The following is a 72,089-nucleotide window of genomic DNA, read 5'->3' on the forward strand; positions in this document are numbered from 1 at the left end:
GAAATCAGCTCTTTTAAAATTCAAGACTCTGGTGTCATTATGTTCTGTTGCTTGTGTTTGTATTATGTTGAATTCTAGTATGACATGGTCACTCTCACCCAAGGTTCCTGAAGTTTCAACTCCCTCTATCGCTTCTTCTCTGTTTATAAGAATTAAGTCCAGTATGGCTGTCCCTCTAGTTTCACCCTCTACCTTTTGGACAACAAAGTTGTCAGCTAGGTTGGTTAGGAACTTATTTGATTTCTCACGGTGCAGAATTAGTTTTCCAATTGATATCAGGATAATTGAAGTCTCCCATTACTATTGTTGTGTGTTTCCTGCATATGTTTGTTAGTTGGCTGGCAAAAAGGACATCTATTTTTTCTGCTTGATTGGGTGGCCTATAATACGCACCTATGGCCATGTCATTCTTTTTTTCTTTTATATTGACCCATATGCATTCTAGGTGGTTTTCATCTTTGGTTTCATGCATTTCCATAGCAATATAGTGGTCCTTTACATACAGTGCAACTCCACCTCCTCTTTTATGGGGTCTGTTTTTTTTTAAATAGTTTGTATCCTTCTACCAGTATATTCCAGTCATGGGTTTCATCCCACCAAGTTTCTGTTATTCCAACTATATCATATTTACCTTCATGTATTCGTAGTTCGAGTTCACCCTGCTTGTTCCCCAGACTTTGTGCATTTGTATATAGGCACTTGAGATCTTTATGTCTGACACTGTGTTTCCTGTCTACATAATCTGTGTTGTGCCTGCCTGTCCCTACTTTCTTGCCACCTGTTTGATTAGTGCACATGGTATGCCACTCACTATTAAATGCTTGGTTTCGGTTGGCATCAAGGTTGATAATCTTACTTGCACAAACATCTATTTTGCATGCACTGGTATCCTTATTAGTTTTAGGTTGCTTGGGACAGAGATGTTCTGAATCCATAAATTCTCTGTCCCCGCTGTTCAGTTTAAATGTTTATCCAGGAAATCTGTGAATTTAATGCCAAGTAATTCAGTCCCTTTCTTTGATGGATGCAAACCATTTCTTTTGTACAGTTTTTCATTGGACCAGCTGCAGACATCATGACTAATAAAACCAAAGCCTTCCCTTTTACACCGCTCCTTTAGCCACACATTAAACTCTGCTACACACTGCCCTTTCCCTTTTTGTTCCTTGTATATTGGTAGAACCTCTGAAAAGATAAGCCGACAGTCCATATTACTAAGTTCATACCCCAAGCTCTGGAAGTCTTTCTGAACAGAAAGTACATCCTTCTGGGACAGATCATTTGTACCAAGATGTATAATAGCATCAACATCACAGCCCTTGCTGGCATTCTTTTTTTAAAAAAATAACGTTTTATTTGGGTTTTCACACACACAAAATACAAGTAAAACATCTTTTTTGAAAATAGCATGGTCCCGGGCTGAATTTCTTTATACAGACACAAACTCAATTTCATGCTCATTTTTGTGTTCTATTCCATATCTTATACTATTCTACATTTTCTACATAGTTTTTCCCCTCTTTTAATTTTCTCAATTTTATTTTGATTATCTCATCTCAATTCATATCATTATATTTATACTTTTGTCTGTTCTGTTTCAATTTCATATTATCTTTTCTCATTAAAAAATTTTTCTCCTGTAGTTACTAATTGGAGTATGACACCTTTATATCTTTTAATTATATCCATTCAACTCTTATTTAAACTTCAATATATACCTTAAGGTTATGACCTTCAATATAATACATAATACATAACTTCCAATCTAATTCTGCTTGGTACATTCTTATAATACACACTATATTCTTTTAAAAAAAGGATTATAAATATTTGTAATTATAAACCCTCATTCCATTCCAATTCAGTTCTATCATTAATAATAATTAAAGTCTTAACATCTTTAACATTTCTTTTCAATTAAATATCATACTTCCTTAAAGACACATATAATCTCCATAATTAATTTTCCCCTTATTTCTCTTCACATATGTTTTGTAAATAATTAAATATTCATTTTGTTACATTTATTTATTGACAAGCATTCCACTAAGTTATGATAACTATTTTATCAAACTTTTTTTCATATTTTCTGAAATTGTTTCATATTTTCTGAAATTATTTCTATTTCTAATATAACAATACTACCTTATATACCTTTACAGAATCCCTTTTTCCATTAGATTTTCATCCATTATCTCTAAATAGGCCCTGTTTCTCTATATTTTGTTTCTGTCCTTTATAACTTCTTTTCCTTTCTTTCTTCCCTCTCTTCTTCTCCCTCCCCTTTTTACCCCCTTGTCTCTCTACTTCTAATTCTCTCTTCTGCATTTCCCTCTTCTGTTGCTTTCTGATTTTATACTTATTTTTCACTCTATTCTTTTTTTGGGTTGTTTTTCCCAATCTTAAACTTTCCATTCTCTTTCCCCCCTTTCCTTTTTTCCCCCCACCTAAGATTACTCGTTCATTAAAGATGGCTTCTTCTTTGTTGCAATCTTCTTGTTCTGCAGGCATTTCTTGTTGTTTCTCATAGTTCCAAATCTCCATTTCTAAGAACTGAAATACGAAGCCAAAAGAACCTCTCTCTTCTTGTGCATCTTCTTTGTACTTTTTAAGTTCCATTTTCAGTTCTTCTAAAAGTGGAGCCATTTTAAACAGTTTTAAACAAGCACCCGATTGATTTTAGTCATTCAAATGCAATAACCAAGAATCCAGAGATCACTAAGTAATCCAAATAGTCCCAAGCTGTTTCTTCTTATTTCTTTTTTCACTTTCTCTTCCTGGGGTTTTACTATTTTGTTGCAATGTTTCAGTTAAGATGTATTCTTTGGAAGTCTTCTTGAGATTTTGCTGTAAGTTCTTTTTAATTCCAGGCAGTCTCCTCCCTTCCAGATCCTGCCCTTTTATTCTTTTTCTTTCCGTTCCTGTTTTCAAAAGCTTTTAATTATCCAGAAATCTTTATTATCCCTTTGACTTTTTATTTTCAGCATTAAATGCCTATTAATGTCAAAGTGGATTTTTTTTCCAATTTCTTGCTTAAGTCTCTTAGCTGTCAGTATAGGAAGAGGAGAGAAAAAACCAAATCCTTTCCCTTTTCTCTCTCCTTCACAGCTTAGAAATCTTCTTAGGGAACAATGTTATTGGTTTTTTTTTTAATAGTTTCAATTCCAGGGTACCTTATTTGTTGCTTTTGCTGTTTGACCCGGTCAACCAAAACTTTCTCTTCTTATCTTCCTCCTGCACATTCTTTTCCGGTCAAGTTCTTCTTTGTGGTGGCCATTTCTGACCACCACTACAACCACCTTCAGGAAAGGGAGTAATGGCTAACCGTGCTGGCATTCTTGACTATCTTAAGAATACGCTTCTTGTCTCTGCTGGCAGTAGCACCTGGTAGACACCTGACCTCTTTCAAAACCTCAGTATTCTTTCCTAAATTTACATCCTTTACAATTGAGTCCCCAACCAGAAGGTGGCTTCTCTTTTTGGATGGCTTGCTCCTCTTGTGTGACTGGTGCGTAATACCTGATTCACACTTTCTCCTTTCCAAAGTAAGTTCTTCTTCTAGGACCATGATCCCTGGCTTACTTAAGTTATCATTATCATAACTACCTTGACCTGTCACTTTAGTGTCCCTATTAAGGTCAGCAAGGGCATTGTATCTGTTATGCTGGGACACAACAAAAGTTTTGTGTTTATGGTCCACAGCTCTCACCCTGCCAGATCCCATGGTTGTCCATACTGCCCTTTTCCTGTAGGATCTTTGTGGTAGTGGGGGCTGGTAGCACAGCAGCTCAATAGATGGCTGGATTGGGCACCTAATTTCTGCTTGGAGAGCACAGATTAGAGATTCTAGATAGGTAATCTGTTCATGTAGACTGGTAATTTTTTTTACAAAGAGGACAGTATCCAAGTTTGAAAAGAGTACTGCGAAAGACAACTGTAAAACAAGTATTACACTGAACTAAGCCGGTCCTTGAGTCTTTTAGTTTGTTGTTTACAAAATTGTAGAAAGCGCGGGTGGAATTGGTGCATAGAAGGTTTTCCTCTTGTTTAATGTGATAATTGGTGCATTCAGTCTTTATCTGGTGGCATAAATTTTTGTATCGATTTTTGAAGTTGGCAACGTGACCAGATTTGTTTTTCCGCCAAAGTGATCTCTTTTTGGATTGAAGCTTCCTTATTGTTATGGGTAATCTGTTTTTTCTGGTTTTTGAAGTTGTTATTGGTACATATAGTTTGATGACTCTTTTGACTTCAAGTAAAAATATGTTGTAATGATTTTCAACAGTATTGCATCCAGTGAATAGAAATTGCCAATCAAAGAATGAGAGATTGTTGTCTATAAGATTATAGTTGCCTTTTTTGAAGTTATATTTGGGGATCACATCACTGTGTTGATTTTTGTGTGGACATATGTTGAGACAAAAGTCAATCATGCTGTGGTCACTGTTGGAAAAGGGTTCTTTAATTTGTATTCTGTAAATTGAATTCAAACTATTGCAGAAGATGAGATCGAGGCAGTTGTTAAGTCTAGTATTGTTGGTTACTAGTTGTTCCAGTCCCAGGTTTGTTACAGCATTGTAGAAGGTTGCATGTATGGGTTCAGTTTTACATTCGTTTAGGGTCCAGTTAATGTGAGGTAGATTGAAGTCACCAAGAAAGATAAAAGTGTGTGGGCAGGATGTTGCCCATGTTAGTAGTGAATTTAGCTTGTTTACATGTTCGATGTCATAATCAGGGGCTCTGTAACATAGTAAGAATCGAAATGTGATATTTAAGGACAGTTCACAGACGATGGTCTCAGGAAGAGCAAGCTCTTGGGTAACTTGGATGTTTTTTAGATGTAAGGACTTTTTATAGAAGATAGCAACACCACCTCCTCTACCGATTTCACAATCTGATCGGTAAACATGATAGTCTCTTACTGTGGTAATGGAGTCAGGGAGAGATGCATTGAGCCATGTTTCACAAACAAATATGATGTCGAATTTAGCCATATTTAGTAAGAGGAGAAATTCAGGTATTTTATTCACAAGGCTTCTTGCATTGAGTAGCTTTCATTTAAGTCCAGTTTTAGTTGAAATTGGGGTAGTTAGGGGCGTGCGTGCCTAGTTTTGAGTGATGGTGGATTGGATGAGGTAGGGTTGGATGAGGTAGGGTTATGTGACTTACTTTTGATACAATCTGTGTGGTAGTCAATGTAGAGATCCTTCTCTCCATTGTCTAGACGTCTTTTGAGTTCCTTGCGGAGTTCATGGGAGCGGATTCTTTGCAGTATGGATAAGTCTGGTCTTGAGCGAAGTTTTTTGTGGTTGGGATTGGTTTTTGCAATGGCGTTTATTGTATAAATGAATATGCGTTTGCTGGACTCATTTTTGCAAACAACTCTACAAAATTTTGGGGCCACCGAGCCATCATTGTATTTGGACTCAGGGCCATCTCTGGTTACTTCAATGATATCTTCAGGAGAGGTCTACATACATATCTAGGAGTTATTCTTAAAGCAGATGTTTTAATATGGGGACTGCCTGTAATGGATAATTGCTATAATTGATACTACACTCAATATTTAGGTTTATCTAAATAGAGATAATGTGGGGAAAATGTTTACAGGGCTGTCGTCACTCCTTACAAGCAGCACCATTGCCTGCACTGTCTTGATGGCAAACACCTATCTGGAACAGCAAAGCAGGGATTTCAGGATACAATTGATATGGAGGAGGAGCAGGGGATGGGGAGGGGAGGACGGGGGGGGAGGAGGAGGAAGAGGAGGAAGAGGGAGGAGGAGGAGGAGGACTAAAAGTAATTCCCTAATCCTAACTTTAAAATTTGCACTCAGTAAACCAATCCCAGTATACCTGCAAAGCACCAGAGAAGTACCAAGGACAGGATTAAATAAAGGATGACGACTATGCTGTGTCAGAACAGGGAAAAAAAACCTGAGTCACAATGGAATAAGTTAGAATAACAAGCAGTCATCTGTAAACAATTAGTTCTTAATAATTGTAGTAGACTTTGAAAAGCGTATAAAACTTATTCTAAGAACATTCTAGTGTTTCAGTTTAAATTCAAAACAAACACTGCCTTACAAATGATACATTTTGTGTGAATATGTTTTATATTTTATTTCTCAAGTAGATGCCATGCACTGACAGATATTTTTAATTTATTTGTCAATGAGGGGAACACAAAGCAATTCTTGTCTACGGGAAAACAATTTGAAGATAATGTTCTTCGGCAGACAAATGAAAGCACCCTCTTCAAAGTTGGAAGAAACAGTGATGGACTGAAAGTACTATACTAGATGTGATCTTTCAAACAATTGTTTATGTTTTTCAAAATGTTTATACTTGAACATACTATTTTCTACAGTTTTTATCCTGGAAAAGAGTGCATGTTTTGTGTTTTAAATAATTCAGGGTATAAGGAAAGCTGATGCTTCTCCAGCCCCACAAACAAGAGCAGTAGTTATGACTGCATATGCCAAACCTTTCATACAGTATAATTTGTTCTAAAGGCATCCATAATACTTATCAATACTTACTGGTGTTGCAACAGTATTTTTAGCCTTTTCAGTACAGTATAAACAAGGATACAAAACCAGTACCCTTCATCAGAGCTTTGGCTGCAATCCTCAAAAATCTTTGTAAACAACTCTGCAAATGTTGCTTTTGATTTGTACTTTTTATACAAATCCATCCCCATTTCTCACATGAGGGTACACATGTGCAGGCTCAGATTATCATAATTTTACAAAGTCTCAGCTTCTTTGAGAAGTCTAAAATTCTGGGAAAGACAGGAAGAAAAATTTAAAAAGGGCAATCAACAGCAAGGTGGACAGATCTGATTATAGCAGCAATGGATGCACCTTTGAGAATCTTGATAGGCCATGATGGCAATAAATCATCCTGGAAAAGGTGGCCCATCCACGTGGCCACTAAGAATTGACAGGCTAGAAAACAAATGGATTGTTGATCAACCCAGAATACTCACTTCAGAGGTGGTATTCAGCAGGTTCTGGCCAGCTCTGTAGAACCAGTAGCGGAAATTTTGAGTAATTCAGAGAACCAGCAAATACCACCTCTAACTGGAGATTTTACAGTATCCTTCCCCTGCCACGCTCAAATCATGCCCACAGAACCAGTAGTAATTTTTTTTGAATCCCACCACTGACTCACTTGCAGCATAAATGACCAGGCTCAATTATTCTACTTTATTTTACCACACATTACATAGAGTGAGCTCTCTAGAGAAGGCTCTAATGCTGGGAAAAGTGGAAGGAAGGACAAGAAAATAAACAATACCAAAGGGGATGGATTCGTTTATAGTGCCAATGACTGTGTACGTTGGAAGACCAGATTTGAGACACAACATCATCTAGAAAATCTGTCTATGTGTTTGGTAATAGTTAAAAAACAAATTGATGGCACATATCAGTCAATTAAAAATCATAGCTTATATCCTAAGGTGTTAATGCTTCTTGCAAACATGTCCCATATTTCAGAAAAGCCTATTTTCAGCCCTACTACCCAAGGTTCTTTAAAGAGTTGCTAAAGAAATAAACTCTGGGAAATGCTAGAAAATTATATTTCTGTGCCAGCGTTTTACATTGATGCACTATCATTCCTCTCAAAACAAAATTGTTAGCTTCTTCAAATATACAAAGGAAAGGTAGAATACAGGTAGTCCTCAACTTACAACAGTTCATTTAGTGATTGAAATTACAGTGGCACTGGAAAAAGTGATTTATGATCATTTTTCACACTTATGACTGTTGCAGCATCCACATGGGCACATGATCATAATTTAGATGCTTGGCAACTGGCTCATATTTATGATGGTTGTAGTTTTCTGAGGCAATGTGATCACTTTTAGTGCTGTTACCAAAATCAATGGGGAAGCCAGATTCATTTAACCACCATGTTACTAACAACAACTGCAGTGATTCACTTAACAACTGTGTCAAGAAAGTTTATAACATGGGGAAAATCTCATTTAACAACTATCTCACTTAGCAACAGAAATTTGGGGCTCAATTGTACTTATAGGTGGAAGACTACTTGTACAAATTAATGTTTTGAGAAGAACTTACTGCTTAATAAAGGTAATTTGATCAAAACTTCCTGAGTTTTTACGCAAGAGTCAGCTTTTATTTATCCTTTCATCCACTTGTTCACTGAGTCATTTCAACATTTATATACTGTCTTCATAATTACTCTAGATTGATTACAGTACAATTTAAAATCCAAATCAATGGTAAAATAATTATTTATTTTTATGAGCTGCCCAGAATTATTGGGAGCCAGGCAGTATAAAAGTTTAATAAATGATTTATTATTAAAATAAATTAAATTATATTAACATCAAGCAAATAATAACTCCATAGTGGAAAGATGACATACACTATAACAAGGACACCACAGATGAAATAATATTTTCCTTTGTTGCTTTTCATTTCATCTCAAGCGCTGATGACAGACATGAATATCTGGGAAGCTGATATGCAATGATACAGTTGTTAAGCTATTAGTATTGACTGCAACTATTTATAAATGGCTCTTCTATTCTCTAGGAACTTCAACACAATTTTTAATAAAAGCAAAAAAAAAGACAGAAAAAGAAGCTATTCACATACATCTGTTTCTGGAGATCTAAAATTTAACTATAATGATACCAATATGCTCTCCCTGTCCAACAAATAGTATACTGGTACCCCAAATTAGAATTGAAAGTGAACTAATAAGCAATCAAATCTCCCAAGACTACCAACCTAAATATTCCCAGTCAGGACTGCATTTGAACCAGAAGCTTCTAAACACTTTTCAAGCACACTCCTATATACTGTGAATGACATAGGTACCAGAGCATGAATCACAATTGCAAGATTATTCCTAAACAAAAGAAATCCATGACTGCCATTACATGCTGTCGAGTACAACTGAACCTCAAGGGACAATACAAAAATAAATAGCACTCATAAATTGTGTGCCTCATTATTTAGGAAACGTTTGAGTGTATTAAAATAGACTGAATTACCGTACTTCTTCCTTACCCGGAAAACTCTCTATTCATGGTATTCTCGTCTTACTAGGATTGAATTGCAGTGTTGACCATTATGCAGATTTGTACACTGAGGCAAAAATTCAGCCCTCCTACTTATCTTTGCCCCTTAATTTAAGGGACAAGGAGGAATATAGGTGGATGAAGGGCCATCCTTAGCCATTTTGTTGCTTAAGGCCAAGAACAAGAGGTCTTCTTATTCCATGAATTCCTTATTGGACTGGCAGCTGACTCCCTAAGTTTAACACTGGTAACAGGACAGTATCCTCTTTCCTTCCCAGAATGTAACAGGTTAATTGAAGGAGAATATGGAAAAAATTGAGAGTACACATTTAGAGCTGAATTCGCCAACACATTGCTTCTGTTCCTTCCGGGCCACCATCAGATGAGAAGGTTGTCTTATTCTTCATCAAGGAGAGAATAATGTATAGCATAGAAGTGCGAATCAGAATTTAACATCATTGATTGCTATTTGTTTTAGAGTTTTAAAACAAATATCACTATTTTTCTGAATACTTTTAGTCAAAAGATGACACTGTTTATCACACAGGATAAAGAAGGAATGGTGTTATTTTCACAATTAGGAAACGTATAGTAAGAAAAGTACTTTTCTACCACACAATTAATGAGCAAATAATAGTAATTAGACTTCAAGGACTTTCCAATATGACAGTTATCCAAGTTTATGCTCCAACCATTGATGCAGAACAGGAGGTTGATGAGTTTTATGATTAAGTTCAATCTGAAATCAACAGAATATGCAAGCAAGACGTGCTGCTTGTGTTTGGCAATGGTAATGCCAAAGGTGGAATTAATGAGGAGGAAAATAGAGTTGGACTGTACGGCCTTGGAAACCAAAATGTACAGAATGACTTATCAATTTCTGCCAGTTCAATGATTTCTGATTGCTAATACAATCTTTAAACAACCAAAATGACCAATATATGATACATGGATATCACCAGATGGAGTACACCAAAATCAACTTATTATAATTATAATCAATTTCTTCTACATGAGGAGAACTCACTTATAACATCAAAGATGTAGCTGACTGTGGATCAAATAAAGAAACTATTCATGTGCAAATTCCAAGTTAAGCTAAAGCAGAAGAAGGAGAATCAGTTTCTACAATGTAAACTTGAGCATATATTCATCATTTCCAAGGAGAATCACAGGGCTCGCTTTTAAGTCCTGAACTTCATACATTAGGAATACTCTACCCGATTCTATAGTCTCTTCCCCAAACCCCAAAAACTTTAACCTTAGATTGTCTACTATTGACCTCACCCCTTTCCTAAGAGGTCTGTAGGGGGCGTGCATAAGCGCACCATCGTGCCTACCGTCCCTGTCCTATTGTTTCTCTTATTCTTTTATTTTTCTTATATGTACCCATTTCATGTATTCACAACTATGTATACACTTATACTTATTATCTTGTAAACAATTGGCAAATCAAATAAATAATAAATAAATAAAATAAAAATTAGCAATAGAAAAACTGTGGAATGACCTTAACAGTTGTTACGGATGAATATGAAAACAGACTGCCAAAGGTCAAAAAAGCAGGAAAAAAAGCAAACTAGATGTCACAACAAACATGAACATTGCAAAGAAGAGAAGTCAATGCCAAGAAAGACAAAGATCTCAGAAACAAACTTAACAAAGAATTTCAGAGAATTGTTAGGAAAAAAGAATCAATATTGCAGCATCTGTAAAGACATTGAAGATGAAAACAAATATGGATAAACAAGGAAAATCTTCCAAAAGATCTCTGAATTCAGAAAGAAATTCCAATCTCAAATTGTATGCTGAAGGATGCCAATGACAGATAACAACTGATCCAAAGAAGACCAAAGAAACATTAAAGAAAGAGTATACTGAAAATCTGTACATTAGAGATACCAATTACCCCCCCCCCCAAAAAAAATTAGAAATCTCTAGTGGTAGAAAATGATTTAGATCAGCACTCTAATCATTATCATGGAATTGATTGAATATCTACAGAAAGCAAGCAAGCAACAGAAGAAGAATCTATAACCAATTTGGTTTTAACCAAGCTAGCAAATCTGGAGAAGGACAAAGTAGTCAGCAGATTGGAAGAGTTCTACACACCAATACCAAAGAAAGGAGTCAACAGATTGGGCAAACTATCTAAAATATTTTTAATTTCACATGCTACCAAAATAATGTTTAGGATCATCCAACACAGACTAGACCCCTATATTGAATGAAAGTTGCCAGATGCTCAACCTTTTTTTACTTTACTACTGATGTACAATGGATAATTGAGAAAGCCAAAGAACATCAAATTGAAGTCAATATGTGCATCATTGCTTATAGAAAGACCTTAGATTGTATTGATCATGTCCAGCTCTGGAATGCACTTAGAAAAATGAGTATCCCCAAGTATCTCATTATCCTCATGTGACCTATACATAGGTCAGGAAGCCACAATATGCATAGAACATGGCAATAGACTGACTCCAGGTCAGCAAAGGGGTGAGACAAGGCTGTACACTCTCTACAAATTGTCCTCAACTTACAACAGTTCATTTAGTGACTGTTCAAAGTTACAACTGCACTGAAAAAAGTGACTTATGACCATTTTTCACACTTATGAATGTTGCAGCATCCTCATTATCATGTGATTTACATTACAGTTGCTTAACTACTGGTTCATATTTATGATGGTTGCAGTGTCCTGGGAACATGTGATCTCTTTTTGCAACCTTCTTACAAGCAAAATTAATGAAGAAGCCAGATTCACTTAACAACTATGCTACTAATTTAACAACTGCAGCAAAACTTTAAAAATGTGGCAAAAAAGTCATAAAATGGAGCAAAACTCACTTAACAAATTTCTCACGTAGCATCATAAATTTGGGGGTCAATTGTGGTCATAAGTTGAAGGCTCCCAATCTATATGCAGAATATATATTGAAGGAAGCTGAACTGGAATAAGATGAGTATAGTTTTAAAACTAATCAAAGACATACCAATAACCTCTGCTATTTTGATGATATAATTCTGATGCCTAAAAATGCAAATGATCTGCTAGGTCTTGTAATGCAGGTCAAGGATATACAATGGTGAAAAATGGTACTAAGATTATATATAAATAAAGCCAAACAAATGACAACAGGCACAGTAGCTAATCTTAACATTTACAATGAAGATATTGGTGGACAGCTTCTGGCCTTAGGGTTAACTATCAACATTAAAGGAACTAGCGCGCCCCATGACCCAGGAGCGCGGGCAGGCCCGGCGAGAGGAGGGGCCCCCTCCGCCAGCCCCCGGGTAGCAATCAAGGATTATACTACAGACTAGCATTTGATAGAATAGCAGTGAGGACCTTGGAAAAGACACCAAGTTTTGTCTATATGCCTACAAAGATTGCAATTCTTTGAAATCATATTGCCAGACAATATGCCAGACATATTGTCATAGTCAAAGAGCAGACTTTGATATGAACATTCTACCAAAAAATCCAGCAATCTTGCTTTTAGCTTCACCTTCAAATGTCTAGAGACAATTATGAGAAAAGTGTAATTATGTGTGCAGATATGGTGCATCCAATTTCCAGCAATACATTAATTATATAACAAAAATTATTTGGCAAAAGTTTGAAAGCATTTACAGATTGTTGGAAAAATAAAACATGACCTTAAGAAAGGAGGAGGGTTTTTAAGACAATAGTTTGAAAGACTTATACAGAATAAAACCATTATTAGGACGTATATGGTATATAGATTACTATTAAAATGTGACATGGAAACAGAAGAAGGAAATGACTATGTGATAAAGTGATACAAAATTTTAAAGAAATAAATTGCAACTACAGGATAAATTATTGAACTATTCAATAAAATTTACCCCAAACTATAATTTAGGAGAACCTGGGACTCAGTGTTTTACAGATGGTATATAACTCCAGCCACAATTGCAAAAATAGATTAAATCCTATTAAATACCATATTTTTCAGTGTATGACACACTTTTTTCACTTCCAAAAGTGGGTGGAAATGTCTGTGCATCTTATACAGTAAATATTGCTGAAGCCCTGCCCACCCGCCGGCTCCCACCCTTTGGCCTCTGCCTTCCAGTAATTTGTCTCCCTGCAGCAAACAGCAAACAGCCTGTTTCAGTTTCAGCACAGGCTGATTAGCACAAGCAGCTGGTTGTTGGATCGACTTCCCAACAATCAGCTGTTTCAGGCTGCAGGGATTGCCATTGCCTATTGCTGCCTCTGCGTGCCCCATTTTCGGCCTCCGCATCCCATTTTTGGTCTCTGCGGGCCCTGTTTTTGGCCTCTGGGTGCCCCATTTTCAGCCTCCACATCCCATTTTTGGCCTCCGTGTGCCCTGTTTTCGGCCTCCGTGTGCCCCATTTTCCGCCCATTCTGATCCCCGCTTCCTGCAACAGGCAAAAAATGGGCGGAAATGGTCTGAATCGGCTGAATCCCACCACTGCTAAATTTATATCACCACCCAACTTGCCAAAAATGATTCTGGGCAGCATAGAATAACATATTTTTATTAGATATTTTAACATATGGTATGTAGAAGATAAAGATGAAAAATATATTAGAAAGTTAAGAAATAGACAAAAGAAAAAACAGGAAACAATACAGCCAGTAAAAAAGAAGTCTCTACAGCAGTTACAAACTGATTATCCCTCCTCCTTCTTTCCATTACATTATTAGCTTCTTTCCATAAATTCTTTTTAATCAGCACATCCATAAATAACCAATTCAATTTTCTCATTTTCAGCAAGAAGTCTATAAGAGGTTTCTAGTCTTTCATAAGAGTTCTTATTGTTTTATTCTGGATCAATGGTGAATTGTACCATTTCTGCCACCTTTATATAATATTCCTCCATTGTGAGTATTTTTCCATGTTTATGCATATAGTAGTCTCACTGTAGTTATCAATCTTCCATCAATCTTTTCTAATTGGCTATCCATAAGTCCAAATTTTAAAAAATCTGGTTTCATCTTCAACATTCTTTGCATCTTTATGTGTATTTGTATCCAATTTTTTTCACAAGTGAACATGTCATGAACAGTCAAATATCCCTTGTTTTTCACATTTCCAATATTAATTACAATTACCTTTATAAATCTTAGATATGCCTTTATAAATCTTAGATATGCCTTTATAAATCTTAGATATGCCTTTATAAATCTTAGATAATGCTTTCCTGGACCAATGGTACATCATTTTATAAAAGTTCTCTCCTAAATTATAAGTGAATTTCAGTCCTTTAAGCCACTTTCTTTCCCATTGTTTCATCTGTATAATTATGGCCAAAAGTATCAGCCCATTTTATGATGCACTTTTTAAACTTGTTCTTTTGTTTCAAACCTAAAACAGAAGTTTATATATTTTAGCAATTACATGTTGAATCCATTTGTAGCCTGATCCCTTAACCACTACAATAAACTGGCTCTCTTTGTATGACATACTGAATTACCAAGAAAGGAGAATATTTGTAGCTCAGGGTTGAAATGAGAGTTCTTTGCTGCTCTCTGAGCTTGGTTGTTTTCTTGCAGACGTTTCATTATCCAAACTAGGTAACATCATCAGTACCAATAAGAAGTGGAGTTTGCTCTCAGTTTATATTCTAATAATATAAACCGTGACGTGAGTTTGACACTCCTGTTGTAAATGTAAGGACTGGTTGCAAACTTACTTTGCACATTGAACATTGAACACTTTGAACATTGCCCTGTCAATGTTGATGGGGATTGTCTTAAGAGGCTCTTTGGCTAACAGTAAACAGCCCAACTAAAGAATCTTCAAGATCACACGCACAAGCATTAACAGGGCAAGCCACTAGAACAGGGGTCTCCAATCTTGGCAACTTTAAAACTTGTGGATTTCAACTCCCAGAAGTCCACAAGACTTAAAGTTGCCAAGGTTGGAGACCCCTGCACTAGAATATAAATTGAGAGTGAACCCTACTCCTGATTACCATTGATGATGTTATCTAGTTTGGGTAATGAAACACCTGCAAGAAAACAACCAAGCTCAGAGATAACCAAGGACCTAATACTGAATTATAAATTATCCAACCATATTTCAGCCTAGATTTCTCTATAAACTAGCAATAGAAGCAGAAGCAGCAATTAATTATTTAAAGTGGTTTAGATGCAGTCTATGAGAGCCAGTTTGGTGCAGTGGTTAAGGCAGACCAGGATTCTAGTCTGCCCTTAGGTAGAAAATCTCATCTGGGTGACCTTGGGCATTATCTCTCAGTCTTAGTGGTGGAAATAGCAAACCACTTCTGAAAAACCTGGCCAAGAAAAGAGTAATTTATGCAGGCAGTCTTTGAGAACAGACACGACTGAATGGAAGATGTAGTCTAGCTAACAATTTTATCCAGTGTACTGCCTATTGAATTTTCCATTCTGGCTGGAAATGAAAGTTTTTGAACTATAAGTTTTATTAAATTAATCCAATTTTCCAGGTTTCTATAACACACTGAATTATCAACCATGCTGGATGTGCTTGCACAACAAACTAGACTAATCTCTGGAGAAATCAAAAAAGTCAAAATATTGGTTGTAAAAAAAACAATTGAAGCCTCATATCTTTTGAATGCCCCTCCAACATATGGGTCTTGGCACATGCAATCAAGATCAATACCTTAATTTTATATTTACCTTTCCCTGCAAATACTGTTGTGCTACACACCAATATAGTTTGCAGTTCAAGGTTTTACATGACAACAGGCTAAGCCAATCAGTTTGATTAACAATAGATGTATCACATTACTTGCTATTGCATATAGCCTGTTAATCAAGATCCCAAGCTCACTTTTGTTCCACAGCAATCACTATTCTGAGTGGGTTCAAATGTTACAGATATTCCACTAGACATGAAGAAATATCCTATGGAAATCTCAGAAGACAGAATTTGGAGCAGAATTGCAGATTTTGACTGAACATTTAAAAAAATATTCTAATGTTAATAGTTCAGCAATGGAACTGTTTTTTGCAAAGTGGTGAGTTTTCATTCACTGGATACCTTCAGATAGAGACAACAAGGCATCTGTGGTGGATGTTGTAACTGGATGTCCCACACTATGTAGAACTCAGACAATAAGGTAAACCTCATTTAGCAACTGCAGTTATGACAGTGATGACAAAGTAAGTTTGCAACCAGTCCTTACATTTACAACAGGAGTGTCAAACTCACGTCACGGTGGCATCACATGATGTATCAGGAATTTCCCCCCCCCTTCTTTAATCCAGGCATGGGCATGGCCAGTGCATGATGCATCCAGCAAAGTGAGTTGTGAGATTGACAGCCTTGATTTACAAACTTTGTGGGTCTGTAAAGCAAGGAAAAGCTGAAGAAAGATCATAAGCACAGTCATGGTTTCACTTAGCAACAATTTAGCTTAATGACCAAATTGCTGATCCTAAACAAAGATGCCTATAATTCAAATTGGAAATGTATACTACCCCAGATTTGTACCACATAAGCATGGGATCTTGTTTACATGGTCAGTTTTGACAAGGGGGGAATGCAGCACATGCATTTTCAATGTCACTCATTGTCTAGATACGCTGTGGCAAACACACCACAGTGATTCTCCTAAATTAAAGATCTGAAAAAATATCAAAGATATCCAACTAGAGCATCACTGTTGTTGAAAGTTTGCAAAATCATTTGTCATGTGAATAAACTTACACAAGTTTGCTACTTTGCCATTTTTTTCCTGCCCAGTTTTCCTTAGGTTCCCCTCTTTTTAGCTTCCTTGAATCCCTTTAACAAATATATCTTTCCTTGTTTTTTTAAACAGCTGATATAATGGTTATATAACAGAAGCCATGCTTTTGAGCTCTGCTCTAGGATTGTGAAAATAGAACAATTCATTATCAACAAAATCTCTCCAACATATATAGCGTAAGTACCTGTACACACAACAGACCTAGTTAAAGGAAATAGGTAACAGTTTAGTCTATTTAGGAAAGACGCCCAAGAAAAGGACTGAGCTGCTGCAGTCTACTACCTGCTCTAGATGTAAATCTTAAAATATGCAAAAGAGCCAAACTACTGCAAACTGAAGAGGAACAAGAAAAGGGGAACCCCAAAAGGTTAAATTTGTGGTTATGACAAAGAAAGCGATGAAAAGCTACGCTGTTTGTGTACCGAGTCAAGTTTTAGCGACTAAATTAACCTACAAGCCAGCCCTCGGAAGATCAAAGCTAAATGACAGCCGCCCACAGGATGCACTAAAAGAATATGACACCAAGTTGTCTATCCAGCCCTCTTTGAAAAATATTTGTTTCGGAGAGCCCCCAATTGCGCATCGCGCAGGACAGCCCCGCTCCCCTTGGTTTCCAACGTCATCTTTCCCCCCCACATTTTATTTTTCCGCGAGTAACGTATGCAAAAGGCTGTAGCTGCTTACACAATTCAGGGGGGGGGCGTCTTTTCCAGGTGACAAGCCCCTTGTCATCACCCGTCACTTTCCCTTTTGTTCGAGAAAAGAGATGGGGGGGGCAGGGGGGGACAAGCAACCTACGACCCATCTTAGGTTTGTTCGGTTTTGAGGAACCAGAGCCTCGTGCAACGTTTTTTCTAGAGACCTTTGCCCCACCCAGGCTTCGGTGGGCTAACTTGTGAAAGGAAATGTGAACAATCGGGTCTGGATTCGGATTCCTTCTTTCCCGCGGTCTCCAATACGAAGCTAAATTAGGAGCCTCGAATCCGGGGCATACACGCCCGAGCAACTCGCGGCCAGGGAGCTGCACTCGCCTCGGCCGGTGTCAATTTAAGGGCAGATGAACTAGGCTGCCATAGCGAAACTCCGAACCGAGCGGCCCGACGGGTTTCGTCAAAGCTCGGGGTTTATTTAAAGGGCTGGAGGGGAGGGAGTAGGGCGGATTGATTTTTAATGGATTTCTTTCGGTCTCACAAAACTCTGCTAAACATCCCTTGTTTATTCGTGTATCCCTCCGCTTCGAACCTTGCGAGGGGTATGTAACCGTACTGGCAATGTTCTTCCGCCTCCCAGAGAGGTGTCGGGACTGCAGAGGCGATGCTTGGCTGCTACCTCTCTTCGGCCCCTCGAGTTAAAACAGTACACTAAGGTAAGAATGTCTGTGGCGATGTATCCCTCCGCTCTCGCAAAAGAGGTCCTCTCCCAGTTTGAAGTGTTCCTCCGCCTTCTCAGAGCGCACAAGCAGGAGGCGTTTCTTATGGCCGCGCGAGGAAGCCAAGGGGCCTAGAGGAAAGACAAAAGGCTTTTGCGCACAGCAGGATTTCGCCGGCGCGGGTCTGCTGGAGGTGACAGGCTCTCCTCGTAGAAGACTCGCCGCGTGCCGCGGCCCCGTTGTAGCGCTGCAGGGTCGTTGTGTGCGGCCTCGGGGACTTCTTCTCGCGGACGCGGCGGATGGATCTCTAGGCAGCGTTGCCCGAGATTATTCGCCCTTTGGTGCCGCCATCTTGGATTTTAATCCGCCATTTTTCCCCCCTTGGAATTATTTTTATTATTATTTTTTATGATTAATTTTTTTTCGCCTCTGGTTGGGAGTCTCCGGCTCGACGACAGAGGCTTTGGATTAGGGGGCCGCGGGGGGCGAACAGGACGGCGGGGCCCGGTGGCAATCGGGAGGTGAGTGCTTCGCGTGGACGAAAGGGGGCGGCTGGAACTGGCACACGGACAAGGGCCCCGCTCCTTCCGGGGAGGGGGCGGGAGGGAGAAGCGAGGCCTGTTGGGTTGGGCCTGGCCCGGGGACACGGAGGCGTGGTGGGGGGCTTCTCGTAGCTGAGGAGAAAGGTGGGGGGTCCCCTTGCAGAGACAATGTGGGGGGAACCCTTATTTCCCTTGGGGCTCGGCCTAGGGGAGGTCTGCTGGTTCTCCCCGGAGAGAAGGACAATGCGATAGGGAATGAGGCTGAGGGGAGGACCGACCGACTCACTGAGGGGGTGAGAGGGCGGCGGGGGGGAGCCAGGCGATGCTCGGCAGAGCTCCGAGGGAAGGAACCGGGCCTCCTTCTTAGAGCCGGGGACGCCTGTCAGGCTGGAGAAGGCAGAGGGAGTCCGGCGATATCGGGAGAGGCCTTGGCGACCCCGACTCGGCGCACCCCCTTGTGGGCTTCCATATGCCGGCGGCTGCTTTGGGTCGTTTCGCGTCTCCAAGGAGCTGGAGGGACTTGGGCTGTGCTCCCTCGGGGTTAGGCCTCGGAGGGCTTATTAGCTCCAGCGCTGCCCCTTGAGAAGGCAGGGATCTTCGGATGGGCTCTTCCCGGAAGAGCGGAGCCTGGGAGCCTGCCGTTGGTAGGAAAAGGGCCGGAGGAGGGCAGCTGGTCTTGGGATTTAGTAGCTATGACAGCTGACATTCCTGCGCTCCTGTGGCATTTCAGAGAGGCAGGTCGGGACGAGATTTCTCCAGGAGGTTCGTAAGCCTGAATTTTGTTCTGAGGGGGGTCCTAATCCCTTGTAACGTTTCAGAGAGGTTTGGGTTGTCGTGCCCGAGGCAGAAACAAACATGACTGGAGCCGGTAGGGATTGACTGTTGGAGGAGCTGGCCGCCCCCGGCTGATGAGAAAAGCCAGAGGCGGCCTGTAGGGGGCGCTGGAGATTCAGGAAAGAGTCGCTGAAGTAGCAGGGACTTCGTATCCATGGTCCCAACCGAGCAGTGAGCTATTCCTTGTCAACGATTTTTGAGTACAGGTAGTCCTCCACTTACAACAGCTCGTTTAGTGACCGTTTGAAGTTACAACGGCGAGTTATGACCATTTTTCACACTTACGACCGTTGCAGCATCCCTATGGGTGATTCACATTCAGATGCTTGACAACTGGTTCATATTTATGACAGTTGCAATGTCCCAGCGTCATGGGATAATTCTTTGCGACTTTCTGATGAGCAAAGTCAATGGGGAAGCCAGCTTCACTTAACAATTGTGTTACTAATTTAACAACTGCAGTAGTTCACTTAACAAATGTGACAAAAGTAGTAAAATGGGGCAAAACTCATTTAACAAATTTCTCACTTAGTAACCTAAGTTCTGGGCTCAATTGTAGTCAAGAACTACCTGTACTGGAGTGCATTTGAAAGGGGTATTCCCAGGGCTGTAGAATGAAAGAAAGGTAATTGTTGGGGAAATAATGCAATAGTCCCTTTTGATTACTTTGAATCTCCATCCTATTATTTTTAGTTCTTAATGGTTTTTTAAAGAAATGTTTGTTTCAAAGAATATGACTATACTTTCTAACACCAATTAGATGGTAACATCAGCAAGGTAGCAGCATGTTTGCTGGGAAGAAAAATGTGTTTGTTGTCTAGCAGTTTGATTAAAGTTGATAACACTGCCATAGTGTGAAATAGAAATAGATAGATATATCATTGGATCACAAAGTGGTTTGAAAAAGTTATTTTTAGACAATATTTTAGGACACTTTGCATTACTCAAAAGCTTGCTAGAGAAAGCATATAATGTTGAATAAACATTTCTAAAACACTTGTTATCCTAATATTGCCCGGCAGGGTATATAGCTACAAGCAGACTCTGAACTGTATTATAACTGAGGGTGTGCTTTTTAGTCAATGCAGGATACAAATGTCACATTAGTTGATCTAATCCAGTATTCTCTATTCTGGAGCCTACACATAAGAAACACTGAAAGATACAATCCTAAAACATCTGCACCAGTTATGGAAAATAATCTTAACCTGTGCTTTGCAGCAGGAGTGAGAGACAATCCTTGGATTATTTTTCAATATACAGAAATTCTATGGCCAATTAGTACAGTATGAAACTTGTACCCCAAATACAAAAAGTTTGAAAAACATTGCTATAAATGGAGCTATATTTTATTCTTCCAAAATAAGGGCTAAGGTAGCCTGTGAAGTCATAAACTTGTATGATGTCTGGATTGTCAGGCTAACTGTGGAGACTTAGCATGGTAAAATGCTTCACTATTTTCACTTTAGGAATGCTTGTTCTTTAGCTAATGTTTTCTCTATATGAGTAATTGAGTGTCAGAACATTAAAAATATATGAATGAATGAACTTGTTGTCTAAAGTGGTTTGTCCAAATAGATATAGTTTTAAACTGACAAATTTATCAGCTTCATGGATAGTAATATAATCATGGAATTTAAAATATCTGCACAATCTGCACTTTTTAAGATGTCCATGCCAACAACCTTTTCTTTTTGAATCTTTGTTCCAAATGCATACTTTTTGTTCATATTACTTTAAATTAGGCTGTTGGGTAGGATGTTGCTTTTTTGTATTTCAATAAAGTATCTTATAAAACAATGCTAGCCATTGAAAAAACAAAGTTTGTGTGCAATATCAAATATTCAACTTGGTTGTAAAATTTTGTGTATGTTTTAAGTTCTCTACAGGATTCTTATTCAAGCTAGATAGTAAACAAAGAGATGGGGGAGTTACTGATACTGTATGCGTGCATTAGTAACAATTTTACTAAACAAAGAAAAATTATACCTATTTTTCTTCTTTCTCCTTTGTCAAATAGGTACAAACCAAATTGTTATTAATGATTTTATATAGATAAATAGCATTATATTTGAGTTCACGCTGTATTATATGTATTTTTCTTTGTTTTAATTTCTCAGTGATGTACATGGCTATGGTTTCCACTATTCCATTTTTTAAAATGTTTCTTTTATTTCATAACCTACAAAAATTACACTAAATGTATTAATATTGTAAGGCAGATATATTTTGCATTTTAGGTAGATCTTAAGATAGTTTTTTTTCTTTTGAGAATGTGACCTACTTTTGAATTTCAGCCATTAAGAAAGGCATTTGTTGGAATGATTCTCTTTTTTATTTATCTAACTTGTAAATAAAGTAAGAATTTTGAGATTTGGAGTGAAATTTTTTGTTATTTTTTGTTTTGTTTGTAATTTGCAATTATTTAAAAATATTTCATGTATATTGATTATGATAGTGTACAATGGGACACTATCTTTACTAGGAGTGGTATTAATGTTAGAGAATGAGTAAGCTTTTATAATGCTATATAATGCCTAATTAGTCAATATTAAACAAATAGTTCTGGCAGTTATGTTACACTGCATGATATGCTGACAGAACTCTTCTGTAGCAAATTAGGCAAGTCCAACCTATTGTCTGCCTTCATATTTCCCTAGGGCTTTCATTGTTACATTGTTAGTTAATTCCATTGTGATTCAAAGGCTTGTGAGTTTACAAGTCCTCTCTTTTCTGCCAACCTCTTTATGGATCCAATGCATTCTTTAGAGAAACCATACATGCAGTAGATGTGGTAATAATGACTGTTATATCAAACTTTTTCTATATCAGTCTGGTATTCCTTGTGAATATGCTGCACAATATACTAACAGTAATTTATAAGTTCATAAGTTTGTTAGAATGATGGTACAAAGACCAGAATTTCCACTGCTGAGTTATGCAGTTGTAAAGCTTGACTCCACATGACCTCGTCACTTAGCAACTGCAATTCCAGCAGTCCCAGTTGGTGTCGTGAACCAAATTACACCTGGTCATTCGGCTAGGACCCATTCCAGGCCTTCTTCCCTAGGTGATGTACTCCCTTGTCCAATTCAAAGCCTCACACGAGGCCATGTGTAATTTGGATAAAGGTGCGTGCAACCTTGGGAATATAGTTTTTAATACAATGAATAGTGGCTCAAGGTGTTTAGTAAAGACATAATGCAGTATACTGTTTGGGGTAATGTCTGTTTAACCAGAGTTTTTTTTTTTTTGTTCAATAGGCCTTGGATGAAGGTCAGATCACATACCAATATTGCAAGATTATGCATAATTCTAAAGGATTATCTTAATATTGTATATATGTTATAGAAAACATCTTAATTTCACTGATCTAGATTTTTGTTTCTTCAAGTTAAATCAACCTTTTGCGCTTAGAAAATGTTACAGTAAGCAAAGTAAGTAATTGAATATTGTAGGGTCTGAATGGAGAGGAACAAACTTGCCTTAGTCTTGACAAGACTAAATGATTGTGGTATTTTGATTTCCCCCTCCCCCCAGATCAGGGATGTTTTAACCATTGAATGGATGAGGGAGTACTTCACTATTTGAGACTGTTACGGACTTGGTGATCCTTCTGGATTTACAGCTACTGCTCAATAGTAGGAGGCTGCCTGACCAAGATGTTTCTTTTTGTGAAATTAACTTGCAGTCATGGTTTCCATTTCTGGGTAATAATATATTGTTTAAAGTTTATAACAAAAGTTAAATTTATATGGAATAGAAGTATTATTAATTTTTTAAAAAATGAGTTAATATGATAGAGCGGATGAAGATGCTGGACTAGAAGCTAGGAGACCATCTATTTATATACTCCTGTATCTGTTTGTAACCCTTCATTTGGCGAAATTATTGAATCAAGTAACTCAAATGATCTAATGTACAGAATATTAGCACCTATGACTCCCATAGGAATGAAATTTGGGGAGGCTGTGGCCACTTCAGTGCCACTGCGCCTTCCAAGTACACTTTCTGTAGGTTGTGTGGTATAGGGAAAGATGGTAAAGCCATATCCCTACTTTTCTTTCCCATATTCTTCTGCTCCTGCACCTAATTAGCTGGCAGCAAGGCCCAACAGGCAAGCAGCAATTGGCTGGTTTAGAAAAGAAGCTGAAATTTGAAAAAGTTTAAGAGTTGTGGACAGCAAGGGAAGGACAAATGAGCAACTCAGATGCTTGTTGATCAGGTAGGATTTTGGGGATGCAAGTGGTTGACATGGGACCTCCATGATTCCCATAGGATTGAAAATTATCAAAATCATAACAGGTCAGTCTACTACAGTCACATGATCATCATTTCCAACATTTCTTGCCAGCTTCCTACAAAGAAAGTCAGTGGGGAAGCTGGCAGGAAATGGGAAGTTTAGATAAGGAAATATCCCTGAAACAATGAATGGGTCCTGAGTTGTCTAGTGAGTTGCCTTAGGCATGGAAGACATATGGGTGACTTTGGGCCAGTCACTTTCTCTCAACCTTAGGCAGTAGCAAACCACTTGCAAAAAGTTTGCCAAGAAAACTGAGTTTGTATGCATGGACTTGACTATGTAGCTGCCAGACGTAGAAACAGAAGAAGAAGAAAACATATTAGGTTTATCTGTGGAAATATATTCCAGTGAAATAAATGAGATTCTGGTGTTAATATGAGCATATAGCGGTATGAATATTTACAAGTTTTGTTATAGCTGGTATTGAGCTTTGATGCATACTTGTAATCTGTCCCACATGTAGCCTATATCAACATAACCAACCTGTCTTTCCCTCTCATCACAACCCAGTTTAAATCCTATATCCATAAACTAACTCTTTATATCTGGAGAAGTGAGCTGCACAAATTAAATAAAATCATATGCCTTTTAATAAATATGATTGCCAGAAAAGGTTCTCTCAGACTTCTGATTTTTGCTGCCATAGACCAATATTGTTTCCCCCCAGAAATATCTTATAGCAATGGTCAGTGCAACACACAAGTTTAATACAATTCTTTTTTAAATTTATATCTCATACTTTTCTTGCACTTATTTTGTATAAGCCTTTCCTCTATTTTCTTTAATTCCAAATCTGAATGAGTTACACAAGCTGAACCACTTGTCCTTATATTCCCCCATTTGTTTCTATTAAGGTTTCAATACATATATCCACCAGTAACATATAACATTTGTAATATTATAATAAATAAAAGCTGACAATGATATGAATATATTTTATTCATATAAAGTAGAACCAATTATTCCACAAACTGCTAATTCTCCTGAGAGCCGTTCGGATCATCCAGAGAGTGGGAGGTGCTTCAGTCTACGTCGTTGATGGCTGAGCTCAATCACTGAGGAACGCTCCGCCTCCATCACGTGGCTCTCTTGCGTTCCCCAGTTTTGCGCTCAGCCGTCGTCAAGTTAGGCTGTGCATTTCTCACTCCTTGGCCGATCCAAGACTTGCTCTCAGGTTTGGAAATATTTATAGAGAAAAACAAGTTATTTTCCTTAGCCTTCTGGCGCAGGACTGGGGATTTAAGGGGAGCGCGTTTCTTTCGCCCCCAGGGGGGGTTGTAGAACGGGCGACTTCGCGCTCGGCGCTAATTTCCCCCAATTTGATCTCTTGCCTGCCGTTTCTCTGCGCTGCGCTTGCAGCAGCCTTACTGATCGCACTGATAAGTGCTGCTGGTATTCCCCCCACCGCAACGCCGCCGCCCTAAGAAGGGGCGAAAACTTACTGCTTGGCTTCCTCGGCCTCTTTTAAGGCCGGAGAAGTAAAAACTTCATTGCCCTGAGCAGCCCGGGACTTTAGCAACGTGGGCGATCGCTCTAGGGCGCCCCACGTGGCGGGCGCCATCTTTAAAAATAAAATAAAAAGATTGAGGCCTCATAGCGCCTGAAGTAACCGGCCCTAGCACAGGCCTCTCAGCCTGTAGGGCCTTTGCTAATTGGTACAATTTAGTAATTGTTGGCTTCCCGCAGCAGGCTCAGGGCAAGTGATTGCAGCCTATCCCTCCCGGTTGTTGCCTGGGAGCTCCAGCTGCCAGAGGCCTCTCTTCCAGCCTCAGGCGTTTAATTCGATAATTGGCAATCTTTCATTAATAGAGTAATAATAATAATATTAATAATTACAATTATAATAATTATAATAATAATAATATTAATAATAATCATATATTACTAATAATAATATTAGAACAAGAATATTAACAATAGTTCTAATTTAATAGACATTGGAATATCTGCCTGTATGCAGGTCTAGATATTTCCTCATATATAGGTTTATATTTATACTCACATATAGATAGACCTGAGTGAGTTTATTCCTGTAATTTTTTCTTATTGATATTGTACCTTAGCATTCCAAGTCTCATTGGATTGTTATCCTGCTTGTGCAGATAAGTATTAAGAATTATTTCAACATCTATATTACAGAATTTATACATCTAAATTCCAAAAGGGGTGTGGGCCAGCTGAAAGGACACCCGACCTTTGTTGTAGGTCGAACCCTTGGCGAGCCAACCGCCTTTAACTGTATTACTGTCCTTTCTTGTACAATGGCAGATGACATTCCCACCAAAGGCCCTTCTTTGAAGGCCAAATCCAAATCCTACCACCTGCGCAAACTGGCTAAGGAAACTCCTAAGGAAACTCCTAAGGAAACACCTAAAGAGACCTCTAAGGCTTCTCAGAGAGACGCCCTACGACGTCACAGGGCTCTCGAGAGGAATTTGGCAGGCGGTCCAGAGAGACACAACCGGTACTTCCAGCACCCTCCGCTCCTTCTACCTCCAGACCCCCTCCTCCAGATTGCTTTTCCGTCTCCAGGCGCAGCCCATCCCAGGGACACCAGGCTCCCGGCCCATCAACCAGACAACCTCCTGAAGCTACTTTCACGCCCACGGCCTCTGGTCTTCGCCAGGAGGAGGCCCCTCATCCGAGATCCCTGCGCACATACAGGCATTGATGGAACGGGCCATTCGCCAGGGGATAGCAGAGGGCCTTCAACAGATGTCCAGGTCTACTCCCCCTCACTGGCGCCCGAACACGACCCACCATCAATGAGGTCCTCGCCTAGATCAGACCCTACTCGTGGTCAGGTACCTTCTCAAGGGGGCAGTCCTCTCCCAGAAAGGGACCCGGAGGAGGATATAGAGTATCTAGACCAATTTGGGGGGAAGAGGAAATGGAATGGGGTCTATGCAACAAGAGGAGCCCCTATCGGAGGTAGATCCTATGGAGGGGGACATGTCCGAGGATGAGGGTCTCACCCCGGACCAACCCACTGTTGCGGGCCTGTTCAAGCCCCACATGTTTAAATCCCTTTTATTCAAAGCCAGGAACATCTCTGGCCTGTCGGTGCAAACCTCCTCAGCTCTCCCCTCCCGGCAGAAGGTCAGGAGGACGCCATCTTTAGTCAACCCGTGGTGGAGGCGGAGGTAATCCCGGCTCCACCCTATTTCATGACCTGGTCTCAAATCAACTGAATTCTACTAGGGCCCCTCCCGCCCCATCCAGCCTGGACAGGAGGTTCTTTAACCTCGAGTCGAGTTTCTGTGACTTACTCAACACCCCCGAGGTGGATGAGCCCATTGTTGGGTTGGCCTCCTCGTCCTCCCCAGTGACCCCCTAGAGGCTCTGAAACCCGAGGACAAGAGGTCCGAGCTCGCCCTACGAGAGCTCACCAAGCGGACTCCTGGGCCATTAGATCAGCCACTGCGGCTTCTTTCTTCACCAGATCCTCGATCCGGTGGCTTCGGCAACTGAAGCAACATGTTCCCCCTCCAACACAAGGGCTCACCAGGACATAGCAAAACTGACGGCCGCGGCGGAATTTTCTCGCTGACGCCACCTTCCATGCGGTCAAATTCTCTGCCCGGCAATAACGCCCCATGTCACTGCTCGCCGCCTGCTCTGGCTTAAACACTGGCAGGCGGACGTTAAAAACAAAGTTAAGCTGGCTACTGCCCCCATAAAAGGGGACAAACTATTTGGCACGGCTCTGGACCCCTTGCTATCTGAAACCCGGAGCAAGAGAAAATTTCTCCCTCCTCTGTTTCGGGGTCAGAGTCTAGAGGCCCCCAGCCATTTCGGAGAGGCTCCTCCCGCCCTTTCTACCAGTCTCCCTTCCCCCAAGGTACTCGAGACCCCCTCCTCCCAACCGTTCCAGCCCCAGGATCGAACCGATCCGGCCGATAGGAACAGGAGGGGCAGCGGCTACAGGCGCCCTTTCAGGGGCTCAGGAGGAGGCCCTTCCGGCGTAGATAGATCCCGCCCCTCCTCCCATCGGCGGACGCCTCAAGCACTTTGCCGACCGATGGGACTCTTCCACCTCTGATACCTGGGTCCGTGATACCATCAGACTCGGCCTCACGCTCGAATTCAAGAGCGCCCCCTGACTTCTTTCTGGCGTCCCCCCTCAAGGGACCCCATCAAACGCAACCTAATGGATTCAGCAATCCATCATCTTCTCCAAATACAGGCCATTCAACCCGCCCCACCCTCCCAGCGGGGCAGGGGTTCTACTCCCACCTTTTGTAGTCCCCAAATCCTCCGGAGGATGGAGGGCCATCTTGGACCTTAAACGCCTTAACCGTTATCTGGTCTATCGCAGGTTCAAGATGCACACCCTGCAGTCCATCCTCCTCAGCATCCGCCAAGGGGACTGGCTATCCTCCATAGACCTCTCCGAGGCCTACCTCCACATTCCAATCCGACCCTCCCATTTCAAATTCCTCAGGTTCTGCTACAACCACCGCCACTTCCAATATGTCGCCCTTCCCTTTGGGCTAGCCTCTGCCCCGAGGACCTTCACTAAAGTCCTCGCGGCCCTGGCGGCTCATCTCAGGAATCTCCCGGTCCGCCTCCATTGCTACCTGGATGACATCCTCATCCTCTCTCCCTCCAGACCCCAAGCAGAGAGGGACATCAGGGTTACTATCTCGGCCCTCCAAGACCATGGTTTCCTAGTTAATTGGCAAAAGAGCCAACTATCCCCATCTACAAGGATCTCCCACTTGGGGGCTGTCATTGACTCAGTGCAGGGTAAGGTGTTCCTCTCCCCGAGAGATTCCTTAGTATCCAGGAAGCCATCAGGCATATCATGTATTCCAGGAAGGTTACAATTTTAGAATTGTCCAAATTACTGGGTAAATCTTAAGTTAGTTTCTTTTGAGAATTGTATACTTTTGAATTTCCATTTGTTTGTATCTAACTTGTAAATAAAGTAAGAATTTTGAGATTTGGAGTGAAATTTTTTGTTATGTTTTGTTTGTAATTTGCAATTATTTAAAAATATTTCATGTATATTGATTATGATAGTACCCTATCTTTACTAGGAGTGGTATTAATGGTGAGTAAGCCTGCTCCTAATTAGGTCAATATTAAACAAATAGTTCACAGCAGTTATGTTACACTGCATGATATGCTGACAGAACTCTTCTGTAGCAAATTAGGCAAGTCCAACCTATTGTCTGCCTTCATATTTCCCTAGGGCTTTCATTGTTACATTGTTAGTTAATTCCATTGTGATTCAAAGGCTTGTGAGTTTACAAGTCTTCTCTTTTCTGCCAACCTCTTTATGGATCCAATGCATTCTTTAGAGAAACCATACATGCAGTAGATGTGGTAATAATGACTGTTATATCAAACTTTTTCTATATCAGTCTGGTATTCCTTGTGAATATGCTGCACAATATACTAACAGTAATTTATAAGTTAATAAGTTTGTTAGAATGATGGTACAAAGACCAGAATTTCCACTGCTGAGTTATGCAGTTGTAAAGCTTGACTCCACATGACCTCGTCACTTAGCAATTGCAATTCCAGCAGTCCCAGTTGGTGTCGCTAACCAAATTACACCTGGTCATTCAGCTAGTACCCATTCCAGGCCTTCTTCCCTAGGTGATGTACTCCCTTGTCCAATTCAAAGCCTCACACGAGGCCATGTGTAATTTGGATAAAGGTGCGTGCAACCTTGGGAATATAGTTTTTAATACAATGAATAGTGGCTCAAGGTGTTTAGTAAAGACATAATGCAGTATACTGTTTGGGGTAATGTCTGTTTAACCAGAGTTTCTTTTTTTTGTTCAATAGGCCTTGGATGAAGGTCAGATCACATACCAATATTGCAAGATTATGCATAATTCTAAAGGATTATCTTAATATTGTATATATGTTATAGAAAACATCTTAATTTCACTGATCTAGATTTTTGTTTCTTCAAGTTAAATCAACCTTTTGCGCTTAGAAAATGTTACAGTAAGCAAAGTAAGTAATTGAATATTGTAGGGTCTGAATGGAGAGGAACAAACTTGCCTTAGTCTTGACAAGACTAAATGATTGTGGTATTTTGATTTCCCCCTCCCCCCAGATCAGGGATGTTTTAACCATTGAATGGATGAGGGAGTACTTCACTATTTGAGACTGTTACGGACTTGGTGATCCTTCTGGATTTACAGCTACTGCTCAATAGTAGGAGGCTGCCTGACCAAGATGTTTCTTTTTGTGAAATTAACTTGCAGTCATGGTTTCCATTTCTGGGTAATAATATATTTTTTAAAGTTTATAACAAAAGTTAAATTTATATGGAATAGAAGTATTATTAATTTTTTAAAAAATGAGTTAATATGATAGAGCGGATGAAGATGCTGGACTAGAAGCTAGGAGACCATCTATTTATATACTCCTGTATCTGTTTGTAACCCTTCATTTGGCGAAATTATTGAATCAAGTAACTCAAATGATCTAATGTACAGAATATTAGCACCTATGACTCCCATAGGAATGAAATTTGGGGAGGCTGTGGCCACTTCAGTGCCACTGCGCCTTCAAGTACACTTTCTGTAGGTTGTGTGGTATAGGGAAAGATGGTAAAGCCATATCCCTACTTTTCTTTCCCATATTCTTCTGCTCCTGCACCTAATTAGCTGGCAGCAAGGCCCAACAGGCAAGCAGCAATTGGCTGGTTTAGAAAAGAAGCTGAAATTTGAAAAAGTTTAAGAGTTGTGGACAGCAAGGGAAGGACAAATGAGCAACTCAGATGCTTGTTGATCAGGTAGGATTTTGGGGATGCAAGTGGTTGACATGGGACCTCCATGATTCCCATAGGATTGAAAATTATCAAAATCATAACAGGTCAGTCTACTACAGTCACATGATCATCATTTCCAACATTTCTTGCCAGCTTCCTACAAAGAAAGTCAGTGGGGAAGCTGGCAGGAAATGGGAAGTTTAGATAAGGAAATATCCTGAAACAATGAATGGGTCCTGAGTTGTCTAGTGAGTTGCCTTAGGCATGGAAGACATATGGGTGACTTTGGGCCAGTCACTTTCTCTCAACCTTAGGCAGTAGCAAACCACTTGCAAAAAGTTTGCCAAGAAAACTGAGTTTGTATGCATGGACTTGACTATGTAACTGCCAGACGTAGAAACAGAAGAAGAAGAAAACATATTAGGTTTATCTGTGGAAATATATTCCAGTGAAATAAATGAGATTCTGGTGTTAATATGAGCATATAGCGGTATGAATATTTACAAGTTTTGTTATAGCTGGTATTGAGCTTTGATGCATACTTGTAATCTGTCCCACATGTAGCCTATATCAACATAACCAACCTGTCTTTCCCTCTCATCACAACCCAGTTTAAATCCTATATCCATAAACTAACTCTTTATATCTGGAGAAGTGAGCTGCACAAATTAAATAAAATCATATGCCTTTTAATAAATATGATTGCCAGAAAAGGTTCTCTCAGACTTCTGATTTTTGCTGCCATAGACCAATATTGTTTCCCCCCAGAAATATCTTATAGCAATGGTCAGTGCAACACACAAGTTTAATACAATTCTTTTTTAAATTTATATCTCATACTTTTCTTGCACTTATTTTGTATAAGCCTTTCCTCTATTTTCTTTAATTCCAAATCTGAATGAGTTACACAAGCTGAACCACTTGTCCTTATATTCCCCCATTTGTTTCTATTAAGGTTTCAATACATATATCCACCAGTAACATATAACATTTGTAATATTATAATAAATAAAAGCTGACAATGATATGAATATATTTTATTCATATAAAGTAGAACCAATTATTCCACAAACTGCTAATTCTGATATTTATTTGTGTCAGAATCTTAGGCAACTGTTTAAAAGTGATTTTTTTCAAGAATGATTAGCACATCATTTTTATTAACAGAGTTCATTGAGAAGAAAGGGATGTATTACAGGAATCCCAGAAACTGTATTATGTATAACTTATAATCAATTATCCTCATGTTTGTTAGGGCAGAGATTTGTTTTTTTGTAGACACAAATATGTAGCTTTTTTATCATTTTCCATCAATAAATCAGAAAACATGTATGATATTTGTGACCCAGTTGTTTAATTGTATTCTCTTTATCTGGTTTTAGAACTTATGTGGCAAACAGATGACAATTTAGGTCATGCTTATGCAGAAATATTAAAAATTCAAAAGGGTTCATCAACTTTTAAGCACCACCGTATATAGGTGATAGTAAGACAGAATAGTCATTGGACTATTTTGAGCCACCAGGTTGAATGAATATGATTTGGTTCCACCTACACTGTTTAAGTTGCATCAGTTCCTTCATTACATATTGCAAACAAATGTAAATATAAAGTCATTAATTTGAGTGTTTATAATACAATATTGAGAATATTAGCAAGAACACAGAGAAGAGTAAATTATGAATATGGGATAAACCATGCTGTGGTTTATCAAGAGCAGAACTTGAGAACCACTGGGCATGGACAAAAAGGAAAGAAGTGAAAGAAATTAATATGTAGGTGCTTGGGAAAGAAGGTATATATTGTGTATAAAAAGTATTAGTAGGTAATCTATATAAAAGCGAAATACCACTCATGCATCATCACAACATCTCCAGAACCATAAAGCCTACAAACTTGAAATTTGGCACGTGGTCCTCTTGGCTTCTAGGTGCTCACTAAGAAAGGATTTTTCGAAATGACCATCAGAGTATTAGTATTTTGTATATTATTATGAACACACACTGATACTAAGAAGTTCTACTCCGCCTCCTCACCTGAAAAAAAAATCTGTTCCAAATGCAAAACAAAAGCAGAGGAGAGGAGTTTCAGTTTCATAGCACCAAGCAGCTTTAGTACACAACACTTGAGCTAAGCCACGCCCAGGCTCCTTGCTGTCTCCTTGCTCACACAGCAAATACTGTTTCAGTTTCCAAACAGCCCTCAACTCACACACTGACAACCAGATGAATACCGATGGATGCTGTTAGGCAGAGGCAGAATTTTTCCCCCTTATTTTCTTCCCCCAAAACTTAAGCCCAACTGTATAGTTTCGTAGCGAAGCAGGGTATTGAGTTAGTTTCCCAATAAATTGATGGAAAATGACTAAAGGTATGCTAATAGGAATATTGTACAGATTGGTATGATAGTGATTTATTGAAGAGTGGAATTAAAATAAATGCTAAAAAAAATACAATCCAAGAAAAAAAAAAGAAAGTCATTGCAGGCAGTTCACAATACGAGTAGCCCTCGCTTAATGACTGGTCATTTTATAACACTTTGAAGTTATAATAGCTACAGAAGAGGTATCCCAGTCATTGTAAATGTCACACTCCTCCATGTCATATGACCACATATCAGGCAGATCAGCTTTATGATTTGCTGTGATATTTCTGTTACATGATCACAGTTTTGGGGAGGGGGAGTATTTGCTGGTTTCTGGCAAAAAAACATTCAAATGAATGGATTTGCTTAACAAATGTGTTTGTTTAACGGCCACATCATTTGCTTAATGAGTACCACAAAAAAGCTGAAAATTTAGTTCCAGTCATGTGGGTGCCTCAACTTGCAATTGTAACATCTTACAACCATAATTTTGGATTCAATTACCGTCATAAGTACAGCTGAACCAAAACTTGGAATATTTTGTTTGTTCCAGGTTTCACCAAGGACATAATATTTAGGAGAGTTACAGGTGACTAAGGCAAAGTTGGTGCATCTTGCTCCCTTCTCTCTTACTTTGCATGGCCTATAAATAGGCCTGTCTCCCAGTCTTCATAACTAAAGAGAGATAAGTGGAAAGAAGATACTAGAAAAATTAGAAATAAAGTGTTACATATATTATATATATAGAGAGATATAGATATATAAAAATAGTATGGGTATAGATCCATGATGGCGAACCTATGGCAAGCGTGCCAGAGGTGGCACACAGTGTCCTCTCTGATGGCATGCGAGCCGTCACTTTTCAGCTCAAATGCGCACGCACCTCCCACTGGCCAGCTGGCCTTCGGGTCTCTGCCGCACAAGCACGGGGGCAGGGGTCGTGCAGGGGTGGGGCATATGCAGGGGTCGTGCGCATGTGTGAAGGGGTGGAGCACATGTGTGGGGGTCATATGTGCATGCATATGGGGGCATTGCATTTTGTGGGTTTGGCACTCAGTCCGGAAAAGGTTAGTTATCACTGGTATAGATTATTTTTTAACTTTCGTTTTTTTAAATTTCTTTAGTTTGGTTTTTATTTTGTAAGAAATTTCCAAAGTCTTTAAAGTTCTTCATATAAATTACCAGAATAATATTAGTGTTGATCACATAATGGCTACAAATTAATATAATGAATTTATAGCAGGGCAGATGCTCAATAGAGAGATTTATAAATTATTTTATTAAATTGTACTATGTTTTTATTCTTTGTTCTGAAGACACATAGTATTTCCAAAGGCTTTTCCTCATTCCCAGTTGAATTCCATGTTCCATGGTGACATTTTAAAAGGATTTTATAGCATTTATTTCAACTTTACACATTTTTATATTGGAACTATATTGTTTCATGTAGTGGAGACAATAATGACATAGTTTAGTCACAGTGCTGAGCGTTTAAAATGAAAGAGATATGATTTCATGCTTCTTTTCCCAGGAGACTTTGGCCTACATACCCTAGCTTCACCTCCTGCCTCGGTATGTGGCTTACTAGTTCTTGTTATGTTACCTGTCTTCTAAGGCAGGGGTCGCCAACCTTTTAGACCGCAGGGACCACCAAACTCATAATTTTAGATCCCAGGGACCACTAAATGGTTCTGTGGGCATGGCCTAATTTGTGGGTGTGGCTTGGTGGTCATGTGACTGGCTGGGCATGGCTTCTATGTAAATATTACAAATATTTATATAAATATTGATTTTTTTTATAAAAAAGAGCAACTTTTACCCAAAATCAGGCAAAGCAGGTAAGAAGATTAAGTTGCTCACAGAATCACAGATTCATTCAGAGATCTATCTATCTGCCATTGGCTAGCTCAGTCTGTCACATAAAATTTGCTTGCAAGCAAACTCACAAAATTAACTCACAACACACCATGCGTGTAAATATTGAATTTTTTATAAAAAAGAGCAACTTTTACCTAAAATCAGGTAAAGCAGGCAGATTGAGTTGCTCACAGAATTATTCAGTGATCTATCTATCTGCCATCGGCTAACTCAGTCTCTCAAATTTGCTTGCTGTGAGTCTGCACTGAATTTGCTTGCAAGCAAACCTTCAGTCCTAAGGGAGGTTTGGCTGTGCTTAAAAGCAGAGCCGAAGATCTAAAGACTAGCTAGAAAGCAAGAAATCCAACCATTTCCTGCTTCCTAGCTAATCTAAATCTCCCGGCAGAGCAGAACAGCTGATGGTCGGAAAAAGGAAAAATAGCAATTTAGCAGCCAAGTTTGTCGGGTAAGGAGTGAGTGGGCAGGGAGGGTTCTGGCAGGCCACGTGGGCGGTGCAGCCTTGTGTTTCTGTGCAGCCTGGATTAATTGCTTTGTGAGGGTGCTCTGGGGGTGAGATTTCTCTGCGGCCCACCAGAATTTTCTCACGGCTGACCACTATTGGCGACCACTATTCTAAGGAATGTATCAGGTACCTTTCTTCTTCTCCATGGTACTGTATTCTCGCTTTCTGTGCTTATGGCGTTAAGGCATTTGTCAGGCCTTTCCATCCATTTTGTTTTTGGGACTATACCAATTGTGGAAGAGATAAAATTTATCAACTATTTTTTTTCAAAAAAGGAAAAAAATTATAAATCATAGCAGAAAAGGGAAGTCAGAACAGTCTTAACTGTATCATTAAAACCCAACCAGTCACTATTCGAATTTTGATATAAATCTAGGTTACTGGGATAGGTGTAAACAAATTCTGAGAGGACATGATTAATCTCACAAGACTAAACTGCTGTGTAAATGGGAGGAACAATTAATTTTCTCTTCTCCTTTGTCAGTTAAAGACTGGAAGTTGTCATTTGCTGTTTTTCACACTATTTTGTTGCCAAACCTTGACAGATTGGTCTAAATGTTAAGTGAAAGTACTAAACTCTAATGGAACTAATATAGCTCTTATCTAATCTAGAATCTTAAATTTACTTTCAAGTTGAGATGTTTGAATTGTTTACAGCTAATTCACTTTAGATTTTATAGGAGGGGAGTCATTTTGGTGACAAAAAGGTCAGAAGTCTGTACCTTTTTGAAATGACAGTTTTTGTTAAAAGGCACAAGCTTTTGTGAGCTACATTTCACTTCATCAGATGCACTGGTTAGACTGCAAGATGAAAATAGAAGTGTGGGGAAAAAGGAGGAGAAATAGATTGGTTATGCAGTTGCCAGTCATATACTTATAATCAGAGAAAAATTATAAGTATCAATTAACAGTAGAAATGCATTAAAACACATTGTGTTTGTTGAGACCTCCTAAGATTCCCTGTAAGTGTTTTGATGGATGTAAGTTCAACAGTATCTTGCTTGATGGTGTTAAGTCCGTTTTTACAAAACATTTTGTAAATATTCATTTTGTCATATTCTACAGCAGGGGTCCTCAAACTTTTTAAATGGAGGGCCAATTCACAGTCCTTCAGACTGTTGGGGGCCCAGACCATCTGGGTGGGCATGTCTAGGTGGTCATGTGACTGAGTGGGTGTGTCTAGGTGTCATGTGACTGGGTGGGTGTGGCCAATTTAGCAGTCCATTTTGCCAATTTTTGACAGTCCATTTAAAAATACACACAAATTAAACTTTTATTTGTTTTGCTCCTGAGGGTGTTTTATTTGCTTTTGTTTGCATGTTGCTCTTTTGGTTGACTTTTCTTTTTACTAAATCGTTTTTTAAGTTGTTTAGTGGTCCATTTCAGGATTGCTCAGTTGCAGCAATTCTTCTCAGCCCCAAGGAGCTTACAATGAACAAGTCTCTGTGTCTCTGTCTCTCTCTCTTTCCATATCTCTCTCTCTCTCTCTCTCCTGGGCATCTTCAGCAGGATCCCCTTCAATCCTGGCAGTGCCCTGGAATACCTCGTTCATTTCCATTCCTTTCCATTCCCATTCCCATTCCATCCTATTCCCACTCCCATTCCCACTCCATGTTATTGCTTTTGCTATTCCATCCCGTCTCATCCTATTCCAATTCCCATTCCGTTCTCTCCTATTTTCATCCCATTCACATTGTGGTGGTCTCAATCATCTTTTGGACTCTCGCTAGCTGTCCTGGAGCTTCCTCCGCACATGCCGAATGCACGCAACAGGCTCGATCAAGGGCTCCGCCTGACTGGCAGGCACGATCCGACCAGGCAGGCATCGCTTGGAGCAGGTCAGGCAAGGAAGCCCCAAGGCGGGGGCTCAGTGGCCACTGAGATGTGAGCTAGTTAGAGAACGGGCACCGCAACAGCCGCTCTGCTGTCTTCTTCCCCCCACCGCCGCTGCTTGGATGCCCTTCCTGCCTGCGTCTCCAGGAGCAGAAACAGACGTTCTCCTTCAGGGGCAGGCAGCCTCACCGGCCACTGCCCTGGAAATGCCGAGTGGGAGAAGGATGGGCAGCCAAGCGGGGGGGGGGGAGAAGATGGTGGGGCAGCTGTTGAGGCACCCAGTCCCTAGCTTGCTCGCGTCTCACCAGCTTTGCTTCTCCACAGGCTGCCAAGCTCTCCTCATGAGTGAAGGGCTGCGCCTTTCATCGGCCAAGGAAAGAGGTCAAAGATTTGCCACCGTCGCTCTGCCGGGCGGGGGGGGGGGGGAAGCTGAAGGGTCCCAATGGGAGAGGCTGTGCCTGATGCATAATTAAGCATCGCTTCCAAGAGTTGCTCTTAGTGCCAGGGTGGCTCTCTCCACTGAGGGCCGCCCACTTGCCCCCCCGCCTCGGACCTCGCATCCAGCCTGTGACTGGGGGATCTGCTGCTTCTGGGCTAATCGGGCTGGCATGGGATAGTGTTGTGCTGGGGTGTGGCATGCTCTCGGGCCTCCCACCCCTCTCTGCTTCTGCTCTGCTTCACCAAGGATGAATGGAAAGCACACAGGTACCTCGCGCTAAGCATGACTCTTGGAAGCGATGTGTAATTATGCAGCAGGCGCAGCCTCTCCCATTGGGACCCTTCATTTTCTCCCCTACAGCAGAGTGACAGTGGACTGAAGTCCCTGGCAAATCTTTCAGTTCTTTCCCCAGCTGGCAAAAGGTGTGGCCCGTTTTTAGTCTCCCCCGTCCCCCAGAAGCACTCTGCTGGCCAAAAACAGAGAGCACGGATGCCTCCCTGGGCCTCTGCCTGCCCCTTTTTTGGCCTCTCCCATCCCCAGAAGCATTCTGACAGCCCAAAACAGAGAGCGTGCATGCCTCCCCGGGCCTCTCCCGGCCCCTTTTTTGGCCTCTTCCGGCCCCCAGAAGCACTCTGCCGGCCAAAAACAGGGAGCCTCCCCAGGCCTCTGTCCCCCTCTTTTTTGGTCTCCCCTGACCCCCAGAAGCACTCTGCTGGCAAAAACATTGGCCTTACCTTCCAGTTCTAGCCCACGGGACTCGCAAAGGGAGGTCCTGCGCTCGGCCAAAGGGTGGGTGCTGGCAGGTGGCTGGATTAATGGCTTCAGCGGGCTGTAGTTTGAGTACCCCTGTTTTACAGTGTAATTTGGGAGGTTGAAATGCTTAGATATTATTTAATTTTGGGGCCTTGATGTCAAACTTGTGTACATCAATTATTTTATACAAAATTTGTCTTATATGTTCTATATAGAACTCAGAGGGACATTGCTGGCAGATTATGGTAAATACCACATTGGAGGAAGAACACATGAAGATACCTGTATTCATATGTGGGGCAAAGTAGACATGTGGTTTCAGAGTTTGATTCCTATATTGTCATAATTGTCCTGCTACTGCTTGTTGCTTTGAGAATCTGCTTCAGGTTCAGTGTTTGGCAGTATGCAAATATTGGCTTGCCACACAGTATCTAAGAAAATGTGGTCTCATTGTACAGTATGGAGTATACCTGATCAGCTGATTGAATGACTTAAACTTCAGGTGACTACTAGAGGTATTCTGTTTCTATGGTCTATCTTTTAATAGGTCCTTCATTGATCTGGTTAAATTTCTTTGCTTATTGATCTTGTTGGATGAGTAAGTTCAGTCTCCTGAATGACTGATTTAATTCCATCAGTTTAATGTATCAATCAAGTGGTTCAGAAGAAATGTGGTTGTAGCACAGAACCCGGCTATAAATGATAGATTAGGTGGTGTATTCTGGGTGGAAGCTGGAAGCATATAGATATGCTGGACAATCTATAGGTTTCTTGGTCATGTTTTTACATCCATTGTATAATTTTATAGTGACATCAAAGAAGTGGACTTGTTCTGTTAATTGGTCTAGGCTGAAGTTGGTGGAAGGGTGGAAATTAATGGCCAGATGAATTTTAATGGCCAGATGATAAAAAATATCTTCACTGAACCTCAAGTCAAAGAGGAGCTTCAGGCTTTGAGAGTTAAGAATGCATTGTTCTAGATCAGTCATGAAGATGTTGCAGTGGCTAAGGTGCAGGGCTTAGAAACCAGAAGACTGAGTTCTAGTGTTGTTCCCTTAGGCATGAATCTGGGTGGATGATTTTAGGCCAGTCACACACTCCCATTCCAACCCACCCCACAGGATTGTTGTGGAGAAAATAGGAGGTGGGAATGTTAGCTTTGTATACCACTTTGAGCTGATAAAAATAAAGGCAGGATAATTCTAATAAAAAATAATATTGATGAGCCATGTGTCTGCTCAAAACAGTGCCACTGCTTTGCAAGTGCATGTTATTGCCAAAGCTGAAGATGGAATTAAATCAGTACTTTGCCTCTCCCCTATCTCTATTATTTGATTTTCAACCCGGTCCCATTCTCATAGCTTTAAAGTTGCTGTATTTTATTAGGATAGTAACCTAGAGAGTTAGGATCGGAACTAGTATGATTCAGTTGTGCTATGAGTTTTTTTATCAGATATGAATTTCATAATCATCAAATTCCTCACTTCTGAGGAATTCATGAGGAGGTCTGAGTAGGGTCATAACATCTCCATCTGATTGTGATGAATATTGTTATATCTAGTTAGACCTTAAAATTACCTTCTGAAGAGAAGCAAAAAGGACCTGCACAAAATGTTACAAATTACCCCATCTTCTAACTTGAGTGTTTTTGCTGTGGTCAGCCTGGAACGAGGGTTCTACATAGTGCAAAGCAACCAAGAGAATCTTTGTTTTAATGGAAAAATTAGAATATATATCAAGAAATATAGTACAGCTAGTTCTTGACTTACAACCATTATTGAGTCTAAAATTTCTATTATTAAGGCAGTTAAGTAAGTTTTGCCCCATTTTGTGACCATTTTACCACAGTTGAGCAAATCACTGCAGTTAAGTGAATCATGAGGTCATTAAGTGACTCTGGCTCCCCCCTTTGACTGTGCTCATTGGAAGCAAATTGGCAAGGTTACAAATGGATATCACATGACCCTAGGAGAGTGCAGCTGTCATAAATAAATGCTAGTTGCCAAGTGCCTGGATTTTGATCATATTATCAAAATGTGGGGTGATGGGGATGCTGCAACAGTCATTACTGTGAAAATCTGTCACAAATTGCTTTTTTGGTGCCATTGTAACTTTGAACAATCACTAACGTTTGTGAATTGAGAACTACCTAAACAAAATATGTAAAAAATACACTGTATTATTTTTATATACTATTATATAGCATTAATAGAATTGCTTTGAACAGTTTGTTTATGTTTATGCATTCTTTTTCTATTAGGAAACTGGATTACCATTAATTTCCTAAAGCCTTTGGAAGAAGGACTAAATGCAACGGGGGCAAATTGTCTGTGGGAATGAAGTGGTTGGGAGAATCCAAGAACATGGTGGTGAATGGCCGGAGAAATGGAAGCAGGTTATCTAATGACCACCATCAAAATCAGTCCAAATTACAGCATTCTGGAAAGGAAAATCCAAAGACTGGCAAAAATGGAGTTGAGAGACGGTCCAGCAGATGTATGTATATGTTAATGTGCTAGGATGATCTCAAGTTACTATATTTGTTAATTTTAAAAAGGCTGTATTTGCCAAATATTTTTTTTTACTTGTATATATTTACAAACTTTCTCATTCATATATGTTGACACAGCAATGTCCTCAAATAATTTATACTTTTTAAATAAATTGAAGTCCCATTGAAAGCTTAAGTGTGAGCCTTATAGTCTTCCTTTCAATGTTAACAAATGTTGCTAATGCATAATTTGCAGTGGTAAAGAATTCAGTTTTCCACATATTTACAATTTGTTGCAGAAAATATCACTAGAACACAATCTACAGTCACAATATTCTGGGGAGTGTATGTTTACAGGAGCAGTTTTAAAGACCTCCTACTCATAATAGTTTAATTTCATTTTCATGTAGGTATTGGATCTCAGTTAAAATGATAGTACATTAGTTTAAAAGAAATAAATACCCTGAAGATTTAAAGGCAAGCTTTAATTTGAGTATACATTGCTGAACATATGAGGGTAACTTCTTCTTGGTTTTGGTTGGTTTAGATGTTGCCATTTATTTATTATAATCTGTTTCACATGGGGAAACAAGTTTACATGCTTTACTATTTTTAATGGTCATAAAGATTCATATGGCTTCATTTTTCAGAGCAACTCCAAGTAAGACATTCTTGCTGTCACGTCATACTTCATATGTCATTATACAACTAGGCCAAGACCAAAATTGCACTACTGAAGTCAATACTAATTTAATAATCCAGCAGAGGTACATAACTTTCTACTTACAACAATCATTTCTCCTTTCCTTTTGTAACTGGAGAACTTCTGAGTAGGATAGAAGACTTTGATTTGCTTTAGGTTTTTGGACATAGAATATGGTTTTATCCTGAAATCAAGCATGCAATGAAAAGGACTTGTTTTGCTCTAAATGTCAACATGTTGAAACTGAATAACAAATTATTCATTGCCAGATTGTGCTTGCATCATTTTTCTTTTATATAATATACTTTATATGAAAACATGACTCCTTTATTATATGGTTTACTGAATGGACCAACTGCAAATCAATCACTTCATACCATTACACCTAATTTTAAGGAATACCTGCAGGCTGCACTAAAAATGCTGGTTGTCTATATGCGATAAAAATTTAAAATCAGAGAATTGTTATTTTTATTTAATGTTTGAGGGATAAAATGAAAGAGCCATGTGAATTGATATCAGATTAGAGAGGATTTATATTGTAAATGTAAAATAAAAAACTTTTTGGGGAAAAAGAATAGAGAGGATTTGCTAAAAAGCAATGTTATTATTTCACAAAAGTAGAAATGTACAAGTTCAGACCATTGTCAGATAAAATATGGTATAAATTTTGTAAGCTAAATTACTTTTTTCTAATAAAAATAATTCATCTGAGATGCCATACAACCTACACTGTAAAGCATTCTCATTAATTCATACAAAAGATGACTATTAAAATCATCTTTTGGCTCTTTATGATATATGCATTGTTCATTCCCTGAACATTTCCTATGGGCCTCACTTGAAAGTCTCTGTTCAGTCATGTGGTAACTTCTGTCGTCACAAATATCCTGGTAAAAATGAATCTTCTGCATAAATAAAGCATTGTGCCCACCACCGGACCAACACTTAACTTGGGATAAGCTTCTGCATTCTCAAGAATCCTGTTTTTTTTCTTGTTCCCTATACAAGGAGAAAGATTAATACAATTCAGCGTTCAGTATCAGCTAATCGTTTGTTTTGATTTATGCAGGTAGTGGTGGTTCGGGATTTGAGGGCCAAAGTCGCTACGTGCCTTCTTCTGGAATGTCTGCCAAGGAGCTATGTGAAAATGATGACCTAGCAACTAGTTTGGTTCTTGATCCATATTTAGGCTTTCAAACACATAAAATGAACACTAGGTAATTGTTTTATTATTTAGCAAACATAAATCCTTATTTGTTTTAGTTAAAATCTATGTGGATCTGACAAATTTAAAGTGTAAAAAAAACCAACCCAGAGCCTGGGAATTAGGTATTTAATTAAGGAAATTTTCACTGCTTTAATTCAGGGTTTTTTTTTGTCTTCATTAACATGTTCTTCATAAGCCCTCAAGCTGTATTTATGAAGGGCAACCTGCATCAAAGATTTTGAGATACTAAATTTGTTTCTCTCAACCCATCTTTATTGGGTTTTCCTGAAGTTATTTGTTTTGCTTTTTAAGGATTTTTTATTACTCCATTTTATGTGTGGATGATGTTAAAATGCTCAAAGAATTGAGATTGGATAGTATATAGACTAGTACATAATAGTAATGAATAAATTACAATAACATGAAAGTATTTTAATGAGCATTATGTAATGGCTGCTTCATTTTATTATATAAAGTAGGGAAATTATTTAAAGCAAATAATAAAGATTTACCATTGTGTTTTTGAAAGAATCCTGTCTTATTAGAAATCACATTCTTTAAGTTTTCTACTATTCCTTAGACTTCATAATAGAGCTTTTAATTATATGACACACACTGCGTGTGTGTGCTTGTGGCTCTTTGTTAGGTAACTGAAATACATCATAATTTTTTGAGCAAAAAAACTATTCACAACCTTCAACAGCCTGTAAAAACCGTTGATACTGCGGCTATATTTCTTATTTATTTTTAATACGAAGAAAAATATTAGGATTTCTTGCTTTATAGCCATCCCTAAATTTGAAGATTTTTATTAGTAAAATTGACTTTAAAAATAACATGTTAAATTAAAACATCTCAACCTAAATTATTAGGATGGATTATAATTTCCTTTTTGGTTTGATTGACAAAAAGTAAAAAGATACAGGAAACACACTTTATATACAAGATACAAGAAACATACTTTACATACAAGAGATGATGTAATTGAGCCTTGTTTTTAAACAGGTAATTAAACTAGTTTACACAAGACAATATGCATCAATTATATTACATCAATTAAAAAAAACCCAACTCATAAATAGAAGTAAACATGTATTTGTAATCCCAAATTGTAAATCTGAGTAACTCTGTCTTTCCAACATTGAATAATGTTCTTCTTTGCTATCCTCAATGCTTGCTAAATCTATAGTTCTTTATATAGCAATATTCTACAGCAGGACTGTCAAACTTGCGGCCTGCAGGCTGATGTGTCATGTGCTGCCCATGCCCAGTTTAGTGAAGGGAAAAGTCACAATACATCACGTGACAACACTGTGACGAACGAGAGTTTGACACTCCTATTCTACAGGTTTGGTATATAACTTAATATACTTAAAATACTGGGATGTATGAGGAAGGCAATAAGGGATTCAGGATTATTCAGTTGTTTATTGGGCCTTCTCAGTTTGAACTGATAAAAAACTCTAATGCATACTTTTTTGGTACAGGTGGTCCTCAGTTCACAACAATTCATTTAGCCAAGCTTCAAGAATATCAAAGTTACACCAGCACTGAGGAAAGTGACTGGTCCTCACGCTTATGATTGTTGTAGTATCCTCATAGTCTCATGAACAAATTTGGCTTCTTGTCAGCCAGCATATATTTACAAAGTGTATGTGGCTTTCTCAGCTGGCTTTTGAAAGCAAAGTCAGTGGGAGAAGCCAAATTCACTTAACAGTGGTTAACTTAACAATTGTGTGATTCATGTAGCAGATATGGCAAAAGTCATAAAATTGGGCACAACTCACAACTGCCTTGCTTAGCAATGAAAATTCTTGCCTCATTTGTTATAAATCGAGCACTATCCATGTCTTATTAAAATGACATTTTGTATTCTTATACTTTGATTACCAACAAATTTTAGAGGTTATCTGAAGCTGAAAATTAAAATATTGTCATAATAGATACGTTTTAAGTGTCATGATAATTGGCCTGAAGTAATTAACAGATGTGCTTTTTCCAGGCCATGATCTATTCTCTAATCAGTTGAAATGTATCTAAATCCTACTCTCCATCCAGGAGAATCCAGAATTGTTCAGTCAATGCTCTCTCAACCACTTGTGCCAACAGTGCAAATTTGACAAGTATAATTATCCGAACAAGCATATCTAATGATACTTAATTGAAGAGCATACAGAGCACTGCCTTCTTCAAGTTGGGTATCACCTCCCTTCCATGAAAGAGTAGTGGTGGTGGTTGTGTTGATAATTGACTAGATCCCCCTCAACTGATCCAGTTAGTATCAACCAAGAGGAAAACTATGTCAAAAGAACATGTGGTGGTCTCAATTTGTCTTTAATACTGCTATCTCCTTCTCAAGAAACACAAAGTGAAGCTGATTGAGCAATTCAAGACAAGCAAATTGCTAGCCTCCCCCATTTGACTTTTTCTAAATTTCCCATTTGCACAGATGTAACTTTTCTAAAATGACAAAGAGGCACTTAGCCCAACTTTCTGGCCTAAATTGCAGGTAGTCCTCAATTAACTATAGCAATTGGGATTGGAATATTTCCATCACTAAGCAACATGATTGTAAGGTCTGATATCACATGACTGCTTAGCAACAGCAACTCTGGCACTTCTGGTTATCATCACCAGAACATAATTTGACTTCACTTATTGGAGCCTGGAAAGTTGCAAATAGTGTTCACCTGACTGTGGAATGCCACAGCACAATTGAGAGCTGGGCCCAAACACCCCACCCCCCAGATCTCAATTGTGACCATGGGAACATTGTGACAGCTGAAACTTCAAGGACCAGTCGCAAGTAGCACTTGTTCAACACCATAAGTTCAGTTACTGAATGAGCAGCCATTAAGCAAGCACCACCTGTATGACCATTCACCATCTCCTACAGATAATTAAAAAGCAAAGCAAAATATGCTATAGTCCATTGCTGAGTAATATCTGTACAATAGCTTCAAATAATTGTTTTAATGTTATATTTATTGTTTTACTGTTTTAATCTTTTATAATATTGTTTTATCATGTAAGCCACCCAGAGTCATGTGACAACAAAATGGGCAGCATACAAATTTAATAAATAAATAAATGTGCCAAGCCATATTTACAGAGGCCAATGCATGAATTTGCAAAAAAAAAACACCAGAATAATAATAAATCCACCACACCATCACAAGAAAAATACAGGTTTCTTAATTAAAATTATATCAAAACCTTCTCTGTGTTGTTCATTAAATTGTGTAATAAGAATATTATTTCAACATTCAGAATCTAGAAACAAATGATACTGTTGCTAAAAGATCAGATAATGCAAAAATTATATCATTTTATCTCTTTAATATAGATACTCCTTGACTTACACTCATTTATTCTGAAGTTATAGTGGCACTGAAAAAGTGACTTACAATCGGTCCTCATACTTAACCATTGCAATAATCCCATAGTCACATGGAAAAAATTTGGGTGCTTGGCAAAGTCATGTATTGATGATGGTTACAGCATCTTGGGGACATGTGATCACAATTTGTGACCTTCCCAGCCAGCTTCCAAAAAGCATAACTAATGAGGAAAGCCGCATTCACTTCACAACCACACAATTTACTTAACAACTGCAGTGATTCCATGGCAAAAAAACTTTATAAAACTGGGAGTGACTTATTTTCAACCATCTTCCTTAGCAATGGAAATTCTGGTTGCAGTGCAGTGGTGAGATTCAAATTTTTTTACTACAGGTTCTGTGGGTGTGGCAGGGGAAGGATACTGTAAAATCTGCAGTCAGAGGTAGTATTTGCTGGTTCTCCGAACTACTCAAAATTTCCAGAACTGGTCAGAACCTGCTGAATACTACCTCTGTTGCAGTTGTGATAGTAAATCAAGAATTATCTCTATTGGATTTTCTCTGAAAGCTTGTATCCCACCTATTCCTAAAAAGAGCTCAAGAGGCAAAGAAAATAAGTAAAATTAATAAACAGTTTATAAAAATATTGAACAGAACTAAAAATATCCAAGTTCAATTAGAGTTTTGACTGAATTCCTTAGACATTTTTAACATACCACCTAACTGTACAGTATCAGAGTTCAACACATCTTGCTACAGAATTGCATAAGGTGAGTGCCACATAGAAGCTGAGTCTTGGGATTAACTGCATTAATGAAATTGGGAGATAAAGAATTATCACGTGACTGGAGCGTGTAAATAGGAAGATATGGGAGAAAACGATGCTTAGCGTCTCAAAAGAGAGGAATCTATCATATGAGGAAAACCTTCATTATTTAGTGCATGTAATGGCCTGTAGGATCTTGGGAGATGGGTGCCTCAGCCTACCAACAGTCATGCAAAAGGTATCTCCGCCCAAAGAAGGAAAACAAGCGCAAGAATCCCTCTCTGGTTTTGTGGAAAGTAAAAGTAAAGGAGGGAAGAAGTGCTTTCAGAATTGTAAGATACTGTTACATTAAAGGCAGTTTAATAATTCATGGTTTGTGCTTCTTGTCTGAACTACCTTGAAGATTAACACTATACATATGTAAAACAAACTATATATGTTTTTCAAAGCTTTATTTGATTAGTATCTCTCATGCAAATAACAGATAGATCATCACTGAGATAACAAATACTGTATTTGAGATGTGACTTCCCCCATGTTTTTTACAGGGCTATTGATATTTCCTTGTCATTATTAAAATGTTTCTCCTACTCCAGTAACTATAATTATTCCTCTTTTAATCATTTGTGTAAAACCTGTTGAAACAATATTCCTTTCTACTTTTGGTCCTATTGTAATTTCGTTTCTCTGAATATATAAAGTGGGTATATAAAATGCAGCTTGATTGAAGTTCTATCTTGGGTTTTTTTCCTTTTTTGCCTGAGGTTTCGACCAATAAAAGGAAGACAAGAGGAACTGAAGGAGGTGATTGAGCGTTTTAAGAAAGATGAGCACTTGGAAAAAGCCTTCAAGTCCTTGACGTCAGGTGACTGGGCCCGGCACTATTTTCTTAACAAGAACAAAATGCAGGAAAGGTTGTTCAAAGAACATGTAGGTGTATTTATACTTAATCCAAGTTCAGTTTGTTACAAGTACAGTTTATAGGATATTGTGGATGTTAAACTGGTAGAAAAAAAAATGTCTGTTTCTATCTTTAGCAAATGCCCAGAGTTGCTTAGAGTTGGATGATGTACAAATTTGATAATTTAATAAAGAAAAATTAACTAGCTGAATGAAAATTAACAGCAGAAAAAGGGAAAGGACTGAGATAGTAGAAAACTTCAAAGAAAAGAAAAAAGAAAATGTTATCAGAGGCAGCTGGAATCAAATGAAGGAAATTTCTTTATACAAAAATGCTGTGTCTTGTAAAAAGTTTGTGCAGATATACTTGATGATTTAATCATGATAAAGAAATAACTAGAATTATATCACCTATGAAATGACTTTAAACTGATGCATTAAAATACAGCTTTCCTTAGTGAGTGGTATATAGGAAGTGAATAAATATAAGATTGAAGACTGAATTTAATGAATAAGCCAGAAATTCTGACTGAGCAATATAGGCACAATAGTTTTATCAAGAAATGCAAAATTTAAATATTCAATAGCTAAAACAATTAGCGTCCTATTTTTATTGTTTTTTAAAAGATATAATTTACATCTCATCTTTGCAGAATATTACACATTGAGGAAATTAGGGCTTCATACATTGAAAGTCTGTCCTTTGGAAAAAGGTGTGTTATTTTTAAAGGAATTCTTAGTTCAGTACTCTAAAACAGGGATCTCCAACCTTGGCCACTTTAAGACTAGTGGACTTCAACTTCCAGAATTCCTCAGCCAGCTTGCCTGCTGAGGAATTCTGGGAGTTGAAGTCCACTAGTCTTAAAGTGGCCAAGGTTGGAGATCCCTGCTCGAAAACAGGGGTGTCAAACTGGATTTCTTCGAGGGCCAGATCAGCATTGTAGTTCTTTGTGGGTTGGTGGGAGGGAGGGGGAGATGGACGCTTCCTGCAGCACTGTCAGCCAAAACGGGTCATGGGGGGCTGTGCATGCCCTCCCGTGGCCCCCCAACAGCCCATTTTCCTGCAGCACTCTGCCAGCCAAAAATGGGCCATGGGGGGCCTCAAGTGCCCCTCCCATGGCCTGTTTTCAGCCTCCACGGCCTGCAGCATGCCAGCCGAAAATGGGCCATTGGGGGTGCGTGTGAAAGTGCCTCCCCCATGCCCTGTTTTGGCTGGCAGAGACATCACAGGCTGGTCCTTTGATATTTCCGGGGCAGCCCCGCGGGCCAGATCTAAGCACCCTGCGGGCCAGATCCAGCCTGCAGGCCTTGAGTTTGACACCCCTGCTCTAAAGCCTTGAATACTCTTGAATAGTTTGGTAATGCTGTGTCTCAGAGAATTGTCAGACATTTGAGAATTGGAGAGTAATACATTCCAAAACTAACTTTCTTCCCTGACTGGAGAATGCTGGAACTCATGGTGATATCATTTAATACACAATATGATAATTCATGTGACATTGGCTGGAAGTCTCTGTAAGGATATAATTATTTTTCTTCTCCCCTTTTTCCCATAAAAGTGATTTTGAAAGCTCAAATTTTATACTGTATGTTATATAAAATACATGCTAATTTATATTTACTCTGAGATTCTGTGAAGCATATCAGTGAGGTGTTAGTATTCTGAGTTTTTAGCAAGTGTAGCATAGATTGTGCAATTTGGCAGCACAGAGTATACTATAGTTCTTAGCAGGTTTTTTAAATATTTTTTTCCTGCTGCAGGTATTTATTTATTTACGAATGTTTGCAACTGACAGTGGATTTGAAATATTGCCATGCAATCGATACTCATCAGAGCAAAATGGAGCCAAAATAGTTGCAACAAAAGAGTGGTAAGTATTGGGGGAAAAATGTTGCTAAGCCAGATTTTTGAAGTAAAAAAATTGTGTGAGGGAGATAGGCGGTTTAAAATGTGATAAATGAAATAAAAACAACATTTTAGGTGCCAGGGATGCCTTTCTAAAATGCCCCTTCTGAGCTTTTATCTGGTTTTCATTATTTTTCATTTTTCCATTCTGCTGCTGCTTTAGCATTATTTTCTTTCAGTTGAAAGGATTTCCTCCTAGATTGATTGTCAGATCTTCACCCATCTTAGAAGTCAGGCAGTGCCAAAATTAAATTGAACAAAAAGTAAATAAAATCTGTGTTGAACCACTTGTAACCTCTGCAACCTGAATTGCTATTGAATTTAGCAAATTCAAGAACTAATTACTACTAGCAATAAGACTTTTTTTAACGTTTCATTAAGAAAGCCAACATTCTACAAAACAAGTCTGGTTGGGAGACAGAATGTATCCCTTTTTAAACTTTCGTATTATGGAAATAAAATTATACAAAATAATTTATTTATTTGTTTACTAGGAAACGAAATGACAAGATAGAGCTATTAGTAGGTTGTATTGCCGAACTCTCTGAACTAGAAGAGAATATGTTGCTCAGACATGGAGAAAATGACTTCAGTGTCATGTATTCAACACGGAAAAACTGTGCTCAACTGTGGCTTGGTCCAGCTGCTTTCATTAATCATGGTAAGCAGACATTTAAAAAAAAACAGTTGAATTTGTAAGTCCTTCTTAATGTCTTTTTATTTATACCCTAATTTAATTAGAATGATCTAAAATAATAATCCTACTTGAAATGGTGCTAGAATTATTTACTAAATATTCCAAATTTTGGTATAGTACCTGTTTCAGTTAAGTTGTGCAATATATTATAAATCTTGCTATATAAAACGTTACTTTAGGTATCTGTAATTATTCATGTTTCAGGTCTTATCAACAGTTAATTGATTTTATCTTTTGGACCTTTTTCAGATTGCAGACCCAACTGTAAGGTAGGTGTGCAATGTTTTACATAATCAGATTTTTTAAATGAAATTATATTTTTTTTAAAAAAAAATTAAAAAATTAAAATAAATTTTAATCATTCATCCTCTACAGTTTGTTTCAACTGGCCGGGATACAGCATGCGTGAAAGCTTTGCGAGATATTGAACCTGGGGAGGAAATTTCTTGCTATTACGGAGATGGCTTTTTCGGAGAAAATAATGAATTTTGTGAATGCTACACATGTGAAAGGTAAAATGGAATATACAGTTTGTAATCTTAAGGCAACATGTAGCACCGTATTGATTGATATTATTAATTATATTTATTAAGTACCCAATTCCATTAAGCCTGAAAGTTTACATCAAAGTTCAATAAAAATGTAAAGAAAGCCATTTAAAATGTGAAAGAATAGGTCTATAACTATAAAGATCATGCAGAATCAGTCGAAACCAAAGGCAAATTGGAATAAAATAAATCTTAAGTCTCACATCAAATTGATGGATGGCTTCTCCTAGTACTTCCTTATAAATGTTAAACAACATGGGGGAAGAGCATTGGAATGATTTGACTACCACTGGAACTGCTCACTTAGGTAGGATTGTGCAATGGTTGTAAACGCAATGACCAATTGTAAAGATACTTTTCCAGCACCATTTTAACTTCAGATTGTTACTAAGCAGGATGGTCATTAAGTGAAGACTACGTGTAATGTATAATATGCTGAAAAAAACAAAGCTTTAACAGCACCATTGAGTAAGAGACTGCTTAACTCACATCAAAAGTTTTTGGACAATCTAGGAAAAGTCTCAAGAAACACAATAGATTTTTAACTCATATAATTTGCATCTACATAACAATTTGTCTTACCCTCCCTTCCCTCGCCCTCACCTCATCACAGTTTAAATCCAATATCAGTCTAACTACTTTATGCATGTGATAGTGAGCCACAACTCATTAAAAGTCATGCCTTTTGTTAAAATTACTTGAAAAAAACTACTAGATTCTTGATTTTTTTATATCCAAACCTTATGTGTTTTGGTGCAGGTATGGACCATCCAAAGCCAGCTGGTTACATGCATATAACACTTTGTATACAGAATATCTTACACCTCTGTACTTTTTCTTGCTTGAGCATATTTAAAAATGGAAAATGTTAGAAATGCTTTAATTTTGTTTTCGTTTTGTTCAATTTTGCACTTAGTTGTTTCTGGCATGCAGTAAATATACTTTTAATTTTAAACTTCGTATCAATTTAATTTATCACTTTCATTTCTATATTAAGCTTAAAGTTAGGCATAGTTATTCAGCTTCACAAAAATTATTTTATCCTATACCTACTTACTAGATATACTATTCATATGTATGAATTCAGTAAAAGATATCTTCAGATCATATCCTCTGTATCCTGAAGAAATAATACAAAATATTTTCTACAGAACATATGTTGATTCTTCTAATTTTGTGTTATTAATGAAATATAGTTCATTAAATTGAGGAAGCATACTTCACTTGATATATGGATTTTTAAGAAAGAAAAATCTGTAGAGATTCTCAGTTATCCAGGTTGTGGTTGTACCAAAGGTGCTTTTTTCAGGAGGCAACTGAAATTTCTTGGTTTTTCTTTTGAAGCAAAACGTCTTCAAAAGAAAAAACAAGGAAATCCAGTTGCCTCCTGAAAAAAGCACCTTTGGAAAAAGAGAAATGTTAAAGGAGTAACTTTACAATTTTTAAATTAACTTCCCTTAAATTATAATAGCAGAATTTTTAACTATATGAACAATTCTTTTCTTTAAAATACCAATACAGACCCAGAATTCAAACTATTTAATTAGCTTTCATTTTATTAATGTTATGTGCAGTATAATTAATATGTGTTACTCTTTTTTTTTTAGACGTGGAACTGGTGCTTTTAAATCAAGAATGGGACTGCCTGCACCTACTCCTGTGATCAATAGCAAATATGGACTTAGAGAAACAGATAAACGTTTAAACAGGCTTAAAAAATTGGGTGATAGCAGTAAAAATTCTGACAGTCAATCTGTCAGCTCTAACACTGATGCAGATACCACTCAGGAAAAAGCTAATGCAAGTAAGCAAGTGGCAAGAATATTTTGAAATGTATTTTATGTAAGCATTCTTAACAAGATTGAGATAGAGTCTTCACAAATCTAAAAAGAAAATAAACATTGTAAGCTTTATGGCGGCAAAGGATATTTGGAATAGAGAGTTCTGGGATTAATCAGTAGTTTAGAATCTAGTGAAATAACTAGTGGTTGCACTTTTTCCATTTTTTTGTATATTTAATATTTTTGTGTAAAGAACACAAAAGGAACAAAAATCACAAAAGTGAACAGGAGAAAAGAACAAAAACATTTATTATTTGGGCTATTTATCTCTGTATTAATCCAGTATTTGGATACTAAAATAGTAAAAGTAACAATAATAGATAATGCATTATTAAAATATACAATAATAAACTACAGGTTCTATTAATACAGTGATTGATCTAGGTATCAGTGGCTCCACAATTCTTGAAGGTTTCTGGAAGAATCAGATTTTTATCAGTTTTCAGAAAACCATAAGAATAGAAGCAATCCTTTCCTTAGGGGAAATTGTTCCATAGGAAGTGAATTTCCTCAGAGAATACTTCACTTGGTATATAAAAACACTTAGCAACTGCTCCCTGGCTGTCTGGATTGGACAGAAATGGAAATACTGCCTCTTAGATACTTAGATCCTGAAACAAGTTGACCAACACTTTAAATTGCACTTGGAAACATTGTGACTTGCAGAAAAGGTGTAATGTGTACGATCATGGGTTTCTAGCAAACACTGCATTCTGGACCAGCTAAAGTTTACAGGTGATTGGGGCAGCCCATTCACAGCAAATTATAATAACTTAACAATATAATAAGGAATGAGTAAGAGTCTTTGAGGTTGTGAATACAACTTAGGTTTGCTTCAATCTTGGAATCAGGTATTTAAATTAACAGTTATCCATCTTGCTTGCATTGAATTTCAGCTTCTTTCCCCCCACTTTGTCAAACGTTAGAACTTCTACTGCATCTTCCTTTGTGCCCAGAACAGAGCTGTACCACTGAGTATCGTCAGCATATTGAGTGTACTTCACTCTGAATTGACTAATAACATCTCCTAGTAGTTTCACAGAAAAATTAAATAGTCTAGGGCAGTGATGGCTAATCTTTTCTGGACCAAGCACGCAAATGCACGCGCACACTCCTGAACCCCCAAAATGTAATGCGTGCACATGCATGTGCAAGCACCACGCACGCGCCACATTGCACGTGCAACCCCCTCCACGTGCACCCCATTCCTCGTGCATGTGCATCCCCATACACCCTGCCCCCCTGTGCATGCATGGCAGAGACCCGAAGGCCAGCTGGCTGGGAGGAGGCCTGCGCGTCAGAGCTGAAATGGGACGATGGCTCGCATGCCATCTGAGAGGGCACGTGTGCCATAGGTTCACCATCACAGGCCTAGGGAAAGGACTAAGCCCTGGGTCATTCCATAATGGAGTGTATGTAGACCATCATTTATCCTCTTATAACTACTGGTTGGGCTTGTCCTTTCAGGAAGGAGTGGAAGCACTTTAAAACTCATAAGGTTTTATGCATGTTAGTTATCTAGCTCCATTCCATTGAATTCAGGTTTCACTTTTTAAGGAATGAGCAGTCCAGGATCCCTTTCAAGGCTGTGGAATTACCCCCTTCAAGAAAGTTTTTACTGCTTGAAACAAATATTCAGAAGGTGTATGTAAATAAAGAGGAGAGAAGCATTCATTAAGAAGCATCTTGCAAAGAGAATTCAGTACGACTCCTGTTATTATAGCCTGTCTCAATATAGTATAGTTCTGGTCTTCATGTCGAGTGTGTTTCCTGATCTACTTTGAAAGACTGACATGCAGGTAACATTACTAAGAGAATTCTAGCCACATCCTCAAGATGCACAAACTTAAAACCTTTTCATATAATATCATAGGACATTACCTCTCATCTCAGTAGCTTTCTTCTCTAAGGCTTCCAACTCAGAATGAACACACGTAATTTTATCTATTAAATGCTGTACCAGAGAACCGTAATTCATACTGGTTTGTTCTAAGGGTTCAGGATATCCTAATTGGTGGCTGACATTCTGCAGGCTCACTAAGATAGAAATAATTGCACTTTGCTGTCCGGATCACCGTAGAACAGTTTGAACCTATATCTAACTTCAGCCATACTCCTTATTTGCTTCCGAATAGATAAACTTATCTAGGTTTTAAACGTACTATTAAATATTCAAATTGGGTAAAATTGATTGGTTGTTCTGTTACATTGATAGAGTGCAAGTTTATAACCATAAAATGAACCATTTCATTAATCCAGTGTGGTAACTCTGGAGTCATACTCTCTTTTTAACATTTGACATTTTTTGCTGCTTTTTGTTGTTGATAAACCTATGATTTCTTCATTTAGTGGTAAATTCCAATTTATTGATATATAATATACTAGATATTCCAAGTATTTTTACATTTTTAAACAGCATTATGATGATATTATCTTTAAAATATGAAATTAAACCAAAACGTGTTGAGTCAGGCACTGAATAAGTGACTTCCCATTCATTTCTATAATAATGAGGTCAACAGCTGATGGCTTAAAAGTATTTTTATACATATTTTTACTACAATGTTTTCATACATTAAAATACACAAAGAAAGAAAGATGAAAAAGAAAGAAATGAAAAAAACTTACTTTGATGCCTTCTATCCTTCTTTCTATCAAGTAATTATTATCTTAATCTTTTCCCCATTCTTTTTAATCTTTCCAAAAAGTAGTCTGTCAGTTTTTTTCCTAATCAGACTGGTCACCTTTGCCATTTTTGCAAGTTCAGTTAATTTTATAATCTGGTCTTCTACTGAAGGTATTTCATTACTTTTCCAATTTTGGCATACAATAATCTTGCAGCAGTTACGATACAATATTAATTTCCCATATTTCTTTTCTAATACCACATTCACAAGTCCAATAGGCATAATTCTGATTTCATCATGGTAAAATGGGAGTTCTGAAGGCCACATATTTCTGGAATATTGCTCCATTAAAGGTTAGTTAAGTGCATATATTGGTGCAGTGCTGGTATAGTCTGTACTGGGTATTTATATTCAGTGCATTATTTTAACTGCCCAAATTACAAAAGTTGCTTAGGGAAAAAATACAGAAGTTTTTCCTTGTTAAACTTATTTTTCCTTGTTAAACTTAAAAGTTAAATAACTTTTAAATCCATTATTAATCAAGTTATTTTAATGGCACCCTTTATTTTTTTATGTAGGATGTAGCCCTGCAGTAAGCAAAAACATTGTTTCTGCACATTTTGATTTCAATATGAAGGCAGAATGAACTTTTTAAACATTTATTTTGTTTAATCCTACAGCTACCCGCAAATCTTCAATTGGTGTAAAAAAGAACAGCAAGAACAGGACATTAACCAGGCAGTCTATTTCAAGAATTCCAACTTCATCAAATTCTACCTCATCCAGACTAACTCATTTAAATAATTCCAGGGTACCAAAGAGACTGAAAAAGCCTGCAAAGCCTTTACTTTCAAAGATAAAGTTGCGAAATCAGTGCAAAAGGCCAGAGCAAAAAAATGCATCTAGGAAACTCGAAATGGGAAATTTGGTTCTTAAAGAACCCAAAATAGTTCTGTATAAAAATTTGCCCATTAAGAAGGACAAAGAAACAGAGGGACCAGTGAAAGTTGCAGTGTCTAGTGGCTGCTTAACAAGGCATGCAGCGCGAGAATATAAATTAAATTCAGTGAAAGGTGCTCATGAACCTGGGGAAATATCACCCTGTACATACATAACACGGAGGTCAATGAGAACGCGAACGAATCTGAAAGAGACCTCTGACTTAAAGCTTGAACCAAATATGCTAAACAGCTATAAAAACAGTTTGACAGACATGCGAGCCAATAGCTTGGAACAGGAGTCTCATGTGATTCTGGAGAGTGAGCAATCTCTTATGGCAACACAGAAGGTGGAGGGGAGGTGTCAGAAGAGTGAAAGAGTTGTGGCCAAAAAGAAATCTCGACATGGGAGACTGGTGAAGCCATCTGCAAAAATGGAGGAAACAGATTGTGCGCATTCGTTGACTGGCAAAGATAAATTGCCAGATTTGATCAGTTCACATTCTGACCTAGGAGAGATAAACAGTGTAATGGATTCAGCCATTGGATATAAAGACTGTGTCCCTGCATCCGGTGGCTGTTCCATTGTAACTTCTGACACTTTCAAAGTCAAAGAGCGCTTTAGAACTGCAAAAAGTAAAAAGAAAAGGCGAATCACAAGGTATGATGCACAACTCATTCTTGAAAACAGCTCTGGGATTCCCAAACTTACTCTGCGAAGGCGGCATGATAGCAACAGCAAGACTAATGACCAAGAAAATGATGGAATGAATTCTTCAAAAATAAGCATCAAATTAAGTAAAGACCATGAGAAAGATAATAATTTATATGTAGCAAAGCTTAATAATGGGTTTAACTCAGGATCAAGTAGTAGTTCAACAAAATTAAAAATACAGCTAAAACGAGAAGAAGAAAATAGGGGAATGTACTCGGATGACCTTCATGAGAACGGAATGTGTTGCAGTGATCCTCTTTCACTACTAGAGTCACGGATGGAAGTGGACAATTATAGTCAATATGAAGAAGAAACTATTGATGATTCTTCATCTGCAGAAGAGGAGGAGGAGGAGGAGGAATATGAGGATGATTTTGAGGATGATTTTATTCCTCTGCCTCCAGCTAAGCGTTTAAGGCTTATAGTTGGAAAGGATTCAATAGACATTGACATTTCTTCCAGGAGAAGAGAAGATCAGTCTTTAAGGCTCAATGCATAAGCTTACAGGTCTTAAATTGAAGATGTCCGTTTTTTAAAAAACAAAACAAAATTCCAGACAATTATTCTTCAACTGATTAACTTTCTCAAAATGTTAGTGGAAGCACTTCTTTATTGTTTGTTCACTTATATCAACATAATATTGTAGAAAGTGTACAGCATATTGACTCCTTAAGTCAAGTTGTGCAGATTTTTATTGTACTTTTTAATAGCCTTCTTATGTGCAATTCTGAGTTAGAGAAAAATGCTCTATTGTAAAATAAAGGCTCAAGCATAATTACAAAAATGCCATCAGATTTTTCCATGAAGGATAATTAAATCACAATAATGTGGCTAAACAATTTTTAATCTGTCAAGAGCATTATTTTGCTCTTACATCTGACTAAATAATCTAAATGAAATCATAGTAGTGGCCTATTAAGGTTTCCTAGTATGTTAATATCACCAGCAATGAAATACAGCTTTTCCGTTTAATTGCTAGATGTTTTCCCCTCTGAAGTTTGTCAGTTTTAACACTGTATGCTGTCCCCAGACGTACTGTTTGTGGCCTTTGTTACAGTAGCAAACCGTTGGTTTGAAGTCAAATTGATTTCTTAAAAAAAGGGGTGTTTGACAGTTTGCTGACTTTTAGTACATTATATGTACAAGAGTAGCAGTATGCAGAATACAAGTTTGGATGGTGTATTTATTTCTTGTTATGTAAATTAAAACACCTTGTATTTAACACTTTTTTCAATACTTTTAGATAAAATTGTTCTTTGCAAGAATGATTGGTGCTTATTTTTTCAAGAACTTGCTGTGAAACAATGTGATTACAACAGGCAACATTTATCCAATTAATTGCAGCCATTCTAATTGGATCCTCATAGTTTTCTGTTGCACTTGTAAAAAAAAATGCTACGAGGAATTTAAAGAAACCTATTCACTTTAACTTATGATAGTTTTATGAAATTTAAAAGAAAAGCCTAAGTCACAGCTTTTGTTCTGTGGTAATCTATAAAATGTTTGTCTTTTGAGATCCAGTGTAAAAAGACTGAAAAAGAAAATGTACATGTTGTAAATATTTGTGTGTTGTGCAAAATTTTGTCATAAAAATTGATAACTTACCAGAAGGGTTTTTAAGTTTAGAAATACATTAATGCCAATAAATAGGAAATTATAAACATAGTTTTAAGCTCTGACCAGTGGACTTTTTTTTTTGTTCTTGGGCTTGTTTAGCTCATATTCTGAGATTTTAAGTATTTGTATTTTTTAAAGAACTTCCTGTTTTATAGAGCTAGAATGAAAAGTAACATAATCAAAGCTGTAAAATTAACAATTTATTTGATCTTAATCTAATTTTTAATAGGCATGTAATCAGGAGTATTTGTCATTATCGTTCTATGTGTATAATTTTGCACAGAATCATCAGGTAGGGTACCAAATTCCACAGAACATTCATCTCCCTCTTTCTAAGTTTCCAAACCACTTGACTTACTGGGTATATATTTATAAGCAATTTTTCAAATCTTATCAATTTGGGAGTGATGCAAATAACACAAATTGGGCTCTTTGTTGAAGTTCTTGTGCAATGGAAAATTATTCCTGTTAAGCCTTCTGTAACCACATGCAATTGCTGAGTTTCTGAGGATAGTTATCTTCTCTTCCAGTTGTACCACTTTTCCTCTATGGTTGTAATTCTCATTATTACCAGTTGTTTTTAGACCGACCAATATCATTATATATATATGATTTTTTTTGGCCCATGCGAGAAAAACAGTTTTTGATTTCTGAGTAAAACTTTTTGTTAACTGTAACATTTGTAACCACACCATAATTGTGCTTCTGCTGCCAAGAAGAACCTACAGTAAGTGTATGCCAGTGGTATATAGTATGATATGACTTCTAATGTTACTCCGGCACAACCTTCCAGTCTTCCCATTAAGATGAGTCTACAAATCTCCAGGATGTCTAGTCATGTAATCACCAGCTGGAGGACAACTAGTTGAGTACTGATGCCAGTCGGTGCACTGCTGTGGTTCATTACTGTACTTCATGCATTGCTCTGCTTGCATTAAAGATCAGCCTGCTTGGCAGCAGATGGCAGTGATTTTGGAGACAAAGATATAAGTGCACATCTTGAAGAATCTGTTCAAGTTATGTTGGCAGAGCTATTGGAAGTAATTTATCTCTAGAGAAGTTTCATCAGAGAGCACCCTATTCTCTCATAGTACAGGTGGTCCTTGCCCAATGATGGCTCTGCGCCTGCTGTGCAATTACAGTGTCACAACATCCCACAGGTACATAATCACCCTTTGCAATCTTCATTGCCAGCATCCCACAAACGAAATCAGTGGGCAAGCCGGCAGGAGGCTGTACATGGTGACCTCATGATGTCATCATTAACGATGGTGCAAGATTTACTTAATAGCAAGTGCCATCACTAAGTTGCACATTCACATGGCATCTTCACATGACATCCTGCTTTGCAACTACTTTACTTAGCAATGTTAAATTCCGATCTCGATTGCCATCATTAACAGGAGGACATGTACAAACATCAAGGCAAATGACCATTTTTTTCTAAATAAATAATGGTCAGTTTGTACTACTTAAAAGTACCATACATGTTCATAATCAGTTAAGGCAGAAATTTTTGCTACATCTAGCCCTAAATTGCTACAGTTTTTATACAAACTGTGTTTTGTTTCTTAATCCCTGATGACTGCCTGTTCAATCACTGCAGTTTTCTTGGCAAGATTTTTAGGTTTGCTCTTACCTCCTTCCTAGGGCTGAGGGAGTTAACGGTTTGCTGAAGTTCCCCCCAATTGGCTTAATATCTAAGGCAGGATTAGAATTTACCATCTCCTGGTGTCTAGCCTGGTGCGTAAAACACTACATCAAACAATCTCTCAAAATTTGTATGTTTCTGTTTCAGATTTCATATAAGTGACAGTAAAGTTAGGAATGTGGAACTGAAATTATTTTCTGGCATTTTTTCCATCCTTCCTGCAACTTACACTATTTATCCCAAGGATATTTGATGATAACTATCTTCGATATTCGTGGTGATGATGGTGCAATACTTTTCTTCAGCTTTTGTGGGAAGCTCTAGTCCTTGCTCTGAGCTATATCCAGTATATAAAATATTTAGCAAAAGAGTGAATGTAAACATCAGTGTTCCATGCCCAAACTGATTTGAAATGAATAGAACAAACGGGAGGGAGGGATTCAGAATTTAAATTTATTTAAATATTGAATTGGCTGAGGAAAAAAATCTGACCTGTTTAATGCACTATATGATTATTTTTACACTATATGATTATACTTTGTGAACATTCCTTTTTCTTTTAAAATGTGAAGTGTGTAGTTGTTGCTGAAATGTGTTTCTGACTCATTGTTTTTGGCATAAAACTCTTTAGAATGTTGTGAAAACAATCCAGTCAAATGTGGTATTATTGGTGAAATAATAATCTTTCTTATCAATCTGAAATATCCTGAATGCCTGTTAAAAGTTGACTAGTATTAGTAAATAGTATTTTTTATTTTTTAGCATGGTGATAATGCTCTACAGAATACATGACATGAACCAAAATGAAGGCCCACTGTATATACTGTACCCTAATTTTCATTTGTTTCCCATAAATAATTTCTTTTTAAAATATGGAACAGTACACCTGTATAAAAAGAGCAAAAAAAAACAAAAAAAAAATTAAAATGGAAATGCCAGAACTTTTAATTTCAAAAAGTCTTTTTCCAATATGGCTTGAATTTCAGTGTATAATGGAGTAGTCCAAATCAATTGTAACAAATGAAGAGTTATTACATGCAAGAATCTTTAGGCTTGTATAGAATCAGTTGCTGTTGCACGTAAGGTTGAAAGACTAGACTTGGTTAGTACTTGGATGAGATCAGCAGGAAATCTGAGAGCTGTAGACAACAACAAAAGCCATAATTTACTACTCCGTTAAGAAAATTGTAGCTGTCTGGGCTATATAAGCATATTGATACGGCATATTACGGGTCTGAAAGTTACAAAAATGGTTATGCTTCGATGCTATTTTTAGAGTTAAAGCTATGTAATACATTTGGAGTTCACAATTTGAGCTGCTTAAATAATGTAGCATTAATATAGCAATTTCTTTTTTTTTTTTAAACAAGTTTTATTTTCAAGACAAACAATACATAAATACACATAAAAAAATATATAGCAATTTCTTTATGTGTTCAGGGTTTATTTTCTTGGAATACTTATGGTAGCAGTAGTAGTTATTATTATTGTTGTTATTATTTTATGTGGTATGTTCTGTGTATCCTACCAGTATATCCACCCAATCAGCCAGATTCATTGAGGTCTCAAGAATTTCATCCTGACCTGGGATCTTTATCATGCAAAGGTAAAAAGTCGAGATCTACCCTGAGTTATAGTCATGGTAATTAAGATGCTGGTGAGGTGAGTTAAAACCCAAATCTTAAAAAGAATGAGTTCAAAGATGTGATATGTTTATCATACCTGGAGGTTTTATAAATGAATGAAGGGTTGCCATGTAGGAGATGATGAAGATATTAGCTCTGCAAGGTAGTCCAGACCAGAGAAATACACCCAGAGTGCTAATTCTATATCTTTATTGTAAGGTTACATAACAACCTGAAGTATTCCTCCCTTCCCTTTTCTTTTACTCTCACTAAAACTGGGGTGGGTGGGGGGTTTGTCCCTTCTGAAATTTTTCCGACATCTTCCTTTCTGTATCTTTTATATGCCAATTGCCAGTTTGCAGCTTTCCTTCTGTCTCCTCTAAGATATTTCCTACATACCATTACAGAAGATGATTATGCTGTTCTCCTGAAGCTTTAGATATGAAAGTGCCAGGTGGAAAATTGTGACTCAGTGTAGAAAAATCAATTAATAGATATTTATCTATTGGATGAAAGCAAACTGCATGAAGTGTCACAGCTAAATATATGCTTTAAATTCCTTCATAAACTCGTGGCATACATAATTATAATAGCATTAATATTAAGAGCATACTATTAGGGATTATAAAACAGTGAAAGAATAAATCATTTGCCAACCATATCAAAAGTCCTGTAGCATGAATGTGGCTTGATCATTTGACTCTAAAGTATTTTGTGGACACCCCTGAAAAGCTTTCTAGAAAAAGTAAATAAAATCTACATTAAATCTCACAAATCATTGAAATTATAATGGTTTCATTATTTCAAAATCAAAAATAACAGTTGTACACCTTTTAAAAAGGACGTAGAAGCAACATTAATCATGAATAACTCTAGAAAAAAACTGCATTTCTGTGATGTAGATGCACAAGGACCCCAATTCTTTTGCTAAATTCCTCAAAGATTCTCCCAGAAATCAATTTGTTGCAAAGATTTATAAACAGTAATGAATTGGAGATAGAAATCATTAATATGCACAAACAGTAATATATGGATAAATATTAGATAATATCTGACATTCCAGTAATTTGTCCAAATAATAACCTGTGGGATGAGATTAAAAAAATCTACTTTAAAAAGCTAAGAATGTGATTTGCTCAAAGAGTGGAGAAATTTGCCAGCAGCTTTCCACCAGTCAGTTCTAACACTTTGGATTTATTTTAAAAAATCAGCCTGAGCCTTTGAGGTTGTCTTTTGTTTTTAACTAGCTCCTAGTAAGTCAAACAAAATGGAAATACAGAGCAATTAAAAGCAGCGCTCTTACACCCAAGGATATCATGATGTTTATAATAAGTCTGTGTCAGAGAATGCCATATTCAGATTACATTTGTAATAATGAAATAAATATGAAATAAAAATAGGTTTAAGAAATTGATAATGTATTGGTTTTGATCCCCTGTAGATGGTGCTAATACTCTATAGCTGTAGCCTATTTCTCAACTTGCTTACAATTGACCTTTTTTTTAATTGATTGATTAAAAAGCCAGGCTAGTTGTGCTTAATTTCTGACTCAGTAGAACCTGGCAAAGTTCACATTTGATTGAATGAAGAGAGATAATCTAACTTCTCCTGAAAATATCTACAAGCATGCTGAAAATGAAAAACGATATTCTTTATTGTTACATGAAATATTTTAGACTATGAAATGGATTTGAAGGATATTTTTAAATATTTATATCCCACCTTTTAGAGCCAATTGTATTTGCATGAAAAACAGATTTGAGTGAGAAAACGATGGCTTTTCAAGGCATGAATGATCTCCCTCTTTTGCCCTGGATCCCCATAACACATCATGTGCTTAAACTTCTAGTAGTTTATAAATAGGAAAGCATCTTTTTCTTGTGGAGGGAGTTGATTTCAGAGGAAACGTGAATGGGGAATTAATCTGAGGAAAATTGAAGAGAAAAGAATCACAGGACTCAGATCCTACTTCTAGTAGTTTGAGTATGTCATTCTACATTACCTGAATTCTGCATATGTGGTGAAATAATTTCACTTCATTTCTCTTAAGTATTCATTTTGAATGAGTCTCTTGTCCTTGACTTCCCCAGCATCCTGTTGCCAGAGGAGCCACATGTGAGTAAACAAGGCATTTGAGCATGTTGGTACCTCCAGACGTTTTAGACCACTACTGCCAGCATTCTTGGCCATTGGCATAAATTAAAGCAACCACGCTTGTTTCCATCATCCGGATTGCTTCAAAACAGATCCTTTTAACTAACACAACAGTAGAAAGGTTTCCTAAAAGGGGAAACGCAATGTAGCAGGTAGGAGAAATGTGAGATGGAACCCAGGAAAGGGAAGCTGTAAGTTCCTTAGAGTTACCAGCTACTACTGCCAACGTGTAAAATTGGCTGTGTGAGAATGAACAGTGAAAGCTCAGACAAGATATAACTGAGATGAGATGAATGACCCCTTACGTACACAGGGATCCTAATAATAATAAATAGATTTATCCTGTTTCTCTCCTAGGAATCAGGTGTACAATCCAAAATGATTCCTGAACTTATTACTTCTGAAGGTCAACCTATTTACTTTATAGCCAGCTGTTAACGTTCTTTTATAATATATATTTTTTTTCTGAAGAGTACAACCTAATACAAACGAAATTCAAAGAAAAAAAATAAAGTGCAAACAAGGTAAAGAAGAAAATAAAGAGAAAGAAAAAATGTAAATAAGTTACTTCCAATCTTTATCATAACACAAAAAACATGTTAGGCAGTTCTTCACCCACCCACCCCCATAAAATTACAAACAGTTATCTTTTCTTTGCATAACTCATAAACAAAATCTTTAAGACATATTTCCCCATCTTCTTTATCCCATCTCATAGGCTTCTTATATTAAGCATCCTTTGTGAATCCAATAAATCACATTATCCAGATCATTCTCTTTTATCATTTGCATTTCCCCTTTATTTCTTAAAACTTAAGCCAGTTTGTTTTGTATATCTAGTAAAGGGTCCTTACCTAGTTCATTCTCTTGGCCTGTCACTTGAATTTCCACTTTAAATACCTTTTCAAACTTGCAATCCAGCCTTTTAAAAACCAATATTTCTGATTCCACTATATCTCATCAAGCAAGATTTGTTTCACATCTGTTATTTCTTTATGGATATCCATTAAACGTAGTCTATCTATAGAAGCAGAGTTCATTACTGACATTGTTGATATTTTGGGTACTAATTTCTGGGCCCATTCTTCAATGATCTCCTTCAATAAGTCAAATGTTAAATGTTTTTTGTTTTGTAAATTCCAATTCTAATTAAAACCAAAGGCACTTTTTTATTTTTGCCTAAAATGTTTGGTCCCCTCTAGTGTCCCATATAATAACAAGGACTCTAATCTCTGTTATGACCTACAGTAACTGGCAATGTAATTCTAGTTCCCATGAAAAGCAGTTAGTTCCAAAATCCAAAACAGTAAAACTTTCAATGATTCAAATTTGGACCTTTAATTTGTTTATAATTTTCTTAGTTGAAAATCTTACTTAACCTTTTGCCATTTATTTCAAATCCTTTTAAGTTCTTATACTTAATTTTTCCTTTATTTAAAAATGAGGCCATTCTCCAGGTGACTTTTCAAACTTGCCCTCCCAAAGATCTTAATCATTTTAAAGATAGTTACATAAAAGCAAATTCCAGAAAGAAGCAAGGCTAGAGTACTTGGTGTCATTTAAAAGACTTTACCCTGGTTGTGAGTTGATGATTAATCCCTTAGTTGTCCATAACATGTGGGCACTCTCTCATCTTCTCCTTGATGGACAGGTTCCAACAAACTGGTCTATTCACTATTTCTTCCATCTTTGTCATCTCTGCTCTCCATGGATAATAGCTTTGCTATTCTTCCACTGGAAGTCCTTGAGTTCTTTTGTAAAGACAACTTACTTTTTTCATTACTGTGGGATGTTGTGTAAACTGTTTTGAATAAACTGTACTTTATATAGGGCAGATCTTGAAAAGAATTTAAAAAGATTACCTATATCAAAATATGGTGGCATGTTTTATGAGGAACCTAATGGTAGCAACACAAATGCTAATGGGGATAGGAAGCATGAGAATCCCTTCCTTCCTTCCTTCCTTCCTTCCTTCCTTCCTTCCTTCCTTCCTTCCTTCCTTCCTTCCTTCCTTCCTTCCCATTGCTTATTTAGTAAAATTATTTTTAATGTTGGGAACTGAGCACAGAAGTTGCTTTATCGGGGAAATTTATAAAGTCTACTCCATTGTGATATTCTTTACGTGATACATATGTATACTTTTGTTCTGCCAAAGCCAATTAATATAAAGCAACAGACAGCTATGGTTGGATTTTAAAATTTGGAAAAACAAGAAGAATGAATCGTACAGAATGAAGCTGAAGTCTTCTCCATGTTTTCCTTATTAATGTTGATTCAATATAACAGTTTTGGAAATGCTAAAGTTAACCCATTGTAAAGCTATCTTTTGGTCTGGTGTAATCCAAGTTGATATATAAAGATAAAAGTGAATTGTTTCTTTTAATACTATATAGTTTGCATTTTAATTATAATACGCAGCAAACATGTCTGTGCAATAATTTTGTTTAGTAATTTCCATGTATCTCCCTTTCCCTTTGCAATAAACTAATGGGTGGGTAGATAGACTGGCAAATAGACAAACAGAATGTGTCAACAGGCTCAATATGACAGTGACAACTAATTGTAATTATCTCTTATAGAGGAATCCTTGGAAGAAAGTGTCTGTTGGGGAGATTTTTAATTATCGTTCCAAATGATTACAAATGCTTTGTAATCATGACAATGTGTCATTTTGCTGTCACCCAACTGTCATCTACTGTGTTTCTCCAACAATACGACCTCCACTAATAGGAAGGCCCAGCATGATTTCTAGGCATGAGGTGAAATTAAGTCCCACCCCCAAAATTTAGGCCTATTTAATCCATGTGTTTCCCCGCCATTTCTCACATCGTTCGTTAGAACTACACGAGGGGAAGAGAAATGGGGGGGAGGGCGGGGGGGGAGAAAACTTGCCTTTAGGAGTGAGTGCCCTGCAGGTAGCCTAGGCTAGAATACCCCGATCTACCGATAGAACATCAGCTGATAGAAGCTCCCCGAAGGCAGAGCCGCTTCAGGGCAAGGCATGGCTGCCCGTGTCCCCTCTCCATTAGGCAGTGACTTTCGGGTGATGGAAGCTCCCCAAGGGCAGTCACTAGCCACTTCGATGGGCCAATAGAAACAGCCTCACAGCGGGGGGAGTGTGCGTGTGCATTCGCCCCAAGGCCGCTTCTACCGGCCGATCAAAGTGGCTGGTGATTGCCCTTGGGGAGCTTCCATCGCCCGAAAGACACTGCCTAATGGCAAGGGGACACGGGCAGCCATGCCTCGCCCCGAAGCGGCTGGGGACTCTGCCTTCGGGGAGATTTCGTCGGCCGATAGAGACAGCCTCATGAACAGGTATGTGCGTATGGGCCACTCTAGGTGGGGGAGAAAATTAAATCACCCCCAAAAAGACGGCCTAGCTGTTTTTTCGGGGCGGTCAAAAAAAAAATAAGGCCCGGCCTTATTTTGTGAGAAACACAGTAGAATTTTACAGCCAAGATCTGTATCTGCAGAAATGAAGAACAAGGTGTTCTGATGCCTAGGTTGACAGGCTACTACCATTATGCTTTCTAGATGTGTTTAAGTATACATGCTGGCTGGATATTACAAAACTTATAGTCTAACATCTGGCAAGCATTGGATCAGGAAATGCTGACCTTCAACTACTGGTTATGTGTTCTAAAATTCGCTTTGTGTGCAACCCAAAGTTACTGGTACTATATTAAAGGCTCATTTTGAAGATGAGGTATGTTCTATGCAGTAGATATTCTTGGGAAGAATATATGTGTATCCATCTTGGTTAAAGAACTTTTCTTAACCTACCAGGTCACTGAGTTTAGTGATGTAAAATATTGATTTTGGAGGCTGACCTTGATAGAGATTCCCACTGTCAGAATAAACAGGTCACTCTGTAACCAAAGTTCATCCTAACCAAGCTGAGTTGTCATGTCTGCTCCCAGATCTAATTGATAAAAAGGGAGGAAGGAGAAAACTGAGAACTGGAGTTCTGCCAAGCTGTTCATGTGTCCATTCAAAGGGCAACAGAGAACTATCTGTGCATATTTAAGTTCTTTTTTTATGGTAGGCTGGCCTTAGACTCTGATCCTCCACGCGACTCCTGAAAGAGTGCCAAAGTTGGATTGCCATTAAAAGCTGCACTACTTGAACTTTGGCTTAGTGCTTGCTATGTATCCCAACAATACCTAATCCAGTAATTCAGCCAGTGCCTGCAGGTTGGTACTGACTTTTGAAAGAATAGTGCATAATATGCACACTTGGGAGAATGCAGGGTATTCTTTGACAGGCTATGTCTCTTAATATTGCTGAAAGAGCGAAGAAATTATGGTACTTTAAAGATGAATAGATTTATTGCATAGCAAAGTAAGTGGAGACAAAAATATCCTCCTCACTAAAACAGACCCAAATATTAATTAAAGATGAAGCGGCCGGAGGGCGGGGGGAATGTTCATGTGATCATTCTGTCACAGGACAAATACACCAAGCAATAGCAAAGATAGTAAACAGTAGCCAACACCCCCAAATTGCTGGATTATTTAATGTTTGCAGTAGGTTAAATTGGTTAAAAAAGGATTTTGCATGTTCAAGTTTGAATAAAAAGGTTCAAACTCTATAGGCTTGTTTATTTATCTAGCAACATCAATATGTATGGAAACAACAGCATTTGAAATTAAATTACCTGCATGCATAATTAGTGGCAGTTTAGCACAAAGCTAGAAACAAAGAGATGGTTGTTGGGTGGAAGAGGAAGAAGGGTTGTGTACTAAATTGCTTTTACTAAGGCACCTCAAAAAATCCCTTTTTATTTTTAAATTTTCTAAATCATTCTCTTGGCATGTCAGTTGTAAATTTATTTTTGATAACATTTCTATTTTGTCAGATAAAATGTGTTCTACATCTGACATTTCTTTAATGTCTTTTGTACATCGGCTCTCCATAGAAGCAGACATCATTATTGACAATGTTGATATCACAGCTATTATTTTCTGATTTCATTCTTCAAAAGTCTCCTTCAGTATTTTTATTGTCATTATGTTTTGCATCATCTTACAGGTTTGTATATCTTTTTTGTAGCCTTCCATTGTCTTTTTAAATTATATTATTTATCTATGCTATGTCTTATAAAAACCCAATGAGAACCTATTTCTTATGAGAAGCTATTTGTACTTTATAATTAATTCCAAAAACTTATAAAATATTCCAATTTTATCTGGACCCATATATATCCATTTATAACTTACTATAATTTTTACTAAAGATTTTTAAAAAGGAAAATAAAAATGAATTAAAAAACTAATGCACACAAGCAAGGAAAAAAAATGAAAGAAATCAGATAAAAGTGCAAGAAAAGGAAAAAAGGAAAAGAAAAATAGAAAAGAAAAAATAGATATAGTTTCCAACATTTTTACAGTACAGTTTAAAATGACTTCTTACTCTATGAATAAACACATCTTTCTTCTTTCTATAATCTATCCTGTCTAATTATCAAACCCTAAAAAAATATTTCACCTATGTATTTAGCCTACCTTCTCATACATTTTTCACTTATTCTTCTATTTCAAATTTCAATAACAGTTTGTACATGTTAATAGTTACATGTTAATATTTGTCCACAATTCTATTTTAAATTCAGTCTTATAGTGTTGAAAAACCATAAAATGTTTGTCTACTTTAAATATTACTAATAACTATAAATAAGAGAGAGAACCATTACCAATTGCCACCAGTTCTTTTGATTTTTTTTTACATTTCCCTTGACAAAAGTCTACTATTTCATGATAACTTAGCCATTTGTGATTGCTTATTATTTCTTGTTTATAAAATGCTTCTTGTCCTGAAAGTCGCAAAGGTCTTTTCAGGCAAAATCTGGGCTTGTATCTATTCCATATTCTCAATATGTCACATTTAAAATAATGATCTTTGAAATCCAAATTAACTTTGACTTTGTTGTACAACAACTATCCGTGCCACCAAATCACAGGTCGTGCCCTAATTCCAAAAGCCTTCTATTTCTCAGAAGCAACCATTCTTTCATCCAAACCAAGCAATGAATTGTAAAATAAAAATTCAAATCAGATAGACTCCATCCTCCTCTTTCCTTTGCATCTTGTAACATCTTACATCTAACTTGTGGCTTTTCCCCCTGCCATACAACTTTAAATATATCCTTCTACTACTGTTTAAATGATGTGTCGGTTGTCAACACAGGTATTGTCTGAAAGAAAAACATTCTAGGCAAGACATTATTTTTTATCATAGAAATCTTTCCCAGTGATGACAGGTATAGTTTCTCCCATCTTAACACGTCTTTTTCAACCTCATTCAGTGTTTTAACATGGCTATTTTGAAATAACATACACTTTATATTTGTCATATTAATACCCAAATAGTTTACCTTCTCAATCTTAAAATCTGTTTTATTTACCAATTCTGTTTGATTTTATTTTTTCATAAATGTTAGGTTTTTTTGTGAATGTCTTCTGTTTATTAAGCTTCAAACCTGCTGATGTACCAAATTCTTTTAATTTGGCCATAGTATTTCAATTCCCTTTAAAGGGTCTTCCAGAATCAACACCAAATCACCAGCAAAAGCCCTTAACGTATAAGTTTCTTTTTAAATATTTTCCCCACAATTCTCTTAGCTTTTCTTATACATCTATTCAGTATTTCTAAAACCCAAAATAAACAGAAGATCGTGGGCATTCCTTCTTTTCTGTGTCTCACAAGGTTTGTTAGATCTCCATTAACACTTATTTGTCCTTTCTGTGAAGTAGACATTGATTTACAAAGTTCTTTTTAAAAATTCTTATCTTTCAAAACTCTGAACAAAAAAAAAAATCTCAGTTCAAATTATCAAAAGCATTCTCTCAGTCTAAGGTAAGGTAACTAGTTCTGTTTGATTTTCATTATATTGCTCCAAATATTCCAAAATTTCAGCACTTTTCTAACATTGTCCTTTATCTTTTAGGTAAAAAAGCCACATTGATCCTCCTGAATAAATTCTTTAAAAAATATGTTCAGTCTCTCAGTCTCTTGTGAACAAATTGTAGACATTATTCAATAATGGTATCAGCCCAATAGTTTCCTGTTAAAGTCAAGTCTTGTCTCTCTTTAATATTAGTGCTATATTGGCCTTGGAAAAATTATTTGGCTTTTCTCCCTGGAATGATATTGATAAAATACTTTTTGTTTGGCTGCATTGTTCCTTAATAAAGTATCTCCCTCTTGTAATTTCAATATTCTTTTCTTTCTGTAATATATATAAAATTGCATGAGTAGTTAGTGAGCAATTTCCAAAAGTGACTAAGAAATGAGGTTTGTGTCCTTTAAAAATCTCTGCCACAGTTGTGAACAAGATGGCTAATCTTATGGTCTCCTGTTGCTCAAACCTGTGGAAAACCATTGTTCCGCAGTCTTCTTGTAGGGAGCAGCTGTCCAGAGCACAAATGGGTGATCTCCCTTCCTCTCCTTATCTGGACAGGTTCCAAGGAACAGGTCTCTTCATCAGTTCCTTGGTTTTTGCCGTGAAGGTCGATTCTACAACAATTTGCTATATCTTCCTCTGAAGCCTCAAAGAATTCCTTCCTCATCTACATAAGTAAGCTCCTCAAGTGCATTCCAGAGTAATACATGAACAAACATTGCAATTGTCTGTAAATTGGTGTAGGTAAACTTCAGTTACTATATAACTATCCATCCGTTTTGTTTATTGATAGCACTACATTTCTAAGTTAATTAAATGGTTCTGTGTTCCCAGATCCCTTTCATTTGCCAGGCTCAGTAAGACTAGTAAGCCAGACAGCCTCACCCTATTATCCTTCAAACCCCTTCAGGAGTGATGGGCTACAACTCCCATTCCTCCCTTCCCCGGCCAGCATGATGAGTATATAAGCCAAAGGCACAATTTTGGAGCGAGGGTGCTCCAGAACAATGCTTCTTTCAGGGATCTTTCAGCACAATTGGTGGTGTTCCTGCCCAGAATGCTGGCCTCTCTACTCATCCATGCAGTGAAAATTGCTGGAACAGAATTAT

The 72,089-nt window shown here is 37.7% G+C and overlaps 1 protein-coding gene across 9 annotated transcripts; it reads left to right on the top strand.

Moving 5' to 3' along the window:
* Positions 1-17,949: 17,949 nt before the first annotated feature.
* Positions 17,950-58,697, top strand: KMT5B (lysine methyltransferase 5B). 9 transcript variants are annotated; one of them, XM_087950757.1, is made up of 11 exons: positions 18,081-18,163; positions 40,611-40,846; positions 41,492-41,608; positions 42,617-42,764; positions 47,625-47,790; positions 49,522-49,631; positions 50,161-50,327; positions 50,613-50,632; positions 50,739-50,875; positions 52,519-52,715; positions 56,060-58,697. In XM_087950757.1, the coding sequence occupies exons 4-11, from the start codon at positions 42,670-42,672 to the stop codon at positions 57,529-57,531; spliced, it is 2,364 nt and encodes a 787-aa protein (XP_087806883.1). In that variant the 5' UTR covers positions 18,081-18,163; positions 40,611-40,846; positions 41,492-41,608; positions 42,617-42,669; the 3' UTR covers positions 57,532-58,697. The 9 variants fall into 9 exon arrangements, with proteins under 9 accessions (XP_087806880.1, XP_087806883.1, XP_087806885.1 ...); XM_087950759.1 differs by lacking the exon at positions 41,492-41,608 and adding an exon at positions 48,414-48,473; XM_087950756.1 differs by lacking the exon at positions 18,081-18,163 and adding an exon at positions 18,250-18,687.
* The last annotated feature ends 13,392 nt before the right edge of the window (positions 58,698-72,089 follow it).

The sequence above is a fragment of the Notechis scutatus genome, chromosome 1, assembly GCF_049901735.1.
Source record: "Notechis scutatus isolate UNSWTSFEM ecotype Mainland chromosome 1, rNotScu1.2, whole genome shotgun sequence".
NCBI lineage: Eukaryota > Metazoa > Chordata > Lepidosauria > Squamata > Elapidae > Notechis > Notechis scutatus.

Coding starts and splice junctions, on each gene's coding strand:
- KMT5B (XM_087950754.1), top strand. CDS start 40,687: ATGAAGTGGTTGGGAGAATCCAAGAACATGGTGGTGAATGGCCGGAGA. Junction 50,328..50,612: donor AGCTGCTTTCATTAATCATG/GTAAGCAGACAT, acceptor GACCTTTTTCAG/ATTGCAGACCCAACTGTAAG. Junction 50,876..52,518: donor GAATGCTACACATGTGAAAG/GTAAAATGGAAT, acceptor TTTTTTTTTTAG/ACGTGGAACTGGTGCTTTTA.